Raw genomic sequence first — 72,089 nt, forward strand, 5'->3', positions numbered from 1 at the left:
ATGACCTCCTCATTGGAATCGTTCTTGTTTGCACGCCTGTAGTTGTTGATATCCCTTTGTAGACAAATTGTGCTTGTGTTATTTGCAATCAAGACATCTTGTTTTAGGTGGTATAGAATCAGGATGTAAGGCTTGTGTAAGGTGTACGCAAAAAACATGATTGATGCCAGCATCTTGATGTATTTACTAAGATGTTGCCATCGTAGGCGTCATGGCCAAGTGGAAATAGGAACGGAAACATTGCATTTTCCAAGGTGATATCTAAGCAACAAGGCAAGGTTCTTGTAGGTAAGCTATCTATCCTAAACGTTGTTATTCTTTGTACCAAACAATTATTATTCCGTAATATGATGCATGTGAACTCGTGTTGATCGACTCTTTGAAATGTGTGTCATCGGCTTGGCTCGACTATATTATCAAGTTAATTGTAACCTCTTTCATTCTAATGTTCTGCTTGGAGCACTAGGTCGAATGGAGAGCTTTCACGATGGAGCTCTAGAATCCTTTCGATGGACTACCTACTGAGGATACAAAGCCATGTCCTTGGATGTGGATGTTCTACTAAAGTCATGTACTTCTGGATCAATGGATTATGTAGCATATTGAAAGTGAACACATCCCCAATATTAGATGTAGTTAAGTCAATTTTAATAGATGGCTACGAAAGCGATGCATCATTCCAAGAGACTAGAGGATTGTCGAGAATTGATTGACGGTCCAAGGTTCCATTTACAATCACAATTGTCGTTTTGGAGACCAAAATGGATGTATTAATTATGCTCAAGAGTTAAAAGTTGTAACGACTTTATACTGAGAATTTGTTTTGTTTAGTTTGATAATAGTGAGACCACATATTTGTTTCTGTGTTTGTTCACAAGACATGGTCAATATTTTGTTATCATGTTGACTCCGTATTGTTGGCATACAAGAATAAGACAGTACTTGACAAAGTTGTTGTTACTCGTATTTCTTCTATAGATACATCATTCTTTTGTGAGATGACAGCATGATGTTGTATTGTGATTATACCACAGGATGCCCACATTGTCAGTGTTCCAATGATACTTTCACATTTTGTTGCCCAAGATTATTTGAATTTGTCTATGTCGTACCAAGTTGCAACAAAGGGTTTTAACAATATTTTTCTACAAGCCATAGTTTTCCTTTTTCTGAAAGTCCTAAAGGATACCCTGCGACTTTGTTTTTGTGTAACGTCCATTGATGCTAATGCTAGAGAGAACAATACGCTTTTATCATTCAACTACACGACAATTGTTCATGAAAATAACATTCTCCCGTCCATTCAATATATGTTATTTGTTCAAAAGAAATACAATTTCATTTTTTCCAATACATTTGAAAGATCATTACGCATTTGTTTTTTTCTATATGTTCAAAAAATCGCTTTCTTTTCCTTTTGTTTCACTACTAATTAACTATTAACAACTACAAATACTATTGATATCACATCATTCTAAGTAATTAACTAATAATACTATAATTACTAATAAATCTAACTAATTAACTACTACTAATAAGTCTAACTACTGAAATAAAAAGGATAGAAGCTCGAACCTTTTGCCATGTAACATTTCTAATTAGTATATTTATTAGTTGACTTGAACTAACATTTATTAATTAATAAGTAAAGTTACTAATTTCTATGTTTATTAATTAACAAACTAACATAATGTTAATTAATTAGTATTCTTATTACATTAACGTTAGTACGTTTATTACATTGACATGATTAATTCGTTGAATATTGGCAAGACACGATGAAATGATGCGACAAATGACGAAATTGACGAGACGAGACATGACAGCATCAACATAACGTATTTCGACAAGACGCGTTCACTAACTTAGATGAAGAGTTGATGCGCAATGGACAATATATCACATGAAGCAAAGCACTACAAAGCATACGAAATGGCACGAAACACCTTGTGAGAAGCGTTTCAATAAACCAAGGAGCAATACGTGTGCCTGTCGAAACCATGAAGGTCAGCATCCATGGAGCACACCAAATAGAGAAGGCCACCATAGAGCATGAAAAGAAGTAGGATGGCCAAGAATAAGAAGCTAGAGGACACTGTCCTTGACCCTTGCCATAGAGAACAAGGGAAGCAAGGGGTGTGCAGATAGGCCATAGTGCCGAGACAAGCGCACAGAATTTACAAAGCCACGGACGATGAGCTCAGAGCCTGCAAGGGCTGAGGGAAGGCAGGGGAGGAGCAGGGAGGGAGCGGAAGGGCGCGGGGTACATGGCGGCGCGGGTGGCGAGGTAGTGGGCGGGCTTCCAGCGGCGGGCGGCGAGGCCACAGGCGAGGGAGAGCGCAGCCTCGAGCGTGGCTGCGGAGTCGGGGTGGGCGGAGTCCACCAACCCAGCAGCCACTGCCTGGTCCGCCGTGTGCTTGAGGCCAGACAGGACATTGTCCCGGAAGGCCCTGGGGGTCATCTTGGCACGCACCAGGCTCATGGGACCTGGCGGGATGAGGATCCCCACATCGATCTCGCTCATGTACAGGAAGCCGCGGTCGCGCCGCATCGTCGCATGGTCGTGTGCCAGCGCAAAGATGAAGCCTCCGGCGGCAGCGTGGCCGCAGACGGCTGCGATGGTGGGCATGGGCAGCCGCAAGAAGGCCCCCAGGAGCTCTCCGAACTTGCGGCGGACGTCCTCCCGCGAAGGGTAAGACAGATCCAGGCCGTTGGAGAAGAACTTGCCTTCGTTGGTTGTGATGAGGGCAGAGGGCAGGCGCTGCCGCTGCCGCTGCGGGTGTGAAGAGGCCCCGGAATCTTCTGGAAGAAGGAAGGGGGCTATGCAGGCCAGGATCGCGTCTACCAGCGGCGGATTTAACCTGTGCTCCCCATCCCCCGTCAGCGTTGACGCACACCTCCCCCTTCCTCTCAAGCCGGCAGAGCTCCCCCATCGCGCTCTCTCATCAGTGCTTTCCCCGCTCTTTAATAAAAAGCATACATCGATGTGCTTTCTTTTCTCACGTATGACGTCTGAACCTACTTAGACCTGGCTTCTCATCACGATTAAGCTGAACGTGTAATGATGTCCACAAATCGCACTCGTGCTCCCAAACAGCCTTAAAAGAAGACAAGATCGATCTCCATTGAAGTGTATGTAAACCATATACTTAAGAAAGAGTATTGCTAGATGTCTATGTGTACTCTTTCTTAAGTATAATAAGTTTCATACACACACAAGTTTTTTGTTTATTATCTAATGTTTTAGTGATCCATATTTGTCTACAATTTTAGCATATGACAAGTGAGTGTTCTCAAGTCAATATCTATCTAATAGAACATACAATGTTCCTAAAATTAAGTTATGTTAAAAGTCGAAGACCTAAAAGAAAACCAATGTTTCTAAAATTCAGTTATCTTGAAAGTCTTAAGACCTAAAAGAAAACAAATTTGCAAAAGGTTAATGCAGCAAACGCTAATCTCTACGAAAACCCCTAGACCTAAAAAGATAAATCAAAATTAGTATGGGTTTGTTAAGGATATACCTATACTAGACAATACACGTAATGTACTAATGGCAAAAGATCAGCACGTTCTGCCACTTCAACTGAACATTCAAAAGCTTTTGGTTAGATAGGACTAACTTCAGTTTTTCTTGAGTAAAAATGGGTTTTCACATATTGACTGTCAATGTGATGTACTTTCTTGCTGAAAATCAACTTCTTCTAAATGGATCTCCATGATCATTCACAAACCTACTAGGCACGATTGTCCCCCTAGTTGGAATTTGGCATCCACCCCTATCTTAATGCTAGATGAGCTAACTGATATGGGCAACTTGGAAGGACTCAAATACAATGGGAAGTAACAATTTGGTCAAGGATTTGTAGGGGATTTACTCATGACTCTCAAATCTAGTTCCTCTAATGAGAGCAAATCACTTCAGGGTATCTAGTTATACAATGAGGCTGCTAGTAGAAGGATCTTGTTTTCTGTCAAGCTCTTGTAGAATGGAAAAGATCAACATTTTTGGGCACACTTGAATTCTTGGTCCCAAGTTTTAAACATCTTTTAAATGTGGGGATTGTTCTCACCTTCTTGAACATCATATTGGACAAAAGGCTACTAATTTACTCAAGTGTAGCATCACTCAACTTGGTCAAATATATGGTGGAAATTCTCATTTCATGTTGAAGAGAATTAGAGCTTTGATTGGTGTTTTTGGGAACATGAATAGCTTCACTCCAAAGTAGATACTCAGTTTCAACTCAATGCTCATCTGCCCTTTCAACTCCTCACATAGGGTGAGAGAAATATTAAAGAACTATGAGGTGTTGGCATCTCCTTAAGAGGAGATTTAGTTGCTTTCCTCTAGGACTTCGGCGTTTCTACTTCTACTGTAAGGAAAAAGGCTTTTGAGTTAGGACTGCAAATTGCCAGGATTAAGAGGGATAGGCAACAACAACATTGTGCAAGTTGCAATGGCTACAAATTTAAGGTTGGAATTTGTGATGATGGGCCCAATTTGGAAGTGATATTATAATTAGTGTGGTTAGTTGCTCTTCACACATTGTGGATCCAAGGACATCCAAGGTTAGTTACTTGGGATTTTAGATAAGATGTGGATCTCTTCGGATACACTTGAGATAGCCTCACTTAGTATGTTTGGTTGGTTAGATAAGAAAATATAGATCACTCTAGATCATAGAGTTACTTAATAGGTTGGGTAAGTTAGATGAGAACCCTACTAACATAGTTTGTAGTACTGATAGTGGTAGAGGGACTAGCTCTCTTAGTAAGTACCATAGGGTGACCCACTGATTTTTATAATTTTTTTAAGTATAGATTATTTATATTTTTGTATTTAAATTTCATTTCTCCCCCTTCTGTCTTGCCTCCTTAAACCTTATGCTCTCCGAAAACCTTAACGGACCACCTAAGGCTCACGGCCCGCCACTCACACACACACACGCTCTCTCTCTCTCTCATGAGTACATAAAATGCAAACCTAGACACGTGCACACATGTACCCATTCTCATACATACATACATACACATACACATGCTCATGATCATATACTCATTTATGTATGCTTTGGTCACAATGCAAATTACTAGGCTTCATGACCTATTTAGGACCATCTATACTACGTTAGGGCAACTTTTAGTGTTTCTCTTAGGTTGGATGGGCCAATATATATAGGCCAGCTTTATATGGGCTTAGATATTTTTTAATCATTTTACTAGTTCTACCATTTTGGAGAGTTTGTCTCTTTCCATCCACCATAGCCTTGCATGAAGGGGATGCAATGGCAGTGGAGAAGGAGAAGAGGAAGATGCAGGAGAGAAGAGCACACACAATGTAAGTGCTATCAAGAATGATATATGACAGCCTTATTGCACTATCTCATATATATGAATAAAGAATATAGGCGATCACTGTACATGGGCAGGCCCAAGGGCCTTTTACCCCCAACAACCTCCCACTAAAAGGCCAATGGGCCAAGGAGTGAAAAAACAAAGAAAAAGGAAAAGAGACAAGGCGAGGAATCATGACATCTCACCCAATACCCAATCGAAAAGCATGATGTGCAATAAGCAAAAACCTCTGTGAAAAAAAAGTCACGCATCCTGGAGTCCATGACATCCAAGAGATAAGCGATCCTGCAGCTCCATACAACGGAGCAATCCAAGAATATTTCTCATGAAGCAAGCACAACTCATGAGTGCAAGGCTGTAATGCATAAGCATCAGTGTGGCGCATAGGAGACAGCTGAGAGCACATAGACTCTCCAAAGTCAATCACAGAAGAAGAGCCAACATCGCGGACACATGTCAGATAGGGTCTCAAAATAGTATGCGGCCTCAACAAAGCGGAAGACTGGCATACAACTATAGCCTCAACCATAAAGCGCACTGAACGCGCATCAAGAGGCTTGAGAGATATTTGTATCTCATAGAAGACAGCATGACGGCTGCGTATAACTTGCTGGGCATCAAAATTCCATAACCTATAAGCCTGAAAGTCGCCATCTCTATAACCAAGGAGGATACATCTTCCTAACATAGGCATATCTAGCATACATACAAATGCCTGGCAACCAAACATCCTCAAGTAATCATAGGAGGGTCTCATGCCACTCCATGCCTTGTGTGGTGTAATACCATCCAAACTCAAACACGGCGTCCTATTAAGCAAGTAGACTACCGTCATAAGGGCCTCAGTCCAAAAGCCATAAGATAACCCAGCTATGGTAAGCATAGAAGCAACCTTTGCCTGTAGAGTTAGGCACATGCCATGAGCAATCCCGTAATATCATGGGCATAGGAAATCAATGCCAAACTGTTGACAATAGGACTGAAAGCTGGGAGAGATAGCATGACTCTCATAATCCATCTGCAAGCACCTAGGCCTGCAACTAATAGAATCCATAAACCTGCCAAGCATAACTGCGGCATCCTCATCCATACCAAGGGAAAAGCCCAAACACTATGGGTAGCATAATCCATGAAGGTCATAAAGTATGATGCTCCACCAAGTGACTGGGAAGGCATAGGTCCAGATATTACACAATGAACAAGATCTAGAGGATCATGCCTCTCATGATCGCCATGAGCTAAAGGGGCTCTGCAAGGACCATAAGTACAATCAGAGCAAGCATTAAGATCTACATGTGACATAGGAGGCAGCAATGAGTCTAAATGAGACAAGATCTCTATCTCTCTGTGGTGCATATGGCCTAGGCGATAATGCCATAACAATGCATGTGGTATCCGGATAACTGCAACCATAGAATCTCCCACATGAGAGACATACACTAGGTAATGAGAACCAACTTTAGAACCTCTGGCCAAAACCAAGCAACCACGACAGATCTTCCATGACCTATCCTGAAGAGAAATAGAGTAACGTGCATCATGCAATTGACGAATAGACATGAAGCTCTTACTAAGCATAGGAACATGTAATACATCATGGAGCACAAAAGAAGTCCCATCAGGCAAAACAAGATGTATGTCCCCCGTACCAACGATAGCATAAGTCTGCTCAAGGCCCAAAGCAATACATCTATCAACCTCCCTGTAAGAAGAGAACCATGCTCTATGAGGGGTAACATGACAAAAAGCTGAAGAATCCAACAGCCAATCAAAGGCATAGGCCTGATCATTGAGCAAGTAAGCTATAGGGAAACTAGATAACAAGAGGACATGCTCAACTAAAAAATCATGGGTAACTACATGTATCTCACCACTAGAAAGAGTGGTAATACCTACTGCATCGCTAACTCTCTGCTCATGTCGAGTCTGTCTTTGTCTCTGCTGCTCTCTAATCCGCCTAAATCATTTTCTTTTAACATGCCCAAGCTTTCCACAATGGAAACATACAACATTTGTACCTGAAGAACCTATAGAAGATGACAAGGAATCCAAGTCATCATGAATAGGGCTATCCATAGCATCCACAGAGCTCAACGAGTCGAGGGCTGTTCCAACGGAGAAAACCTGCTCATGAAGACAATCATCTGCAAGTACATCAATGGTAGAAGCATGCTACAAAGGCTCATGAAACCTCAACGGACAGGAGAACATAAAAGCATCAACCAAGGATGAAAAAGCTCCCACATGACGAAGAGTCGTAGCCAACTACATGACATAACCAACCACAGTATAGTAAAGCATAAGATATCTGTCATAAGAGCATATGGTATTTAGATATAAAATCAACCCATAACCATACGTATACGCATAGCTCTGCAATACATCATGCCACCTAGGAACATCCAAGTCAAGTAAAGACCGACAAGTAGCAAAGCATCCTACAAGAGTCAAGCTCTAAGAAAAGCCCAAGTATCTGTACAACAATATCCAAATAAGTGGCTCTATAAAGTACATGACATTAGATAGTGCATAGCCGGGTAAGCATCAAGAGCAACTGCTCTCTAACCTATATGGGCAAAAGCAACATAGAAGCAATAAAGCTATAACTGCTAAACTCAAGCATTGTCAAGAAGTCCATTGATCAAGGAGTAACCCGCAAAGAACCACGCATCAATGAGCAATGAAAGCTCAATAACCAACTGCCAAGACAATGGAGCAAGTACTGCTCAAATATGCATCTACACCCAAGTAAATCCAAGATCCATAATCGAGGCATTAAGGGCCAAATAGTATCCAAGTTACATGAGTGATAAGCCAACAAAATGTAAACTGCTCCACAAAATTCTCAAATGCAAGTTGATTCAAGCCCAAACATTTGTCATACTGCAACCGAACCCAAAAGCATCCACATCAGACATCAGTCCCATAATGGGTAGCATGGGGCATAAATCTTGTCAAGTGAAATGCCAACTGTAAAGAAAATGACAGTGAACCGAGAATTGAGCTCTACTCTTTGCTCAACAAGCATATGGGAGCATAAACATCAAAGTGGTATCATCCAAATACATCAGTATATCATCCCGAGTAATCGGGAGCACCCGTAAACTATAGGCATAACTAAACTGGAGGTAAAATAACCTATCAACCAAGGTAGCATAAATCCCAACCAACAATGAAGTGTCTGCATCCAAATCAAGGCTCAATAACTCTCAAATAGCATGTCCAGACATAAACCTTGATGACTAAGCATCAATACATCCAAGAGAACATCCGAACGTCAACAAAGAGCATTATACATAAGCTGTCCTTAATAAAACCTTGCTACCCAAACAATGTACAGTAGTAAATCCCTGCATAAATCGAGCTATGGAAGCTTAAACCAAGTCCCAAAGCATCTCAAAACATTGGGTAAACATCCATGTTCTTGTTGTAAATCAACTCTGATCTGTTGCAAAAACCTCTGTGATCAGATTTTGGCAGATTTGACATCGCCATTGCGTTCGAAGCGTGCCAAAACCCCAAGTTAGACTCTTACCTTGCCTAAATCGGGTTCCGGATGCCTGAGATGTGAGAAAAAATAAACTTTTTTAGCCAAATTTTGAAACAGACACAAGAAAAACATGAGCTGCTATTGTGGAATCTGTTAGTCATCCTAAGGATAAGGAGTAAATAGAGACATACAAGGTGCCCAATGAAGCCAAGGAACACATGCAAAGAGTCTATAAGGGCCGAGGAGATGTGGGAGATGAAATCTTACCTCGAAGGGAAGAAGCCATGACTAGCATTGAAGCTCCAAGCTCTAGGTCTTCAATCCGGACTGAAGTAATGTTGGGCCAAGCTCCACAATCAAGCTCTGATCCAAAGCTTTGATACCAGTTAAAGGGATGCAAAGGCAGTAAAGAAGAAGAAGAAGATGCGGGAGAGAAGAGAGCACACAATGTAGGTGCTATCAAGAATGATATATGACAGACTTATTGCACTATCTCATATATATGAATAAAAAATATCGGCAGTCACTATACACGAACAGGCCCAAGGGCCTTTTACCCCAACATTGCATACATACAATTTCATCATGCTAGACAGAGTGAACAAAGAGAGGAGAGAGAGAAAGAGACAGTGAAACGCAGAAAATCTGCAGTGAAGAATGATGTATAAGGATGCAGAATTATACATGGATATAGAGAAAATATATGCATATCTCCACCATGAGGACCTCGATCTCCGTCAGCCCCGAGTGCAATCTCCGTCATCAATAGACTGAAAATTGTCAGATACAAGTGTACAAGACTATTGGAAACTCGACCTTATAAAGGCTAAAAAGAATGCCCGAAATAATCATATCGGCTGCATTTAATGCAACCAACTACACCAGCCAAAAGACCTACATCAAAACATCGATTAATCCGTGTGTTGAGGAGCCAAATCAATGATCCAATCAGCTAACGGTAGCGGGTAGCATCCGTAGAAGGAAAAGCTGCGTGTAAAGTGACCTTCTAATTCGGATCCATAGAAGTAGAAATTGACTGACCATCCTCCATCTCAAAAGTCACCAAAAGCTCTTATATATATCTCTGTTGAGAGATGAAAATCCCCCTCTGAGAATGATAAAAAGAAATGGAGAAGTCCTAAATCCGTCATCTCGAACTTCTGATGTAGGGCTGCCTTTATCTCTTCAACCTTTTGGGCATGATCACCTATAATAATCAAGTTATCAACATACAAAACAAACAACACACGGCCATCCTCGAAAGTGTGCACATAAAGCTGCAGATCGGCCCTAGGGCGCCAATATCCCAACTTGGCCTAGAGAAACGAATCAATTTTCTCATTCCAAGCACACGGAGCCTGCTTCAAGCCATACAAGGCCTTCTTCAACCTATAAACCTTCCTATCTGAGGAACCAAATCTAGGAAGCTGCTCTACATAGATCTCCTCCTTCAAATCACCATTCAAAAAGGTTGACTTCACATCCAACTGAAAAACATGCAATCTCCTATGACTAGCCACGCCAAGAATAGCACAAATAGTCGCCGTGCGAGCTATAGGGACAAAAGTATCATGGAAGTCAACACTTGGGCGCTGTGCAAAACCTTTAGCAATAAGGTGAGCCTTATGCTTGTCCAAAGAGCCATCACTATGATACTTAGTCTTGAAGACCCATTTGACACCAATCACCTTTTTATGAGAGGGACAAGGCATAAGAAACCAAGTGTCATTCCGCTCAATAGCCTCCAACTGGACTTCCATCGTCTTTCGCCAATGATCAAACTGTAAAGTCTCCTTCACTGATATAAGCTCTCTATCCTGCAGAACACGGGACATCAAACAGTAGTTACAGCAAACAAGCTCCGTAGAATGTGCCCAGTGCCTCCATGACCTCCGTGGTCCATCCTACGGTTCCCACTCCCCAGGGACTCCCTCAATTCCTAAATCTCGAAGCGTGTCACAAGCCCAACGAGGAGACCGGATCTCTCCTCGTCACTCTCCATCTACTGAAGACTCAGGTACATCCACCAACAAAATCTCCACTAGGGTGGCTGATGGGAGAAAAGACTCGGAATCTGAAGAATCTCCATCAAGAGACTCTTGCTCCAAAGAACTGTCTCGGGAGCCCAACTCTCCCATGGATCTCCAAGTACGAGGTGTTCCTCACCCCCCTCTGTGGCAGGAACTTCCACGAACCACACATCTCGGTTCATATAGACATCCCGCTTCACAAGTTCATACAAGCGATAACCTTGGGATTGGGAGCTCTAGCCAACAAATACCTGTTGTTGAGAAGCCGCCTCAAATTTGTCACGCTGCGTCTTCGAGATGTGCACATAGGTGTCACACCCAAAGATCCTGAAATAAGAGACATCAAGCTTAGTCCCAAAGTGAACCTTAAAATGTGACATCCTGTCAACGACCGAAGTAGGGGATCGATTTAGGATGTGGGTTGTCGTAGCCATTGCCTCAACCCACAAAAATTGAGGTGTCTGTCAGTGCTCCATCATGGTGCGTGCCATCTTGATCACACTTCGGTTCTTCCGCTCCAAAATGCCACTCTCTTGAGAAGTAATGGCATTAGCAAACTCTAGTGAATGCCTCTATCTACACAAAAACGAGTATCCTCATTAGAAACAAATTCACCACCCTTGTTCGATCACAAGGTCTTCAATCCCCGCCCCGATCAATTCTCCTCAAAGAGAAGCCAATCCTTTAAGTGGAAAAAAGCCTCCGACTTCTGCGCCAAAAAGTAGGTCCACATCATCCTGCTATAGTCATCTATGATCAACGTGAAGTACGAGCTCCCCTTCAAGGACTCATTCCTTATCGAGCCACAAAGATCCATAGATACAAGCTCCATAGGTGATGTAGACTACCTCGAAGCTTTGTTGGGAATCGCATCCCTATGTTGCTTTCCACAAATGCAAGAGACGCATGGCTGCTGGCTCACCACTATCTAGCAAACCTCGAACAAGCGATCCTCGCGACGCCTTACAAAAATACTCATAATTCAGGTAGCTAACCGGAGCATGCCATAGATCGGACTGTGTCTGAGAGGTAAAAAGAAAATAGGTAAGAGCGAAAGAAGACTCCAATTTATAGATGCCATTCTCCTCATATCCCAAAAAGAGAACCTTCATCAATCCACGATCAAAAACTCAAACATCACTGTCAAATTCCACCAAGAGACCAAGAGAACAGATCTTATGTACCGAAAGCAAATGATACCCTAAACCTGACACATGCAACACCTCAGAAGTGTGGATACCACCACGTCTATCTGAAATCAGTTGTATCTCACCCCGTGCAACAATAGACACAAAAGAGTCCACATGAAGATTACAAATGGGCAACACCAACTGTCGAAGGAGCCGTGTGCCGTGAGGCACCACTATCCACGATCCACTCTAAAGCCTGGGGAGCTGTCATCGCAGCATCAAAAGTCTTTGGTGAAGTGTCCTCAATGACCACATGTAGAAAAGTAGCTGATGACGCAACTACCTCTCCAAAATCCTTCGTATCCTTCTTAGTGTCCTTGTTCTTATTGGGACAGTCCTTCCACTGGCCGATCTTACCAGAAATATGGCATGTCAATTCTTTCTCTCTGTCCTTCGATTTGTTGTCCTCCTTTTGATCCTTGCCATTTTTCTGAGAGGCTTGACCAATCAATCCCTCCGGTTTGAAAGCATTATGTCCCTTCAACTGTCCTCTTGGTCCAAGACCATAGGAACTAACTCTTCCGGATGAAGAGTCAACTCTCGCCCTGAAGCGATAAGAGTAAAATAAAAAGGACTGAATCGTGGCGACAAATGGGACAATAAGGTGATTGCCATGTCTTCAGAGGAAATGGGCTTCCCCGCATTTTGAACCTGCATCTGAAGCTGCCTAAGCTTGTCGATGTGTTCCCAAAGCGAAGAAGTCTTAATCACGGAGAAGGTACGCATCTACACCTCCAAAGAAACCCTCTTCATAAGGGTCATCCAGTTGTACATCTGGTCAAGCTTCAGCCATATCTCCCGAGCCACCATCAAGTGCTCTATATAGGCTATCATAGCTGTTGTATAAGACAGAAAAAGAAAAGAACGAATCCTGGCATTCAACTTGTCCCAATGAGACTCAACCTTGGTTAACTCCGCACAAGCATGTAAAGAGAGTTTGGACTCATCTCTCACCAAGGGCCAGTTGATCTCCTCCATCATAAGCTTCGCCAAATCGTAAGACTCCAATATGGCCAACATCATCACACGCCAGATGAGGTAATTGTTGCCATCAAGCTTTTGATCTAATGAAAGAGCCGGTAAGACAGGCACCTTCCGGTCCATGATCGCCTAGAATTCCACGTCAATCTCTATAGACATCTTCACCTACAATGCCTGCACAAACACAAAAGAGAATCCCTCTAATTGTGAGAACCCCGCCCTCTAGGGCTCTTTTCTTTGCTTCCTGAACCTTCTTCAGTCGCTCACCAAAGGCGATGAAAAGGTAAAATCTACACTTAAAGGCCAAAAATGCAGCCTTCTTCCTTCTCTAACAACAGAAAAACAACAACTTCAGTAAATCTTCTCTTTTCTCGCATGCCCACCCTCGCCTCAGCCTTGTTTTGATGCGCAGCCCACCTGCTCCCACTTGAACGCTGAAAACACAACCTTGTGTCACACTGAAAACTCCTCTTTAGATAGGTCCCAGTCCTTCAATGCTCTAATACCATGTTAGAGTGTAGCAATGCAGAAGTGAATGACCATGACAAAGAGTGAACAAAGAGAGAAAGAGACAGTGAAACACAAAAAATCTGCAGTGAGGAATGTTGTATAAGGATGCAGAATTATACACCGGTGCAGAGAAAATATCTGCATATGTCTCCACCACGAGGATCTTGATCTCCATCAGCCTCAAGTGCAGTCTCCGTCACCAGCAGGCTGAAACCTGTCAGATACAAGTGTACAAGACTGCTGGAAACTCAGTATTATAAAGGCTGAAAAGAATGCCTGAAAAATACCTGAAATAATCAGGTTGGCTGCATTTAATGCAGCCAACTGCAGTCGGACAGTCCAACTGCTGCCACATGGCACTGCTGACGTGGCAAGAGATGACTCTCAACACCATCACCATTCATTTTGTGTCCCAGATAGCTGATGCACAATGTATTCAAGTATACTGCAAATTGAGGACAGCAAAAGAGAGGTAAATCATATTTAACATGTAATGTATACATTCTGCACTATACATAAACCCCCCCAACAGATTTAGACAGACCACTGAAATACGGCTCCAAAACTGAATGCACCACATTTAGGGAGAAGTAAAACACTCTTTGCACAAGCAGTACCTGGGTCCATGAGAACGTTTACCCTTTCAAACATATAGGATGTGATAATCTGCGTTGACTGCCTCTATGTATTTCACATAGATGTGCATAGAAGACTGTCAATAATCCTTGTGATGCACTAGAAGCACAGGTTTCCTTGTGATATTGGATAAGCTTTGTCAACGTTGCAAACTTTGTGAATATCCTGCCTGAAGCATATCATTAAGCGAAACCCTATAAACCTCCATACTTGTTTTCTGCTATATCACTCTGCAGTTCATCCCTGCATCATTTTTCACTCCACCAGGCTTCCAACCTTGGTCGGCATGCTCTTCCATGCCATGTTGCATTATTGTCACTTGCACAAACATAAGCTGCCATGTTGCATTATTGTCACTTGCACACACAAAGCAGCATAGACCAGAAAATGATAAGGAGATGACATCTTCTTAAGCATGCTTATCACCTTGTCAAAGTGCCCTGCGCATCCAAAAAGGTCAACCGTGCAAGTGTAATGCTCTGAAACTAAAATAACTGCATTAGCTAAGCTGATACTTCCAAAATACTTCTGGGCAGCCTCATTCAGTATATCCGAGTGATGGTGTGAATGCATTTGTAAGAAGCAATTGATTGCTTCTTCACCAGACCTATGTTTGGCCTATCTAGCAATCAATGCATTTCAAGGCACTACATTCAAATCTGGAAGCTCGACAACTCGACAACAGCACCTGCTTTACTTTGGGAAGTGCACCACACTCTGCATACACATCTACTAAAGCTCATCATAAGCACCTGCTTTACTTTGGTAAGTGCACTGCACTCTACATTTGAATCTAGAAGCTCATCACAAGCACTTGCTTTACTTTGGCAAGTGCACCACACTCTGCATGCACACCCACTAAAGCAGTTTCAAGGGTGAGCAATGATTGCTTCCAGCAATCCATCTCACAATCTTGCTTGGTTTGGGTTATCTAGCTTGAGAATATTCTACAGCTTATACTTTGTTGTTTTTCCATGACACTCGGAGTCACATCCTTACAGTTTGCAAACTTCCATATAGAGAGTCGTTGAAAGATCATCTTAGGCTCAGTCCAAGTAACATTGTCGGTATTTCCACTGGTTGTGTAAATCTACATGAGATTATTGGCAAATAGCAGGGCTGTTTGTTTAAACGTGTTTGTAACTGTGGACCTGCATTGAATTCACCTTGTAAAGTAGCCAATGGAGGACATCATTGATCGCATTTTTTTGTTTCTGTTTTTCTATTCCATTTTGAAGAAACATGTGAATCTATGGTGACTCCCATGGTGCCATTTCATATAGAAGTATATAGATGAGACCACAATAAATCCTTGGTATCCCTGAGAAGCACAGCTTCCTTTGCATCATTAGGTGCGCTTTACAACACCCTCTGCAAACACTGGGAATATCCCACCTGTGACATTCTGTAAGCAACACCCTGAAACTTTGCATGCATACACTTGCTAGTGCATGCTTTGTATCCCCAACATAAGTTGAATCATATTTCCTTTTGCATCACATCAAAACTATACCATGACTTCTTCCATGAATTATTTTTCACTTTCTCTGCATCAATTTTTATTCTGCATGCTTTTGCATGCCAATAGTGTATAAATGTCACTCACACAAACATAAGCTGCAGCATCAGGTTTATCTACTTTCACTGCATGCTCAAAGACTAATTTTCCAAGCTTCACATGTCCTGACTTTCGACATGCCCCCAACAGAACAGCCCAGACTGGAATATAATCAGGAGATGGCATCTTCTCAAGCACACCTACTGCCTTCTCCAAGTGCCCTGAACGTCCAAAAAGGTCGACCATGCATGTGTAATGCTCTAAATCTGGTGTAATCCCATATGTTGTCCTGATACTTTCAAAATACTTCTGGGCCTCATCCATTAGACCTGAGTGACTGCAAGCACTAAGCACACAAATAATGGTGACTGCATCTGGACAAAGGGCCTCATGTTGCATTTGTTTGAAGCAGTTGAATGCTTCCTCAGCATTCTCATGTTGGGCATATCCAGCAATTAGTGCATTCCAAGGCACTACATTCCGGTCGAGAAGCTCGTCAAGAACCTGTTTTGCTTTGGAAAGTTCACCACATTTTGCATACATATCCACTAGAGCAGTCACGAGAACAATATTTGCTCCCAGCAAACCCTGTCTGACAAGCTGGTCATGAATTTGTTTGCCTTTGCTAGCTGCCCCTAAAATGGCACAAGCTTTCAAGACACAAAGAAAGGTGACAGCATTTGGATGGAGGCCCTCGCGTTGCATTTGTTTGAAGCAGTTCAGTGCTTCCCCACCATATCCACCTTGGGCATATCCAGCAATCAGCGCATTCCAAGACACTACATCACGAATGGGAAGTTCATCCAGCACCTGATGTGCTTTAGGAAGATCATCGCATTTTGCATACATATCCACCAAAGCAGTGGCAAGCACAATGTCGGTTCCCAATAGCCCCTGCCTGACAATCTGATCATGAATTTGTTTGCCTTTCTGAGCTCTTCCCACTATGGCACAGGCTTTCAAGATGCTAATAAAGGCGACCGCATCTGGGCAAATGCCCTCCCGTTGCATTTGCTCAAAGCAGTTGAGTGCTTTCTCACCATAACCATGTTGGGTATATCCAGCAATCAGTGAAGACCAAGTCACTACATTCCGATCCAGAAGCTCATCAAGCACCTCCTGTGCTCTCGAAAGTTCACCGCATTTTGCATACATATCCACCAGAGCATTTCCAAGCATGATGTTCGTTCCCAGCAATCCTTGTCGGACAATCTGATCGTGGATTTGTTTGCCTTTGGTAGCTGCTCCAACAATGGCACACGCTTTTAGGATGCAGATAAACGTGACTGCATCTGGGCAAAGCCCCTCATGTTGCATTTGTTCAAAGCTGTTGAGTGCTTCGTCACCACATCCATGTTGGGCATATCCAGATATAAGTGCGTTCCAGGTCACGACATCCCGAGCTGGAAGCTCATCAAGCACTTGTTGTGCTTTCAAAAGCACACCACATTTTGCATACATACTGACTAAAGTGTTCGCCAAAGAAAGGCTTGTTCCGAGCAGCCCTCGTCGCAAGATATCAGAATGCAACCGGGTGCCCTTACACAGATCCTTCTGCTTGGCACAGGCCTTGAGCAAGGCCACAATATGCCTCAAACCATCATGTACATCATCTGATTTCAGAAGCCCTTTGTGACCAAGCTCTTCAAGGAGCGAAGGTGGATTATTGTACCACCCATCAATCCACAAGGACTCCTGGCTAGTCTTTGTAAACTTTAAGTGCGGACATCTGAGGCTTGAGGTCTGAAATGCAGGAAGATGGGTCTCTGTTTGTCTCTGTAACGCATAACAAAACCGCAAGCTGAACACGGAAGTGCGTTTACCTTACAGTCCCACCACTGCGAGGGATCGTTAAAGTATTTATCCCAACAGTCGGAGCCGCGCGGCCTGAGACATGCTTCCCGTCCCGCCATGGCGGGGGACGAAACGTCTCTCTTTCTCTCTCTCTCTTTTTCTAAGAGGAGAAATCAAGGAGCACTGGCAGAGCAGCAGAAGAGACTGCCGTATGCCAAGCAACTAAGGCTGGGTTCACACGAGGGCGGCGTACGTTGATGGTTAGGGAATGCACTCCCGGGTGGCTATGCTACAAAAAATACCCCTACCGCTGGCCTGAGAAAGGCAAAAGAGTGTATGTCCTGCCGCCCTTATGTTCACACGACGATGGTGGAAAATTCAAATTTTAAAATTAAGATTTTCCTTTTGATAAAAATATGCTATTTGTTGAAGAATTGTAAACTAAGCTTAATAAGTTGCACAATAACTTTCAAACTACAAATATGGAATCTAATCATGAGATTAATTAAGAAAGAGAGGATACATCAAGTAATAAATACCATCATGGAAAAGTACATAATAAAATACATTTTCTTTTAGTAGGTGGATGATGATGATTCATCCGTTTCTAAAATGTTGACCACTGAAAGGTTGATGTGCTTTCTTCCTTACATACTCTCTATGCATTGACCTTGCAAAATTATTGTGTCAATCCACCCCGAAACCAAAGTCCTCTGGCATAGCTCCACCACCACCTTCATAAGCTCTTTGTGCTCACACTATTGCCTCCTCTCCTTGGATAGGATGAATTGCATGCATCTCAGCCATTGAGTTTGCTACAATTCTTTGATCTTCTTTTATTGAGCTCCCAAGTTGCAAGCTTGCCACAACCTCACATACACATTTCATGTTAAAAGAGTCACCATGGCATATGCAAATATTGTGTAATACAAGAAAAGCAACCACAAGATGTGGCACATGATGTAGATCCATGTCACATCTCTTTAATAGTATTTGAAACCTTGCCTTTAGAAGGCCAAAAGCTTACTCAAGATGCATTCTTGTGCTAGATTGTACGAAGTTCCAATGACATTGCATATGTGATAAGCCTTCTTTGCATCCTTTGAAGGGAACTAACATATATGATCAAGTTGGGTAAGTGCAATCTCCTACCAAACATAGTTACCCAACTCACCTTAGACACATCTTTGACCTAGCTCACTTCTAGTGAAGTTCAAAGAGCCAGGGATTGGCCCAACCGATCCTACATCATAGTTCGATACATAAAAGTCTCCTACAATTGTTAATTGTAAGGGGATTCAATGGAACCCTTTGCGATTCAAGTAATCCTCATGGTACTCCTTTGGGGCAATGGTAGGAATATGTGAGCCATCAATGGCTCCTACGACATAGGGAATACCTCTCAAGACCTCAAAGTCCCTAGCTAACTTACTGAATTGAGCAAGAGAAGGCCCACTTTATATATGCATCCCTTAATCCTGATGTGAAGATGGCCTTACAAAAGTCAAGGGCCATGCCACAAGCTATGCTCTTAACACATCCATGCAAATTTGTTAAGTCCTCCAATGTTGTGCTAAATGCCAATCTATAAAGAGCCAGGTAGACATGTGTACTAAGTTTTCTTTTCCATTTGTGGAGCAAGCTTGCCACATACGTAATGTAAGGTTTCTCTATCAATGCAAAGATGTCACTTGAATATACTTGCCGAGTAAGAACCTAGCAAGTAATGTTCTATGGACATGGATAAGCCCAAGCCTTTCACTGCTTATGACCCTCCATATGGCTTATTCTATTTTTAGTGTTCACTGAATTTTCCATGCACTAAAGTAGATGCAACCACATTTGCAATGAAGCCTTATCAATGTGTACGTGGCTCGGCTTAAGAAGCTACATGATTGCCAAGGAGCACGACCATGCACAAAACAAGGCCATCCTCTTGGAGATTGCCATTACAACCTACATGCACATGGCTATGTTGGTGAACATCATTATCCACTTATCTTAGCATTTTAAAATCACAAATATTGTAACAAATACACAAGTTACTTTGATATACCACTTTGATAATATAGATTACTTTTAATTGCAAAATTTGAATATCACACTTTGATAGTATAAATTACTTTGATAGCACATCTTAACAACATAAATTACTTTGATTGTATAGTTCAACACATATTTTCAAATAACAAATCTTTAAAATCTTTTAGCTTGATCAAAGAACCCAGCTATGGTAGCCTAAAATTATGCAAGAACATCCAAGGGCCTAGTTTCAATGGTCTCTTGTTGAAGTGAGGCATCTTTTAGATGGTTAAGAAGTGCTCAGGACATGTTAGCCAAAGAATTCTCAAAATTGGGAGTGCTATGCTATGATGAAGAAGATGGTTGTTGAACTTTACTTTGATCGACTTAGGACTCTCCCTCGACTATTACTTCCCCCCCTAAAGCATTCATGACATGGTTAGAGGTAGTAGATGTTCCATGGGAGTCACAATTGACAGATGCCCTATTGTGGTAGTACTCGACGTCAACCACATCATACCACTTGCAATGTGATTCCTATCATTTCTAGCTATTAAATTATGAGCTTTATCTATCCTATCTTGCCCTAATATTGCAATCCATTTTTTTCAACATGCTTTAGCATCTTTATCAAAATCATGGTAAGTAGAGGCCAACTTATCTACTACTTTTGCCCAAAGGTCTACCCCATGTTTTTAAGGATTTGCAAGTTCTCCATTCATGTCATTATGGACATGAATAAGTTGGTCCACCACCCCTCGTCCACCCACAAGTCTTTCCACTTTTCTTTTCCTTTATTATCATTATTGTTGTCATCAACAAGATCCACTACACTCTTCTCCTTTGGCACACATGGCTTCTTGGATGAAGTACATTTTTGCACTTCATTATCAAGCTCCAATGACTTTTTCTTTGAAGTTTTAGCATGAGGTTTGGGGGGTTGAGAAGCCATAGGATTGGGACTAGGGCCATTCTCCATGGTGTGTGAAGTAGATGGAGGTGCTTGAGGAGAGCATTAGGACTAGGGCTATTCTCCATGGTGTGTGAAGTAGATGGAGATGCTTGAGGAGAAGAGCTCAGTGGTTTGAGACCCAAGTTTTGAGGGATCTTTTAAAGAAGAAGGGGAAGGCAAGTGAGGGAAATGTTAACATGTCAATGAAGCCTAGTGCGCAAATCGGATGTTGTATGCATACGTAGCAAGCGTCGGAAGGTCCCCAAGAACAAAGAACTCTACTTTAAGCTCAAAATTCAGGAGAATAGACTTGCACGACATGAGGCAAAAAGACCAATCGGGTACAATCTCCCCCATGCCTTGTGTGAGCGCTCCACAAAGAATATATTTATTAATCTATTCATCTCAAAGCTAAAAAATAACCCAATTTTACAATTAGCATGCTTTAGCTTTTTGTGTTTGCTTTTGTCCAAATAAAGAATAAAGCAGTTGGGCGCCCCAAAAGTCGAACAGTGCCCAAATACAATGCCCAATAATGAATATTTAAACCATGCACCCATGCGCATACAAAATAATAGATATATGTCAAGCACTTCAATAAATAAGCACGCCTAAATAAATATTAGCGCCACGCCTTTAATGATAAGACGCGTGCCCATCAAAAATGATAATTTCTTCTTAAATACATGCTATCGCCCAGTGCTTCCCAACGCCACCGCCACCTGCTCTACAAATCACTTGAAGCATTCACAATTATTAGAAAATAATAAAATTAAACCAACAAAAGTGAATACCTAGCTGTCTTCAGCTACAAAATAAATAAATAGGTTGAAATTTTATCCTAAGCTTAATTTAATACGAGTGCGCACTCTAATTTCATAAACATCTATTAATTTAAATATGTATTTTGCAGAATCACCCGCTATGGAATCACCCACTTGATCATTAAATTAACATGACGCCCAAAAAGGACAGGCATCCCCGTTAACTTTTCACATAAGGAATCCACCTTGTATACAAGCCTCAACAAATAAATATAGTTTTACAGAATCCACCACAAAACCTCACGGAATCCACCGTGAAATATGCCTCCTGGCATCATACCCCCCGGGGTGGGATAGCAATTATCCTCAATTGCTATTAGCTCAATGTGGAGCGAGCAGTGAGGGGCAAGCACTTAGGTCACAAGTGTGCATCGATTGAGCCTCTTCAACAGGATGATTTTTAAACTTTACCAAATATCTAGAATATCTATAGCCAGTTCTAGTGGTCATATAATCAGTGTCTAAAATTGTTTCAGGTTCAAGGATTTCAGTTTCTTCTTCTAACAAAGGAGGGTTTTCATAGACAAGGCGAACAGGTAATTGGCCTTTAAAAGGTCGTAACAAACTGGTATAAAAAGTATTGTGAATTTTTCAGTGTTGGGGTAATTCTAATTTAAATGCATTTTCGTTGATTTTGTGAATGATTTTGAAAGATCCATAAAATCTAGGAGCTAACTTTACTACAGGGTGTTTCTCAACACTTTGTAATCTTCTCTTTTCAATTTGTAACCAAACATAATCATCAACTATGAAACTCATAGCTTTTATTTTCTTGTTAGCTTGTTTTGTGTATGATTGCTGGGCTTTCGCAATCATGTCTTTGACTTCAGCGAAAATAGTAGCATACATATTGGCAATATCATCAGTAGTGTTAACTTTGTTTGACAATGAGGTAACAGGTGTAGGCAATCTATACTTATAAATGATTTCAAAAGGTGCTTTCCATGTAGTTGTATGTGGTGTGCTATTGTATGTAAACTGAAGTAAATGCAAGTGTGTATCCCATGTTTGTGGTTTTGAAATTGTGTATGCACGCAAAAGATCCAAAATTGTATTATTTGTAGCTTTTGTTTGCCCATTTGTTTCAGGATGAAATGCAGATGAAAAATCAATCTTTGTACTTAAATTAGCAAACAAAGTAGTCCAAAAATTATTGCAGAATCTAGAATCACAATTAGAAATAATAACTTTTGGCAAACCATGGCTAGTGATAATAGTTTTCAAAAACAATTGAGCAGCTTGAGATGCAGTTAACGTTTTCTTGCATGGAATGAAATATGCTTGTTTGCTCAATTGATCTACAATAGTCCAAATCATATCATGATTTGCTTGGGTGTTAGGCAAACCAGTAATAAAATCCATTGAAATATGTTCACATGGTTGTTCTGGAATTGGTAAAGGCATTAACAAACCATATTGCTTACCATGGTGTCGCTTACCTCTTTGACAAATTAAACATTCAAATACAAAGTTAAAAACATTAAATTCCATCTATGGCTAGTAAAAATCTTCAACCAATGTACGTAAAGTGGAAATAATACCTCTATGGCCTTGATATGGGGGCAATGAATTTTGTGCAACACAAATGATCTAAATGGAACAGTTACACATAACCTTTTTTCATAAAACATAAATCCATCAGCATAAGATAATGAATCAACTGGAATCTAGTTATTTGCAATTAATTTATTCAAATTGGCTTGAAAATCGGGGTCTTAATCATAGGTATCTTTCATAGGAATAAGGAAATCAAAAGATATCACAAAGATATTATGAATAGTTGGTCTTCTACTCAAGGCATCGGCAACAACATTTTCTTTTCTGGGTTGATATTGGATAAGTGGATGGAAACTTTGAATAAAAGTAGCCCATTTAATATGACGGTCAAAGATTTGTGGCTGACTAAGGAGATGTTTGATACTTTGTTGGTCAGTTTTGATCATGAATTCAAATCCCAATAAATAGCGTTTCCATTGTTCATAAAGCTTGTACTATTGCTAGCAATTCCTTATCATAGGTAGAATACTTGAATTTAGAGGGTTTAAGTTTGCACCTAGAGTAGGCTATGGGATGTGAATCTTGCATAAGGACAGCTCCTATTCCAGATCCACTAGCATTAGTGACTACTGGGAAGAATGGTCTATTAAAGTCAGGTAATTGTAATACAGGAGCATGTGTTAAGGCATGTTTCAGTAAATCAAAAGACTTTTACTGATTTTCATACTAATGATACACGATACCTTTCTTTAATAATTTTGTCAAAGGTAATGCAAGCAATGAAAAATTTCTCATAGATTTTCTATAAAAGCTAGCAAGACCTAAGAAAGAATGTAATTCATGCACATTTTTAGGTATCAGCCAATTCAAAATTGCTTATATCTTTTTAGGATCAACTTTAATACCTTCAAATGAAACAATATGTGCTAAGTATTCAATGTGGGTTTGGAAAAATTCACTCTTTTCAAGATTAGCATATGATTGATTCTCTTTTAATAATTTAAAAACCAAGGATAGATGTTCATAATGATCGTTCTCATTTTTACTGAAAACCAATATGTCATCAAAGAAAACAATGACACAATGCTGATGCTTCAAAAATATGCGATTCATCATACAACTAAATGTGGCTGGTGCATTAGTTAAACCAAAATGCATAACAAGGAATTCATAATGTCCAAATTGACTCCTAAATGTAGTTTTGAAAATATCGGATGTGTCCAGTCATACTTGATGGGATCCAAATTTAAGATCTATTTTGCTAAATATTGCAGCCCCTTGTAGTTTATCCATGAGGTAATCTACCCTAGGGATCGGATATCTATTCTTGACAGTGATCTTATTTAGGGCACGATAATCAATGCACATCCTATATTTTCTTCTTGACTAACAGGACATGTGCACCAAAAGGAGAACTATTGGGCCTAATGAGTCCTTGGGTTAACAATTCTTCAATTTGGGTTTGAATTTCTTTCTGTTCAATTTGATTACGTCGATAAGGTGCTTTACATGGTGGTTGAGAACCTAGAATTAAGTCTATTTTATGATCTTCAGGACGTGTAGGTGGTAAGCTAGGTGGTAAATTAGCAGCAAAAAAACTTTAAATTATAAAAGAAATTGTGCATGCTTAGGATACATGTGATTTTCCTTAGCTTCAATTTCATTCACCCATATTAAGTAGGATTTGCTACCTTTTCTTAATACACGTTTAGCATGTTTATGACTAAGCAATGGAAAATTATCAAGGGTGTGCATACCATGCAATGTGATTTGTTTTTCATTAGAATGAATCTTCATTGAATGCGTGGAAATAATGTATATCGGGATTATATTGATGACGCCAAGGCATTCCTAAGATAATGTCACTAGATTGCAAAGGCACAACTAAGAAATTTATGCGCTCATCATAATCACCAATTTTAATTTCTAGGTCATGCACTTCTTGTGTTCCATTGTATCTAGTCCCTAAGAATGTAGCCTTGATGCGATAATGAGTCGAAACAGTATGTAAATTCAATTCTTTTCTCTACCATGCACAAGACATTTCATCGTTTGATAAAGAATGGGAATTCGGCATACTTGGTAAAGTATTTGAAGTAGTAGCGATATTGTCATCATCTTCTGTGAAATCTAGCATTTTTTCATGGTCTTCATCTTCAGTCGCTCCCAAGTAGTCGATGTGAACAGTTGACTTTTTAGATTGACAATTCACTACTAGATGTCCAGGTTGATGGCACTTATAGCAGACTATGGATTTAGCTTTGGAAACATTATTGGTAATAGCAGGGAGTTTAGAAATGTTGGGATTCGGCTAGAAAGATGGCTTAGAATTTGGATTTGTGTTTGTTGGTAAAGCAAGGGGTCGTGTCCAAGATTTACGGAATGAAGATGGAACAAAGCAGTTTTGATTGAATCTTCGAAAGTTAGAATTGAATTGCTTTGCCCAAAATCACTAGCAAAAGAGTGTAAAGTCTGATGAAAAGCAAGCAGTTGGCAATCTACTTACAACATTGATATCAATTCCTGTGGTTCTACCTTTGGGAGAGCTTCTTAGGTAGAACTTGACACTATGGCAAGTGTTGAAGCAATGGTGGGTAGAAGGACCTGACAAACTTGGACCGACCGGCTTGCCTAACCCTGATGTAATAATGCAATTACCAAGCTTAAGTGCCTAAGTTCTTGCACGTAAACATTTTTTGGGAAGGCACAAAAATGCACACAGTCTTACCTATTATAGCATTGTTAGGAGACACCACGAGAAAGGGAATTGTAGACATGGGAGCAGGAGTTTAGTGTACTCAGCCACCATACAGTCCTACTGGCCTAGGGTAACCCACCTATGGAGATTAAAAGGTTTAATGTCACACTAGCTAACGGAATGAAGGTTTAGACCATTTGGATTACTGAAAGATTGGGCCTTGAAAATAGCGGGAGTTCAGTTCTTAGTGAACTTCATAGTCATGAAGGGAGTGGACTACGATATCCTACTAGGCCGACCCTGAATGCAAAATGCACGAGTAATAGAATATTGGGACAACGGTCTAATATTCTTAGGCAACAAATCGTAATTTGTAAGAGTTGAGATGGACACATGGAAGACCATGCTGATCGACCTAGATGCTATCTTTGCCATACTGAAAGGAGATGCACAAGTTAGGAATTCTTACGGGCCATTAAGAAAGTATATCCCTTGCCATGAGGAGGAGTGGGATTTGATGCATATGCTAGTCACCATCAATATGTCGTTCTTAGATAATGAGGAGGATTATAAGCAGGCTACAAGGACAACCAATGAGTCCCACAAAGCCACACCATCTCAAATGTCCAAGAGTAGGACCACACCATTGGTAGCACTTTGCATGATGGCTAGGTGCTCTAACAGTCGACCAACACCTATCCCTTCCCACATTCCATCTAACAAATTCAACCTCTAGGGAATCTTGAACACGACGAGAGAGCTAGTTGGTGACCTAGTTGCCAATCTCAGGCCCCTCAAGGACCTCATGGAGGAGCTGAAGTGGCAATGGATCAAAGTATAGGACTTGAAGCTATTCCACAATTGGACACTAATCACAAATGAAAAGAAGACTAAGAGTGGAAGCCTAGGAAATGACGAGTAGTCAGAATGTGAGGATTCAAACAACGAGTAGAAAGACTGCTACTCTACAAATGAGGAAAGTGAGGAAGAGGCCGAGATAATAGAGTATGATATAGATGGTCAAGTGATCGAATTTTTTCAAGCCACGGAAAGCCAATGTCTTTAGGATTGAAAGAGGAGCCATTAGGACGAAATGTGGCCATCCTTGGTTGGACCACCTAGGTGTAATAGACTATGAGCAAGCCAAATTAGTTCAACCTAATACCACACCACTCTTTACAACTGAATCAGCCTCAAAGTTGCAACCACTAAGGGAAAATCCTTCTAGTGAAGGTCGTGAGTTTAACTCTAAGTGTTGGAAGTGAGCTCCAAAAGCGATTCGAAAATACCCCAACCACCTAAGACCAAACACACCAAAGGGTACCTGCCAATCCACCTACTAGCACAAGCAGTTGAAGGAGGAAAAGAGGAAGTAGTCAAAGGGGTTAGAAGCCAAAGAGCAAAGGAAGCCCCGGGATCTATCTAAGTGTTTTACGAAGTTCAAAAAGGGCGACATAGTAGTGATCTTACTAGGAGCTAAGAGGCAAGGATAGGCAAGTGAACCAATAGAGGGGCTTGCTAAGGTCAAGAAAGTTAACTTAGTAGGGGAAGCGGAGGAGCCTCAACCTGTGTTCATAGCACATGGCTTGACTGAGAAAGAGGAGGCTAATCTCATGGCTCTCGTGTGAGAGTACATGGATGTGTTTGCTTGGTCCTTAGATAAGCTAAAAGGAGTAGATCCAAGAGTTGTTCCTATGACTCCCAATGCAACGCCAGTTAAGTAGTGACCATACCTGATGAATCCAAAGCATGCATACATTGTTAAGGAAGAGATAGATAAGTTGTTGAAGGCTAGATTCATCTATAAAATTGAGCACACAGATTGGGTGTAGGTGTCACCTATAGTAATTGTCTTGAAGAAAAATGGAAAGATCAGAGTGCGTATGGACTATAAAAAGGTTAATGTTATGACTAAGAGAGACAACCATCCGCTACCCTACACAGAGCATATGCTCGAAAGAGTAGCAGGGAAAAAAGCCTATAGTTTCATGGACGGCTTCTTTGGCTATAACCAAGTATAGGTGCATCCTAATGATAGACATGAGACAACATTTGCGATCGAATGGGACGTATTTGCCTACATAGTCATGCCATTTGGGCTTACAAATGCATTAGCTACCTTTTAGCACCTCATATGTGCCATCTTTAAAGACATGCTTAGGTGAGAATTGGATGTGTTCATTAACGATCTATGTGTCCAGTCTAGTTAAAGGGAACACCTAAATAAACTTCGTGCAGTCTTTGAGCAGTATAGACTGTATAATCCCTCCTTGAACCTCTTGAAGTGCTAGTTTTGGGTTAAACATGGATGTATCCTAGGGCACGTAGTGTCTAAGAATGATATTGCCATAAACTTTTCCAAAGTCAAAGTCATTGTCAATTTACCACCACCCACAAATTATGCATTAACTGCTAGACCCCTTTACAAATTGTCGATTGTATTTGAGTGGATTAAGGAATGCCAACGTACCTATGAGCAACTAAAAAAGGCTTTTATGTTGATCGCATCGATCTTACGAGCCCCATATTGAAACATAACATTCCACATGCACATTGATGAATCAAAGTTTGCTGTGGGAGCTGCTTTGTGCCAACTTGGTGAACATAATATCAATTATCCTATGAGCTTTGCTAGTAGACAACTCATGAATATGGAGATGAATTACTTCGCAACAGAAAGGAAAGGCCTAGTTATGGTTTTTGTTGTAAAGAAGTTCTGTTATGATCTTTTAGTTACATCCTTTACCTTCTTCGTTGACCATGAAGCTTTGCTTTATTTGGTGAAAAAACCTTGCGCTACAAGACACATAGCTAGATGGTTACTCCTCCTTCTAGAATTTGAATTCTCCGTGGTTGTATGCAAGGGTAAGTAGCATTACATGGCAGACCATATTGTTGGAGGTAAAGGCACCTCCGCCTAGCCACCCGTGTATTACTACACTGACAGTCACTGCCATTGCACATTGCAGGTGGCGGGCGCCCATCACTGTCACTTTATTCTTTATTATTTTAGTGATAGTTTGAATAAAGGAAGGCCCGGTCACACATTGTGACTGTTGGAGTTCCCATTTATTGTCTCTCTCTTACTTGCTCTTGCTCTCCCGCCATAGCTCTCGAGTCCAAGCTTCGATCCTTCTCTCCTTTCAACTAGTATCAAAGCTCGGCTTCCCGACTCTTGAGCTTGGTTCATGGCATTCTCAGCTTCCCATTGACTCCCCACTCGCATTGGGTCTCCTTCTTGGTAGCCATATCTGACTCCTTTGAGCTCCCGTCACTCTCCGACTTCCCAAGCTTCTTCCCGACATTGTTGGGCACCTTTAGGGCATTACATCAGAGGTATTGCTTCATTCTCCACAGGGTTTTGTATTGTTTTCAGGTCACACAGGCTATGAACATTTTGGGGCAGCCACCATTGAAGCTCCCTTGCTTCATATCTACATTGCCCTTGATCAAGACCTCTTGAGGCTTGTTGTGTGCCCCCATGGGCACCTACTTGAGCCCCTCCTCCATTTGTGCCACATGGGTTGCAGGCCACCTAGGATAGCAGCATGCTATTTGCACCTGATTCTAGGCTGATCTCCATCTGCATCACACCATACTACTCAAGCTCCAGGCCATTAGGCACTTAAACAGGCTTCATTTGAGGCATTTGCACATGCTTTGATGCTTGGTATTGAAGGTTTGAGCATTGACACTGCTTCTGGTCTGATTTAGCACTGTTTTGGGACTGTCATAACAGCCCACATGTAGTTTATAATAGTGCTACAGTAACATTTGATGTTTATGCTTGCCCGGCATTGTCATTTGATACCTGGTTGGTCTCGTATGATGCCTACATGTTAAGGGAATGTATGCCTATTGTTTGGCAACCATTTGGAGCTGATTTGCATGCTGAAATTTCTCGGTTTTGACAGTCATTCTTGGCTGTAATAAAAGCGGGCTGAAGCTATTACACATGCCTTGGGTTATGGCTATTGGTTCCGGCCTATGCCTTGGATATATGCCATGAAGTATTGATCTTTGGGGTACGACTTCGAGCTTGGATTTCATTCCCGATGCTTTTGGAAGAGCTTTGACATTACACACTCATTGACATGGTTCATGCTTGACAGTGGTATATCCTTTGACAGTGATGCTTCTTGGGTTTATGCATACCATTGCCTACGGCTTGATGCTCATGTCCCAGTTGATTACCCTATGCATACGTTGAGCTTGAGTGCTCATTGAAGCTCTACCTTGGATGCATTTTGGATTATCTGGAGTTGTCTTGGATGTTACTTGGCTTGTAAGAGTTTGGATTGGGATGTACTTGATGTCTTACATGCTTATGGATGCTACATATGGATGCTCTACCACCTACATGTTCGGGATGTACTATTGATGTATTGTCTTGGACTTATGTCATTGGAACTGTGTCTTGCCTTGGTTTGAGCTCGAGCTCGTACATATGGCTTTTGTGCTAGTGGGAGGATTCTTGAATGCTTATCAGACATTGAGCAGGCGGTGCTTTTATGCATTGAGCAGTTACATGCTACTGAGCAGTTTACAGACACTTGAGACTGGGATTTCTTACCCTTTGGGATGATACATCATATGTCTTGGTTCACTGTATGCTTATGAGTTGAGTCTCAGATTGGTGCGTAGATCGAATGCTGTATGCTCGCGTAGTGAATGCCGAAAGGTCCCCAAGAACAATAGAACTCTACTTTTTACACAAATTACAAGGTAAAAAGCATGAACGACAAGAGCAAGAGACCAATTGGGTGCAATCTCCCCCCATGCCTTGTGTGAGCGCTCCACAAAGCATGTATTTTATGTATTATTCATCTTCAAGCTCAAAAAATAGCCCAAATTACAAAATAGCAAGCTTTTAGCTTTTGAGTTTGCTTTAACACAAAATAGGAATAAAGCTAATGGACGGCGCCCAAAGAGTCTGGCATGCCCGATACAATGTCCAAATAGAAATAACATAATCGTGCGCCCATGCATACAAAATAATAATAAATAACCGACGCCTCAATAAAAAGGCGTGACAAAATATAGGCGCCATGTCTAAGGTATGCGCCCATCAAAATATAATCCATAAATCGAATAATCGCTATCCTCCAATGCTTTCCTCTGCCACTGTTGCTATCTCTACACATCAACTGAAGCATTCACAATCGTTAGTAAAATAATACAATTAAACCGACAAAAGTGAATACCTAGCAGTCTTCAGCTACATAAATAAATCAACTGGTTAGAAATAAATCCTAACCTTAATTTATTACGAGTGCGCACTCTAAACTCATAAACGTTTATTAATTTAATATGCATTTTGCGGAATCACCCGCTATGGAATCACCCATGTACACACTAAATTAATGAAACGCCCGAAAAGGACAGGCGTCCCCATCAACTTCTCGCACAAAGAATCCACTTTGTGTATGAGCCCCGGTCATCAAAGTTTATGGAATCCACCGTAAAACCTCACGGAATCCACCGTGGCACAGAATCCACCGTGAAATATACCTCCTGGCATCATACCCCCGGGGTGGGATAGCAATTGACCTCAATTGCTATTAGCTCAATGTGGAGCTAACAGAGTGGGGAAAGCATTTAAGTCTCTAGCGTGCATCCATTGTGCTTCCTCTACAGGATGGTTCTTAAATTTAACTAGATATCTAGAATATCTTTGGCCAGTTCGAGTGGTCATAAAGTCAGTGTCTATGATAGCTTCAGGTTCAAGTATTTCAGTCTCTTCCTCTAACAAAGGTGGGTTTTCATAAACAGGGTGTACAGGTAATTGGCCTCTAAATGGTCTTAGTAAACTAATGTGAAATGTGTTGTGAATTTTCCAGTGAGGTGGTAATTCTAACTTGAATGCATTGTCATTTATTTTATGAATGATCCTAAATGGTCCATAGAATCTAGGGGCTAATTTAACAACTGGGTGTCTATCTACACTTTGTAGTCTACGTTTTTCTATTCTCAACCAAACATAGTCATCAACTTTGAAATTCATTGCTTGTCTTTTCTTATTGGCTTGTTTGGTATATGATTGCTGGGCTTTGGCAATCATGTCTTTAACCTCATCAAAAATAGTATTATGCATACTAGCAATATCATCAGCACTCTGAATTCTATTTGACAAAGATGCAACAGGTGTAAATAATCTATAACCATAAATCACTTCAAACGGTGCTTTCTTTGTAGATGTGTGTGGTGTATTGTTATATGCAAACTGTAATAAATGCAAATGTGTATCCCATGTCTGAGGTTTAGAGATAGTATATGCACGTAAGAGATCTAGAATAGTGCTATTAGTAGCTTCTGTTTGTCCATTAGTTTCAGGATGAAATGCAGATGATAATTCAATCTTTGTGCCTAAGTTAGCAAACAGAGTAATCCAAAAGTTGTTACAAAATCTAGAATCACGATATGAAATAATAACTTTTGGCAATCCATGGGTAGTGAAAATAGTTTTCAAAAACAATTGTGCTGCTTGTGATGCTGTTAAAGTTTTCTTACATGGAATGAAATATGCTTGTTTACTAAATCTATCTACTACTGTCCAAATCATATCATGGTTAGATTTAGTATTAGGTAAACCAGTAATAAAATCCATAGAAATTTGTTCCCAAGGTTTAGATGGAATAGACAAAGGTATAAGTAATCCATACTGTTTACCATGATGGCTCTTAACTCTTTGACAAATCAAACATTCAGAAACAAAGTTAGATACATCAATGTCCATATGCGGCCAATAAAAATCTTCAGTTAATGTACATAAAGTAGATATGATACCTCTATGACCTTGATATGGGGGACAATGATCCTCATTCAAAACAGAAGATCGGAATGGAATTGTAACACACAATCTCTTTTCATAAAACATAAATCCATCATTATATGACAATGAATCAATAGGAATCAAGTTATTTTGAACTAATTTATTCCAATCAGCATGAAAAGTAATATCCTGATGATAAGTATCTTTCATAGCAATCAAATAATCAAAAGATATAACAGAAATATTATGAATGGCAGGTCTTCTACTTAATGCATCAGCCACTACATTTTCTTTTCTGGGTTGGTATTGAATGATAGGATGAAAACTTTGAATAAAGGATGCCCATTTGATATGTCGGTCAGAGATTTGGGGTTGGCTAAGTAAATGTCTAATACTTTGCTGATCGGTCTTAATCATAAATTCTGAACCCATTAAATAGTGTTTCCACTGTCTTAATGCTTGTACAACAGCTAATAGTTCTTTGTCATATGTGGAATATTTCAGTTCAGAAGGTTTCAGCTTACAACTACAGTAGGCTATAGGATGATTGTCTTGCATAAGTACAGCTCCTATTCCTGATCCACTAGCATCGGTCACTACTAGAAAGAATGGTCTATTAAAATCAGGCAACTGTAGGACATGGGCATGGGTTAAGGCATGTTTCAATAAGTCAAAGGATTTCTGTTGATTTTCGGACCAATGATAGACAATACCTTTCTTGAGAAGTTTAGTCAGTGGTAAAGCAAATAATGAAAAATTACGTACAAACTTCCTATAGAAACTAGCAAGACCAAGGAATGAGCGTAACTCATGTACGTTTTTAGGTACATGCCAATTCAATATTGCATCTATTTTCTTAGGATCAACTTTAATTCCATCAAATGATACAATATGACCTAAATACTCAATTTCTGTTTTAAAGAATTCACTCTTTTTAGGATTTGCGTATAGTTGATTATCTTTTAGTAACTAGAAAACCAATGACAAATGCTCATAATGTTCCTTCTCATTTTAACTAAACACCAAAATATCATCAAAGAAGACAATTACACAATACTGATATTTTAAAAATATACGGTTCATCATTCTATTAAATGTAGCAGGTGCATTAGTCAATCCAAATGGCATCACTAAAAATTCGTAATGACCAAACTGTGTCCTAAATGCAATCTTGAATATGTCTGACTTATCTAGTCTCACCTGGTGATAACCAGACTTAAGGTCTATTTTACTAAATATAGCAGATCCTTGCAGTTTGTCCATAAGGTCATCAACTCTAGGAATGGGATACCTATTCTTTACAGTGATCTTATTTAAAGCTCGATAGTCAATGCACATACGATAGGTATTATTCTTTTTCTTGACTAACAGAACAGGTGCACCGAATGGAGAACTACTAGGTCTAATCAATCCTCTATTTAGTAATTCCTCAACTTAACTTTGAATTTCTTTTTGCTCTATCTGGTTATGCCTATATGGTGCTTTGCAAGGTGGTTGTGTACCAGGAATCAAATCTATTTTATGGTCTTCTGGACGTGAAGGAGGTAAACCAGGTGGTAGGTCTTCGGCAAAACAGTCCTTAAAATGTGCAAGAAATTCTTTATGCCTAGGATGCATATGATTTTCTTTGACTTGCAGTTCATTCACCCAAATGAGATAGGATTTACTACTCTTGCGTAATGCACGTTTAGCTTGAGTATGCGAAAGCAGTGGAAAAGCATTAGATGCATGCATACCATACAATGTAATAGGTTTTCCTTGAAAATTAATATTCATTGAATGTGTGGAATAGTCTATATCTGGGTTATGCTGATGATGCCAAGGCATACCTAAAATAATGTCACTCAATTGTAATGGAACAACTAGAAAATTTCTTCTTTCAGTGGATTGACCAATTTGAATCTCTAAGTCATGCACTTCCTATGTACCATTATACCTAGTGCCTAAGAATGCTGCTTTAATGCAATAATGCGTAGGTATAGTCTGTAACTTCAATTCTTTTACTAGCTTTGCTGAAATAAAATCATGAGTGCTACCGTCATCATGCAAAATAATCTTTTCCTTTCCATGCACCAAACATTTCATAGTCAATAAAGAATGTGGAGTTGGCATACCTGGTAAAGTATCTGAAGGAGTAATAGTGTCGTCCTCATCTTCTGTGAAATCAGGCATATCTTCATGTTCTTCATCTTCCATTGCTCCAAGGTAGTTGATATGGGCAGGTGGCTTCTTCGAATGGCAATTTGCTGCTAGATGTCCAGGCTGGTGGCATTTATAGCATACTATAGGTTTGGTTTTGGTTACATTGTTTGCAATGGCAGGAAGTCTAGGGACATTAGGATTTGGCTGTAGAATAGGCTTAGGGTTTTGATTGACATTGGATGGTAATGCAAGTGGTTTTGCCCAATTCTTACGGAAAGATGGTGAAGTGAAACGACCTTGATTAAATCTTCTAAAATTGGAATTGAATTGCTTAGATCCATAGTTACCATTGGCTTGGAATTGCTGTGGACGTCTGTCTCTACCTCGCAACTTGTCTTCAGTGTCGTGAGCTAGTGAAATGGCGTCTTCAAGAGTAGCAGGCTTGAACATTTTAACTTTAGTATAGTAATGCCCAAGGAGTCCAGACATATACTTGCGCTTGTGTGTCGCTTCAGGTACATCTTCAAGCATGCGTAACTGGAGTAGTGCATTCTAAAAATGCTCTGTGTACTGAGGAATAGGCTCATAATCCCCTTTGCTAAAGAAGATCCCATTGCTTAATAGCTTTCTCATGAAATTGTGGAGGAAGGAAATTCTACATAAACTTCTTCTTGAAATTCTCCCAGGTAGCGGGACAATCTATACTCTTGCATACTACAGTCCACCAAAGAGATACTCTGTCCACTAAATGATTAGTGACACACTTGATTTTATCTTTTTCTGCATAGGTTTCCTCATGGAAATAGTCTTCAAACTGACTAATGAATGCAAGAACAGTTTTTCCCTGTCGTATGCCATTGAAAGTACGGAATTTGAAACTTCTTTTACTTATCTTTGATTCCTTGCGGATGGTTTGAGCTTTGAGAGTTGCGTCAATGGTACGTCAGATAAGATCTTCAGATTGAGGTTCTTCTTTGTCGGTAGACGATCTTTGTAAATTTGCCAGTTGAACTTGCAATGCTTGCCTAGCCCTTCGTTCTTCATCCAATTGCATCATAATTAAATCCAGCTTTTGCTCCATCGTAGGCTCGGGTAGGTCGCCTTCAGGCATAAGATCATCCATATGTGGTTCCGTCATCCTGCAAAACTCAAAAGACCTTTCACACTCAAAATCAAGTTAGCGGGATGAGCGTAGCTCAAGTTCGGGAATACAAGACTTATGTATTTTTGGGTGTGGCTTTCACAATCTTCGAAAAATCTGCGTTTTATCCTTCTTCATATGCTGAAAATGCTTCAGCAAACCTGTGTGTGGGTAGAGTACCTTCCAATGAACAACTTTGCAGTTCAAAGTTTCTGCGCAGGAACAACCCTTCTATGAGTTTTGGACAGAAGTCAGTTTTGACTCCAGTTGACTTGTCTGACTTGCAGAGTACCAGACTAATGTGACTTGCAGAGTTTGTAAACTTGCAGAACTTAGTTGCTTTGTGGAACTTGCAGAACTTTGACTTGTTAGAACTTGCTGAACTTGACTGGTTGTGTGTGACTTGAAGTTTGTGATGACTTGATTGATTAAAGCTTAAGTGATTAAGCTTGGTAGCTTAATCCACAGTCAACGACGAAAATTGTGGGGGGGGGGGGGGGGGGCATTTTTCAGCCCGCCGAAAAAATCGCAGGCATACTTTGATACCGCGTGAAGAGATTTAGAAGCTTAAAGCTTCTCTTAAGCTTTCTAAGCTTTAAATTTTAAAGCTTGGAAGTTATGAAAATGGTGACTTATCTTTCTGTTCTTCACGACTTGATGAAGAAGATGTAGGAGTGGTCCTCCGCCTCTGCAGACCGGTCCTTCGCGATTCGATGATGGAAACAGGGGTTCTTGATTGCCAGAAATCTGCCTGTATCCGTTCGCGACGAGATTGACCGTAGAGCCTGATCGTTCCAGGAGCTCCGCCTTCGCACGAGATGGGTAGCGATTGGAAGCTCTTGATCTCAGCTTTGCTCTGATACCACTGATGCACAGATCGGATGCTGTACGCTCGCGTAGTGAATGTCGGAAGGTCCCCAAGAACAATAGAACTCTACTTTTTGCACAAATTACAAGGTAAAAAGCATGAACGACAAGAGCAAGAGACCAATTGGGTGCAATCTCCCCCCATGCCTTGTGTGAGCGCTCCACAAAGCATGTATTTTATGTATTATTCATCTTCAAGCTAAAAAAATAGCCCAAATTACAAAATAGCAAGCTTTTAGCTTTTGAGTTTGCTTTAACACAAAATAGGAATAAAGCTAATGGAGAGACTGGCATGCCCAATACAATGTCCAAATAGAAATAACATAATCATGCGCCCATGCATACAAAATAATAATAAATAACCGACGCCTCAATAAACAGGCGTGACAAAATATAGGCGCCATGTCTAAGGTATGCGCCCATCAAAATACGATCCATAAATCGAATACTCGCTATCCTCCAATGCTTTCCTCCGCCACTACTGCTATCTCTACACATCAACTGAAGCATTCACAATCGTTAGTAAAATAATACAATTAAACCGACAAAAGTGAATACCTAGTAGTCTTCAACTACATAAATAAATCAACTGGTTAGAAATAAATCCTAACCTTAATTTATTACGAGTGCACACTCTAAACTCATAAACGTTTATTAATTTAATATGCATTTTGCGGAATCACCTGCTATGGAATCACCCATGTACACACTAAATTAACGAAATGCCCGAAAAGGACAGGCGTCCCCATCAACTTCTCGCACAAAGAATCCACTTTGCGTATGAGCCCTGGTCATTAAAGTTTACGGAATCCACCGTAAAACCTCACGGAATCCACCGTAAAATATGCCTCCTGGCATCACAGATTTGGATCTGTATCTTTGTGAGCTGACACCTACTTGTGTCAAGTTTTGGTAGTGGTAGGAACACTTTGCCCCGTTGACTGGGGGGTGTGCCTACTCACTGGCACATGTTTGTATGACATGTTTGGGTGTTGGATTCATGCTTATTGACTGTCATATGCCTATGTTATGCCGCATGATGTCGGCTTTGGTCTTGGCAGTATCTGATTGACTTGGGATTCGATTTTGGCACTGTTAGCTCTCATTTACTAAAATCTGTAATTTATTACAGCAAGCATATATGTATGGACTGACATGGATTTTTCATGTTGAAATATTCTGAAATGATGTACTTTCACTAATACTTGGTGGGCAGCATCTTTGGTTACACTTTTCTTGTCATTTTCTCTCGATTTTGGTGATTTTTTGGTCATTTTCTACAGTAAACAGCAAGCAGTTTTGAACTGTCTACAGTCTTCCAGCCTGCATTATGGCGAGTTCATCCACTGATCATGCTATTTTCAACATCACTAAGCTTGATGGTACGAATTACTCTTATTGAAAGAGCCAGGTTTGGTAGGTGTTGGTGCAGAAATCACAGATCAAACCTTTGAGGTTGAGCGGGCATCCGCCTGCAACTATGCCAGATGAGGAATGGCTTGAGTTTGATGAGTTATGCAAGTCCACTATTGTATTATCTCTCACAGAACAGGTTCACTACAATGTATTTGAGGAAGAACAGAGTGCATGGTAGTTGTGGGATAAAATCAAGAACCTCTATGACAAGAAAAGTCCAGCGAGTCAGATATATTGGCTGAAGTAGCTTATGGATCTGCGCATGAAGGAGAATGTGACTATGTCTGCTCACTTGAGCTAGTTCCATGCTATACTCAAGAACTTGACTTCGCAGGACATCACTTTTGCAGAGGATGTCACTCCTCTTTTCTTGCTTGGTACTCTTAATGAGTCATGGGATGTATTCCACACTGCATTATGTGCCTCTACTGCTACCTTGAAATTATCTGATGTTGAGAGTGCTCTTCTGTAGGAAGAGGTTAACCGTAAGAATTTGGATGTCTCTTGTGTGTCGCATGCTATGACAGTTAGAGGTAGGAATGATGGATCATATTAGGCCACAATGCCATGAACTGCGCAATGAAAGGTGCAAAGATAAGGGGAAAGACAAAGTGCAGGATAAGTCTTCTGATCGCAGCATAGTGCCTGCAAAGTCCAGTGTTAAAATTGAAGAGATCAATGTTATGCAGCCTGAGGATATTGATGATGATGATTATATCCTTGCAGCTTCTTCTAGTGCTTTGCAGATGACAAAGATACACTCTATGTATGCACAGTGTTGGCTCTTGGACTCAGGTGCGTCCTTTCATGTGACATCGTACCGAGAGTGGTTTCATTCATACCGTACTGTTTCGAGTTCTGTGCGCTTGGGTGATGACAACTCTCTTGATATTGTGGGCATTGGTGATGTTAGGCTATAGTTTCCTTCTAGCAACAGTTTTGTTATGCAGGATGTATGTCATGTACCTGCTTTGACACGTAGTCTCCTGTAAGCTGGATAGCTTAATGACGCAGGATATCATGTATGTTTTGGAGACTCTGCATGGAAGATCACTCATGGCAGACTTGTAATTGCAAGAGGTGCCAAGGCTGGCAGCCTCTATCCCTTGATTGTATCGGCTTCTTCCCTTGATCATGTTTTTTTTGTGTGTTCTATCCTACATGTATCTCTTTGGCATGCCCATTTGGGCCATATATCTTTGAAGGGAATGAAAATGCTTTCTGGTTTGCAGTACTTACCGCCCCTTGATTATGCATGTTTTGATTCATGTGAGCATTGTCTTTATGGCAGGCAGACTAGGTCTACACATAAAAAGTCTGGTAGGCCACGCGTGAGTGAGCCCTTGGCATTGGTACATTCGGATGTCTATGGCCCCATGCCTTGTCAGTCTATGGGTGGTGCTAAGTATTTTGTTACTTTCATAGATGATTTTTCACGGAAAGTTTGGGCTTATCCTATTAAGCTGAAATCCGATGTCTTGGCTGTGTTTCAGAGATGACTTGCATTGGTTGAGAACCAGTTTGGGTATAGACTAAAATGCCTAAGGACAGATAATGGGGGTGAGTATGTCTCACGTGCTTTTGAGCAGTTATGTGATGAGAGGGGTATTAAGTGTCAGTTGACCGCCCCCTATACCCCCCCAAAATGGTTTGGCTGAGCAGATGAATAGAACCATCCAAGAGCGTATACGTAGTATGCTTAGCCACGCAGGCCTACCACAGAGCTTTTGGGCTAAGGCAGTTAGTACAACTGTGCATATCATAAACAGATCACCTTCTAGTGGTTTGGATTTCCAGGTTACTGAGGAGGTATGGACTGGAAAACCTCCCTCTTATGCGCATCTCCGTGTCTTTGGATGTGAGGCATTTTGCCATGTGCCCAAGGACAAGAGAAGTAAGCTAGATCCTAAGAGTGTCAAATGTATTTTTCTTGGTTATGGGGATGTAGCCGAGATGGGTTACCATCTTTGGGATTTGCAGGCATGGAAAGTCATTCGTAGTCATGATGTAGTCTTCCATGAAGACAAGATGCATAGGCAGCCTGAGAGAGTTGTTGAGATCTGTAGGGTCATATTTCAGGAGTCGACGAGAGCTCCCGCACAGCCAGTTGGACAGCCTACAGTTGCAGCAGATGCTCATGGTCAGGGTATTGGACAGGCAGCTGGGCAGGTAGCAGAGCAGCCTGGACGGTCTACTAGAGATAGACGTCCACCTGATAGATTTCAGCCCTCAATGTATTATGTCTTGGTTACAGATGCAGGAGAGCCTTTCACTTATAATGAGGCTATGTGCAGGGGTGACAGTCACTCCTAGGAGAGGGCCATACAATCTGAGATAGACTCTTTGTATAAGAATGAGACTTGGGATTTGGTTTCCTTGCCTAAGGGCAAGAAGGCTTTGCTATGAAAGTGGGTGTACAAGCTGAAAAGTACCCTTGGACACCCCAAGCCAGCATACAAGGCTAGATTGGGAGCAAAGGGTTTTAAGCAGGAGCATGGTGTGGACTTTGATGAGGTCTTTTCTCCTGTGGTTAAGATGACCACCTTGCGCTTAGTCTTGGCTTTGGTTGCTCAGCTTAACTTGGATTTATACCAGATGGATGTCAAGACGGCTTTCTTACATGGGGACTTGCATGATGAGATTTATATGGAGCAACCTAAGGGCTTTGCAGAACCTAGTAGGGAGCACCTAGTGTGAAAATTGAAGAAAAGTCTTTATGGCTTGAAACAAGCACCTAGGAAGTGGTATCATAAGTTTGATGCCTTTATGCAGTCAGAGGGCTATAGTAGGAGTGCTATGGATTTGTGTCTTTACATGAAGAAAGCCCGTGATGGTTCTTTATTGATTTTGGTACTCTATGTGGATGATATGCTGATAGCATGGAAAGCTCATGATGAGCTAGATGCTCTTAAGGCTCAACTCAAGAAGAGCTTTGAGATGAAAGATCTGGGACAGGCCACTCACATACTTGGTATGCATATTAGATGCGACAGGCATTAGGGACTCCTCTACTTGTCACAGAGGAAGTACATTCATAAAGTCCTTGAGCGCTTCCGCATGCAGGACGTAAAGCCTATTGGCTGTCCATTGCCTTCTTATGTGAAGGTATCACATGATGCTGATTGTCCGCAGACATATGAGCAGATGGCCAAGATTCCCTATTCATCCACAATGGGTAGTCTTATGTATGCCATGATAGCCACTCGTCCAAATATTGCATTTGCAGTTGGTGTTGTGGCATGCTATATGGCTACACTTGGCAAGAAGCATTGGGATGCCGTGAAGGGTATCATGAGGTACCTGAAGGGCATTGCAGATATGTGCATATGCTATGACAGCCAGGATACAGGAGTCGTGAGATACACTGACTCTGATTATGTAGGACATGTAGAAAGTAGGAAGCCCACTTCCAGTTATGTATTCACATATGTTGGAGGTGTTGTTTCTTGGATGTCCAGGGTGCAGAAATGCATGACCCTTTCTACTACAGAGGCCGAGTATGTTGCAGCCACTAAGGCTTGCAAGGAGGCCATTTGGTTGGGTTGTTTGGTTGCTGACCTTGGTATTGATGCTATCCCTACACTGTATTTGGATTCTATGAGTGCTATTCAGTTAGCCAAGAATTCGGTCTTCCATGTGAAGACGAAACACATTGAGGTGAGGTATCACTTCATACGTGGGGTCGTTGAGGACAAGTCTGTTGATCTTGTCAAGATCTCGACTGACCAAAATCCTGCAGATTTGCTCATGAAAAGCCTCTCTATAGAGCGCTTTGCCTTCCTCAGGAGGTTAATGGGCGTGGGATGAGATGACGCCTTTTCTCATCCTGTTGTACATGATGTCGCACTGTCTTTTCCTTTTTCTTTTCACTTCTCACTAGGGTAAATTCGCCTTTAAGTGGGAGGTTGTTGGGGGTAAAGGCACCTCCACCTAGCCGCCCGTGTATTACTACACTGACAGTCACCGCCACTGCACACTGCAGGTGGCGGGCGCCCGTCACCATCACTTTATTCTTTATTTTTTTAGTGACAGTTTGAATAAAGGAAGGCCCGGTCACACATTGTGACTGTTGGAGTTCCCATTTCTTATCTCCCTCTTACTTGCTCTTGCTCTCCCACCATAGCTCTCAAGTCCAAGCTTCAATCCTTCTCTCCTTTCACATATGTCCCATATACCCACAAGAGAAGCATCTGAATAGGTCATCGTAGATGACTTACCACTTACTTGATGTGTACCTCTTCATTATGTCCAGTGTGAATGAGACTTGTTTAGGGCCGATCTAACACCGTATTGGGCAGATGAAACACCCATAGAGAAGGCTAGGCTAAAGTGCCTTTATCCTCAAGATTCAGCCCTATCAGTTAATAGCCAGCTAGATCTATAGGCTAGGATAGGATGGGTTGTTGCGAAGATGCATGTGTGAGCATGAGATGCATGATGTACTTGCTGAAGCACATTGGAATGGTTGGAGGACACTTCAACGAAGACATTACAACGTGCAAGGTATTGCAATCTCAATTATGGTGGCCCATCCTCTTTTGCAATACAGTTAAGTTCATGAAGCATTGCGACAAATGCCAAAGGACCAAAATCCCCATCCACAACAACCCTTTGAAAAATGGGAAATTGACTTCATTGGGTCGATCAACCCCACAAAACATAGTACTCACATGTGAAGTACATAATTGTAGTGACGAATTATCTCATGAAATGGACGGAAGCTCAGGCCACCAAGAAGAATGATGCTAGGACCATGGCTAAGTTCCTTTGGGAGTAGATGATCTCACGATTTGGTTGCCCCATCAAACTAGTTAGTGACCAAGGTTCGCATTTCATTAACAAAGTGATTGCCCATTTACTATCCACCTTCTTGAGCATCCATAGAAAATCTTGATCATACTACCCTCAAGCCAACGATTAGGTAGAATCCATGAATAAGATCCTAGTAAATGTCATGATTAAGTTAGTCTCCACCTCATGGCTCTGACTAGGACAATAAGCTCATGGCAGTTCTATGGGCCTATAGAACAACTTAAAAGATGGCCATAGGGCAAACACAATCCAAATTGGCCTATGGGACTAAAGCAATCCTCCAATGGAGTTCTTTGTTCCAAGCTTGAGAGTGGCAATTCACGAGAGATGGGATGGAAAGGAAGCATGGACAGAATGCTTGTTAGAGTTAGAATGCCTATTTGAGACCCGCTAATGACCCATGCATTGATCTATGAGAAGGCAAGATGCAAGAGCTAGTTTGACAAACATGTTAAACAATGCGACTTCATGCAGGGTGACCTAGTCCTGTTGTGCTCTATAAAGGCCCATAAGCGGAAGATGAGGTTCAGAGGATTGGGACCTTTCAAGGTCCATAACATTAGTTGAACCAGCAATATAGAGCTTGAGGCTCTAGAGGAGAGGGCATAGGTAGTCGCCTCTAGAAGTACTACCCTCCAACGCATCCGCTACATGAGCCCCCAATGTTGGAACCACCAGTGAATGTAAGAGTTGCCACCATCACTGAGATAGAGGATGAAGATGAGGAAGCAGTAGCACTTACCTATCTATGCATATTGGTCGTTGCCCAAAAGACACATGCCTTTGATACACTCATTGATGAGAAAGCTGACTTTAATATTCTTATGCATGACCATTGGATCCTCATTGGTCAGCCCCAGTTGCAACCTACTAATGCTAAACTCAGCCCGTTTGGGGGCAGTCTTACCCATTGTTGGAAAAGTGCAAAGTAGAGGTCTCTATTGAGACTGAATGCCTACCAATGATATTCTATGTGTTGCCTAACACTAAGGCTGCTAGTAAGGAAACATTGCTAGGATGCGTATTTAAGAACAAGCACACTAAAATATCGATTATGACTCACAGCATATTTACCTTGCCATTTGAAATGTTGGAATAGTGACAACTTTCAACAAGAGCAATGCAACTCCATCTAAGCCCGTAGTGCCATAGGTAGAGAAACCTAGTGCCAAGCCTGAGAAGGGGGGCCGTGAGTTGTTGTTCCACCCCACTAGAGAAAATCAGTCGCAACCCCCAGTAACACACATATGACCACTGAGCGGCAGCTCAAATGGGTGCACAAATGACAATCGCCACTGTCTAGGAGCTAACCCACACAAACTCATACTCCTAGAACCTCATGCCCTAAGCCTAGGAGGCAAAGTTGGTGCTACAGAAGGAGATGAACAACCAAGTTGCAATGGGTCCCCAAAGGCTTATTGCATGCTTATTAAGACTACTATGAAGGCAAAAAATGGATTTGGTTTCCCAAGGCCACAACTGGCATCATGTCCCTTAGACATCGCCTTTTGGCTCATCTCCACAAGATAGTAAGCCAACTAGGAATGAGAAACCAATTGGCCCAAAAGGTACCCAACCCATAGGACTACAATAGGTTTATTGACCAAAACCGCAGCCCTCTACACCAAAACCGACCCAACCTGACACTTCTAGTATCCCAATTGTTCCACGAGTAGAAAGTAGTGCACCAATTGAGTCAAAAGACCAACCCATTGCACAAATAGTTGATAGACACCCTACTGACTAGTCCATGAAGCATGCATCAATTGTTAAGTTATCTAATCAAGTCAAACCCCAACCTCCCATTGCCACAGGCCACTTTAGATCCTCCTATGAGTAGAGATATATCCCCTTACTTTGGCCTTGGACCTAGCCATGAATACAGGGGATGATCTGATCACCTGCATCATATGCTTGGAAGCCACCTTCACCATGTTTACTAAAAGCTATGAATGGTTGGATTTAGGACTCCTAGACGAGCCATTAACAATGGATATACCCTCCTTGCCATGCACCTGGGAAGAATATGAATTCATGTTTGTCAAGTTTCCCATGTAGCCGAGGAATTGATCACTAATGAGATTTCTCAAGAGCAAGCTCTCAGACAACAGGTGACCACTTCCTATAGCAAGAGCAAAGTCTTTGCAACAAACCAGGAGCTAGAAGAGCTAAAAAAGCTAGCTAACTCTGACTTGTCTTTCGTGCGAAAGTGGTATGCTCTCCATCTCCAATGGGAAAGAGAGGGCTGCCAAATTATGACCAACACTACGCAGAGATGTGCAATCAAAACCTCTATGTACGACCCAACTTATGTGGCCCCTACCTTGTTCAAGGTCTTGGCCATCACTCGCAGTCGACTGTTAGAAGATCATGTTATGGCCCACCCCCATTTGGATCAAATCTTGATTGAGGAAGAACTACACATTGCTAGCAGGATGAACTTTGGGGACTTCCTATACTGATGTCCGAACCTACATTGCACGCGTAGGCATTGGGCCGTAAGACACAGACCATCATGCCCACTTAGAGTATAACCTGCAGTTCTGAGAAATAAATCCCAGCCAGTTGATGCTTTTCACGCGCTTAACCCTTCATTCTCTAATCCTAGGAAGGATCTTGATCCTTCCAGGGAGGGAGGGGGTAAGGTGGACAAGAACACATGACTTGAACCTCAAACCCGATTTCAAAAGCAAAAAAGGATGGTTAAAGTAAACTTGTACTTGATGAAAATTTTCATGAAATTCTTCTTGGAATGTGTGGATTGCTTGAAGCAAGAATTTTCATTCTATGCTTGAACATTTAACTATTCCCATAACATAAATTTGTGATCCTCTTATCTTTTTGCAAAAAGTCAACTAATAGTGAGTTGTTGTATCATGACATGAAATCGAGATGGTAGGGCACCACAACAAAGGTAGCAAGCTTCCATTCTCAAAAGAGGATTAGGCTAGCTATGGAAATGAGAGCCTTTAACTAGCTCAAATACAAAAGCATTCAGAGCCTAGAAGACAAGGTGATAGAGGAGTAGGCGATGAAACACATCATTGACCAATGCAACCTTAGCAAGTACCTAGAGAAGGTCGCCAAGCCAGCGATTACACCAAGTGCACAAAGTTCCTATGATTCTTTGATGCCAACAAGAATTATAGCACAGTGATGGTGAGGCAGGGAGAGGAGACCTGAAGGGTAGAAATTGAGTCTTGAACTGGTGGAAAGGGCTCTAAGCCTTGTCAACAAGCCCAAGAAGAGGCCAAAGAGAGACATTTATGGCATGTTGGGGATGGGACAAAGGCTAGGTGTACACCAATGATGGGATTAGTTTAGCCGACATCCCCAACCCCAACATCAAACTGCATGCTAAAATGGTCCACACATTGTTCTTTAGCTAGATGTGCAATATTTTGATTAGCAGATCAGAGTACCGCTGCTCAAGAGCCTTACAGTTAGATCCTTGGATGAAGTCCACTGGAATGCCTGCATGCATAAGACCATCGAGTCTTCAACAAAAACACTAGCCACGGGCCTTAGAGTAGTAGGTGGGGAATCTCTGGCTTCCACAATAGAGACAGTAAGAAAGAAACCAATGGCCAAAGTAGCCAACATAGGGTTTGGGGGATCTGCTAACTGCCATAATCCAAGGGTAGTGGGAGATGTAGAGAGGAAAGAAGTGGTAGAAGAAACACCTGAGCACTCACCAGCCCATGGGTTACTTATGCGTTCACCCATTAAGGAAGAAGCAAAGTGAGATGCAAAAAAGAAGGAAGCTCACCTCCAAGCCCAACGAGACAACATGAGGGTTCAAGTGAAAGAATCATTAGTGAGTGAGGTGATGAGGGATCTACCCCATTGAGATAGGGAGAGAGGAAAAAAGTATGTTGAGAATTCTAGGCAGGAAAAAGAAGGGAACTACAATAGAAGGTGAAAAAGACTTAGAAGTCGTACACAGAAAGAATCAAGGCAGCTAGAAGAGGATCGAAGGTGGAAGCAAAAAGAGGAGGAAGAAAGGCTAAAAAGAGAAGATGATGAGTAGATGGCTCTCACCCTCAGATTGTCAATCAAGAAAACCTCCCAATCAGAAGAGTTGGCAAGGAGGAGCCTAGAAGATGCACTAGGTGCCAACTCTGTGCAGTGGTGGCAGAAGCAACTCAAGGACCTGTAATGGCAGGCAAGAGGAAGGATCCATTACATCTACCACCGCCTATCATGGTTGCCATCCTACCACCACATAGGAAACTGCAAAAGCCACAGTGAACCAAAGCAACACGATGACTTGGGTGCAGTACCTAGTCAACACATTGCACCAGCGCTAAGTGGAGGAGCCCCAGTGCTAGGGATGAAGAGGCCGGTGCCTATAGATACAGAGTTAAGAAAAGACCCAAAGAAGCTCAAAATAGAAGCCTCAATAATATCCATACCCTTGGCTATGGTAGTGCCAAATGAGTTACGATTGCTAGCCCAATTGGACAAGGTGAAGGAAGAGAGGAAGGTAGTGTTGGCAGAGCTAGAGGTGGAAAGAGAGACATTCTCAACTTATTAACTAGAAAAGATGAAGCAAATAGCCACCTAGTAGAGGCAAATAAAGGACCTGAAGAAGGAGTTAGAAGTGAAGAAGGAAGAAGAGAGCACAAAAGAGCCCCATGATGTGGAGGTAGGGGAGGAGATAGGGCCGGAGATGGATTTCTTAGCCCTCTTACAACAAAATAAGAACATGGAGGAGCATCTCAAGCAACTAGGGAAAATTGGAGATGAGCTCATTGAGGAGTTGGAAAGAGTGAAGACCCAGGCCTATGTAGAGTTCCATAAAAGGAGAAACAACATAAGGAATGACTACTCAAAGAACTACACAATGCCAAGGCACAATGATGAGGTGTTTGCTAAAAGACTAGAAGAAGTGAAAAATCGACTCTATTTGGCCCTTCTTCTAGAGCAAGAACAACTAGAAGAGCAGCTAAACCACCACAGACAATATAAGGAGAAGATGCTCGCAATTTGAAAGGATCAGGAACAGATGGTAATGATGATGTCTCGATGCCAGACTCAAGGCATGGAAAAGATGGAGGAAAAGGCTAGGGCTTGGGAAGAAAAGAGTATTGAAAGGATCAAGGACTTTGCCGAATGCCTTGCCTTGGCAGAAAGTAAACAAATCATGGCATTAGCAAGGGTGGAAGCAATGGAGGCAACCATAGAAGTCCAACAATAAGCCTTCCTTAATACTGAGTAGCACGTGACCTAGGCTGAAGCCAAGAACATACTAGAAGGGCTGAAAAGGAAGTTGGAAATTACAGGAAGAACCCCCACAGCCAGCACTAGCCTAAGCATAGAGCAACAATGACAATAATTAAGGTAGGATGGGCTCTCGACAAAGGAGCTAGAGGAGTTAGGGTTCGGAGAGGTAGGAATAGTTGATGCAGTGCCCTATTGGAAAGCCAAAAGAGCCATGCAAGAAGAGGGGCCAAACTTTGAGCAAGGTCAAGATGGGGAAGAGCCACTTGAAGATCCCAAGGGAAGCGCCATTCCAGAAAGGGTGGTGGAAGCAAAAAGGAAGAGAAGAGAGATGATGGAGCAAGCATAAAGGAGGCTAAGGGCCCAACCGTAGAAAGTTCCTAAAGTCCAGATCCCACAAAGAGAAGAGTGTTATCCTGTAAACTAGGCTAAAGAACTAGATGTCTAGGAGCAATGGGAGATCAAATACCAATCTTTTGAGTTCTCCTTCCACTACCCTCGCTTGTTAGACATGGTCTTGTCTCTAAGAGTGATGGAGTAGGTAATCAGGCTTGCCCACCAACGAGTAGGAAACCAATAGATAGAGGAAAGAGAAAGATACCCTACAAGATGGCAAAGAGACTATGTAGACAAGGTCTGGGAGATCCCAAAGACCGTCAGAGGATACGAAGCCCAATCGAAATGGCAGCGATGTGTCTACGACTCTAGCCTTGATGCTTGGATGGCCTTCTGTAGCACCATACCAGAGGAGCACAACAATCCTATCTACATGCCATATTCGTAGAGAATAGGGGTAGACTATACCTCGGATGAGCATGGCAGGTATGATTTTTCCAAGATCTATAATGTGAATGTAGGGAGTCGAGAGGAGTGCTTAATCTTCACTGAGCAAGACATCTTCCCATCCATCATGCACTTCCTCAATGAGTTTTCATCCTGCCTTGACCCCGCATTCATCACCACCTATAATTGCCTCAGGGTACTTAGGATTTTGCTCAAGCAAAACCATGTAGTGGTAGAGGCCCGACTGCCGCCACTCTTTTTTTTATCTCAATGGAGGAATCGATAGCTGCACAATAGCCCATCTCATGATGAGGGCCATGCTCCTACCTTCCTTTTGTATGGCGGTCCTATGAAGTTATAAACAATAGCCACTTCATCAAGTGCAGTCACCCCTTCCTGTCAATGATACCCATAAACATGCGTGTTAACATAAAGGCTACTTGCAGAATAGACCCTTCCTTACCAAGTCTCTCAGGCATCCTCACAATGTAGCTCCAAATGAGCATCAAGATGACATTTTCTCCCTCTTAATGTATTTATTATACATACATATATATATATATATATATATGTATATGTATATATGTATATATATGTATATATATATATGTATATATACATATATATATACATATATATACATATATACATATACATATATATACATATATATATATATATATATATATATATATATATATATATGTATGTACACACACACACACACACACACACACACACACACACACACACACACACACATATATAAGAGAAAAAAAGCAAAGAAAAGACAAAGAAGAAGCATAAGAAAAGGAAGAAATGGAATTCTCATGTACCATAAGAGTGCCACCACAGACACTACACCTAGGAACAATTATATCCCTAGCCTCTTCCCCTACTTCCCACTTTGGGCACATCAAGGGCAAGACACACCTAGGGAGTTTACACTCGCCTAGACCTATCTCCCTAAGTCACACCTGCACCACCTTCCCTTGCATGATCTGGGTCCTTAAGTGTGGGATAACACCATAGGTTCGACCCAACTCTAGTGCCATTGGCACCGACACCATGCACTGCATGTAGGCACACCCCCAAGTAGTGCACTTTTTTTTCCTTTTCAGATACATTCGACAATCCATGACCAACCATCAACCTCAGAGGCCCCCATTACCCACTCGATCTCTCCTCGGCCTCCACAATCTCACATCCATTTTGTTATGCTTCTTCTCCACGGCCAATCTCCCCAAAGCCCCATCATTGACCCACATGGCAAACCTTCAGCCACTTGAGTCCTCACCAACAAGTGCCATGGAATTGGCACTTGGCTAGGAGGGGGGTAATGTTAACCTTGGTGCAAAGGAAGCAAAAAAGAAAGCATGTTAACCTTGGTGCAAAGGAAGCAAAAAAAAAAGAGAAAAAGAAAATCAAAAGACACAAGGCAAAGTGGAACAAGGCGGGTCAATAGAAAAATAGGAGGAAAAGAGTCAAAAGCAAAGGAGCAACTTTAAACATCTAGGGCAAGTGAAAAAAGGGAAATGTGTATTTTAAATATAAAAGCGCACCATCTACGAGATAGAAATTTGATGTTGGGCTTCATAATGCACACATTGTGGGAGCTCACGCTCGAACACCAAGACCCATGGACCACTTATTGTTTCAAGCGTTTTAAGCCAAGTGCAATGGCTACCTCTCATAGTCGTGCACACTCTCACACCTATGAGTGTAGTAAGCGTACCTTCACACCCAATTAAATTGCCTCCTCCCATGAGCTCTCTGGTAGCTCCACGATCCAAGGTGCAAGCTCAAGCAAGCTCCAAGATCCTCAAGCTCCTTGATCAAATTTCTATCTCGTAGATGAGTAGGTATGAAGCCCAACATCAAATTTCTATCTCATAGATGAGTAGATATGAAGCCCAACATCAAATTTCTATCTTGTAGATGCCTAGGCACAAGCATTGGCAAGCAATGAAGCAAATCTTTTGCAATCTGAGTGATACTTAATACCTTGGGCTATTTTATCCCAAGGTGGGATTATTACTGCGACATTTAAATGCTTTTTTAAATTTGGACTAGGCTACTTGTTAAAATACTTTTATATCCACATGTGGTTTTTGCTTCATGCTTATAAGCTCATGCATATCATGGTTGAGCAAGAAGTAGCTCACTATGGCCACTTCTAATTGTGAAAAAGTGAGTACAAGGCAGCTACGATTGTGTTTGGCTTAGGTGCCTCTTAGCTGATTTGGGTGTTGGACAAAGTACTATCTTCACTGAAAGTCAAAGCACATTGGCAGTTGCATGGAATCCAATGCTCCATGCATGTACTAAGCACATTGAGGTACACTATCATTATGCTAGGTAGAGGTTAGGGAGAGACTCTCTATAGGAGAGATAAACTTGGCTTATGTGTTAGCATAGGATAACCTTGCAAATCTTTGCATAAAGGCTTTGCCTCGAGAGAAGTTTGAAGCTTTCCATAAAGCTTTGGGCTTACTCCCCTTTGTGGATTGATCTAGTCCACTCAGCATGGCACTTCTCTATACATGAGTACTAGCTCTTGTTCATCACATCACTCTCAAGGGGGATTTGTTATTATATTTTGGTAGTAATGCGTATGAACACACTTAGGGCTATTGGAGCACCCCTTTTTTCCCCTTTAGGAGGGTTTTTCTCCTCATCCTTGTATATATGCCCATTCACTTTTAGGGCATATTTAGTCTTGTAACTCTTCGAGCTCTTTCAAGCTTCTTCTTCTCCAAGATGTGTACTTGCATTCCTATAATCCTAAATCCAACAAGGTCTATAACACTTCCTCAGCCTCCCCATGCTCACAAAGACATATCATCAATTAGAGATTGCATGAAGGAATCTCCATAGAGTTGTACTCCACAACATGATTTCCTATAGACTCATGTGCTTGTAGCTCATATCTTCTCACTTGTAATGAGTCTTTGATACCATGTAAAGTCACAAAATGAAGGAAGGCACGCGCGCATGCACACACACATGCATCCTGGCCATGCACACACACGCACACATAGAGTTTGAGCTCTTGGAATCTCACAAACACAAGAGGGATCACATAGAGACCAAGGGTGAAATCTTCTTGTTCTTCTTCATCACTCAAATAGGATAAGAAAGATCTACATAATGTAAATATGAACACAACATAAAAAATAGACTATGCCATAATGCTCAATGTGGTATTAGTGGTGAATAAGCTAGCAAGATAAGCATGCCATCACTCTTGATAGATAGTCCAAGTTGATGTATTCTAGTTGTAGTATCAATGACAAAGATCCTCTTGTTTTCCACCATGTGCCATCAATAAATACATGTGATAAGTTACCCAGCTAAACCATGTGTTGAGCTTGATATCTCAAGATGGTATCACCAACTTAATGCCTTCTACCCCTTATATCTTATATCCATTTGGTCAAATAAAACTCAATACATTATTTGCATTTATATACACTTACATATTTCGAGATAATTGTAACACCTTAACAAATTGCTAGAGTGATGAAGGTTAGATAACCACATTGATAATATTCTTGTGAGAGTCCCCTGGCATAACATGCAAAATCTCTTTGAGATTCCACCTAATGGAACAATCTTGCCACCAAATGGTTTGTCATATATCACTATATCTCCTAGGATCTTGTCAAGAGCCTCAAAATCATATCTATGCATCACAAATTATTCATTCCATACAATGAGACATGTTGTCACAACAATTCAACAAGATCACTGTGAATAGGAATGTAGCAACATGATGACTATCCATACCCAATGGTCTTTGGAATCTTAAGTGAGAAATTTGGCCATTGGGCAAAAAAAAGCAGCAATTATTGATTATGTAGTGGCCAATTTCTATAGTTAATAAATGCAAAGCTAGCATTGTATACAAACATAAGACTCACCAAAACCATGAACTATAACTAAAAAGTTAATAAAAGGACTCTTTGGTTTTGTGTTTTTAAAGTTTTCAAAGACTTTGCAATCTTGCAATCACTTTTAAAGGAAGGTCTTTCAAGATCCACCTAGGCCATCCAAGATAAATACTTCACCTTTGCAAAAATGGCATCCAAAATTGCATGTTTGGTTCAACATTAACTTCATAGGTGCATAAATCTTTGCCTCTTTAGTAGTATCATATATGGGTCTCCTCTGGCATGAGAGGATGGATATGCAAATATGTATCCAACATTTTCACATAGGTAGGCCAATGAAGTTGAGTAATCTATGGCCATGCTGTCACACAAAAGCTTTTCTAGATGCATTGATGCATCATTTGTTGTTTGAACTTCAAATAGCTAATAAGGGCAATATCTTTGTTGCAATCGTAACTTGTAAACAATGTCTTGGCACAAAAAGTTTTCAATAGAGTGTTTCAAGACAAGGATGATGATATAAATCTAAAATGTGGCAAATAAACTCTGCAATCAAACTCTGGTTTGCATAGACAAAACTTCCATCAATTAGATTTTCCGCTCATCATTGGCCTTTAACATCCCTTTTGCAATGCAAGTGGTGCATAGATCGGATGTCGTAAGCGCGCGTGGTGAGCATCGGAAGGTCCCCAAGAATAAAAGAACTCTACTTTTTGCACAAAACCCAAGGTAGAAAGCATGCATGACATGAACAAGAGACCAATTGGGTGCAATCTCCCCCCATGCCTTGTGTGAGCGCTCCACGAAGCATGTATTTTATGTATTAATCATCTTCAAGCTCAAATAATAGCCCAAATTACAAAATAGCACGCTTTTGGCTTTTGAGTTTAGTGCCAAATAGAAATAAAGCTAATGGGCGGGCACCCAAGAAGTCAGGCATACCCAATACAATGTCCAAATACAAATATCATAATCGTGCGTCCATGAATATACAAAAATAATAAATAAATATCCAACGCCTTAATAAATAGGCGCAACAAAATATAGGCGCCATGCCTAAGGTATGCGCCCATCAAAATATAGATGATAACTCGAATAAACGCTATCCTCCAATGCTTTCCTCCGCCACTGCTGCTATCTCTCCACATCAATTGAAGCATTCACAATCGTTAGTAAAATAATACAATTAAATCGACAAAAGTAAATACCTAGCAGTCTTCAGCTACATAAATAAATCAATTGGTTAGAAATCAATCCTAACCTTAATTTATCACGAGTGCGCACTCTAAACTCATAAATGTTTATTAATTTAATATGTATTTTGCGGAATCACCCATGTACACACTAAATTAACAAAACGCACAAAAAGGATAGGCATCCCCATCGACTTCTCGCATAGAGAATCCACTTTGTGTATAAGCCCCGGTAATCAAAGTTTATGGAATCCACTGTGAAATATGCCTCCTGGCATCATACCCCCGGGGTGGGATATCAATTGTCCTCAATTGCTATTAGCTCAATGTGGAGCTAACAGAGTGGGGAAAGCATTTAGGTCTCTAGCGTGCGTCCATTGGGCCTCTTCAACAGGATGGTTTTTAAACTTGACCAAATATCTAGAATATCTACGGCCAGTTCTAGTGGTCATGAAGTCAGTATTTATAATAGCTTCAGGCTCAAGGAATTCAGTCTCTTCATCTAACAAAGGTGGATTTTCATAAACAGGGTGTACAGGTAATTGGCCTCTAAAGGGTCGTAATAAACTAACATAAAAGGTGTTGTGAATTTTCCAATGTGATGGTAGTTCTAACTTAAATGCATTGTCATTGATTTTGTGAATGATCTTAAATGGTCCATAGAATCTAGGTGCTAATTTCACAACTGGGTGTTTATCTACACTTTGTAATCTACGTTTTTCTATTCTTAACCAAACATAGTCATCAACTTTGAAATTCATGGCCTGTCTTTTCTTATTTGCTTGCTTTGTATATGATTGTTGGGCTTTGGCAATCATGTCTTTAACTTCATCAAAAATAGTAGCGTGCATGTTAGCAATATCATCAGCACTCTGAATCTTATTTGATAAAGATGCAACAGGTGTAGACAATCTATAACCATAAATCACTTCAAATGGTGCTTTCTTTGTAGCTGTGTGTGGAGTATTGTTATATGCAAACTGAAGTAAATGTAGATGTGTATCCCATGTATGTGGTTTTGAAATAGTGTAAGCACGTAAAAGATCTAAAATAGTACTGTTAGTAGCTTCTGTTTGACCATTAGTTTCAGGATGAAATGCAGATGAAAAATCAATCTTTGTTCCTAAGTTAGCAAACAAAGTAATCCAAAAATTATTACAGAATCTAGAATCACGATCAGAAATAATAACTTTTGATAAACCATGATTAGTGAAAACAGTTTTCAAAAACAATTGAGCTGCTTGAGATGCTGTTAAAGTTTTCTTGCATGGAATGAAATATGCTTGTTTACTAAACCTGTCTACAACAGCCCAAATCATATCATGGTTAGCTTTAGTGTTAGGTAAACCAGTAATAAAATCCATAGAAATCTATTCCCATGCTCGTGATGGAATAGATAAAGGCATAAGTAAACCATACTGTTTACCATGATGTCTCTTAACTCTTTGACAAACTAAACATTCAGAAACAAAGTTAGATACATCAGTGTCCATATGTGGCCAATAAAAATCTTCAGTCTCAATGTACGCAAAGTAGAGATAATACCTCTATGACCTTGATATGGAGGACAATGAATCTCATTCAAAACAAAAGATCTAAATGGAATTGTAACACATAATCTCTTTTCATAAAACATGAATCCATCATTGTAAGTGAATCAATAGGAATTCAGTTATTTCCAACTAATTTATTCCAATCAGCTTGAAAAGTAATGTCCTGATGATAAGTATCTTTCATAGGGATAAGGGAATCAAATGATATGACAGAAATATTATGAATGGTCAGTCTTTACTTAAAGCATCGACTACTACATTTTCTTTTCCTGGTTGATATTGGATAAGGGGATGAAAACTCTGAATGAAAGCTGCCCATTTGATATGTCGGTCAGATATTTGGGGTTGACTAAGGAGATGTCTAATACTTTGTTGGTCAGTCTTAATCATAAACTCAGAACCCATTAAGTAATGTTTCCATTGATGTAAGGCTTGTACAATAGCTAACAATTCTTTATCATATGTAGAATATTTAAGTTCAGATGGTTTCAGTTTACAGCTAGAATAGGCTATGGGATGATTATCTTGCATAAGTACAGCTCCTATTCTAGATCCGCTAGCATCAGTAACTACTAAAAAGAATGGTCTATTGAAATCAGGTAGTTGTAATACATGAGCATGGGTTAATGCATGTTTCAATAAATCAAAAGATTTTTGTTGATTTTCAGACCAAACAATACCTTTCTTTAAAAGTTTAGTCAAAGGCAAGGCAAGTAATGAAAAATTTCGCACAAACTTCCTGTAAAAACTAGCAAGACCTAGAAAAGAACGTAACTCATGCACATTTTTGGGTATGGGCCAATTTAATATTGCTTCTATCTTCTTAGGGTCAACCTTAATACCTTCTGATGACACAATATGACCTAGATATTCAATTTTCGTTTGAAAGAGCTCACTCTTTTCTTGATTAGCATACAATTGATTATCTTTCAACAAATTGAAAACTAAATACAGATGTTCATAATGCTCTTTCTCATTTTTACTGAATACTAAGATATCATCAAAGAATACTATAACACAATGCTGATATTTCAAAAATATGTGATTCATCATTTGACTAAATGAAGCAGGTGTATTAGTCAATCCAAAAAGCATCACTAGAAATTCATAATGTCCAAATTGTGTTCTGAATGCAGTTTTGAATATATCAGATTTATCTCTCACTTTATGATAACCAGATTTAAGATCTATCTTACTAAATATAGCAGAACCTTGTAGTTTATCCATAAGATCATCTACCCTAGGAATTGAATATCTATTCTTTACAGTAATTTTATTCAGGGCACGATAATCAATGCACATGCGATAAGTATTATTATTCTTCTTTACCAATAAAACAGGTGCACCAAATGGAGAACTACTAGGTCTAATTAATCCTCTGTTTAATAATTCCTCTACTTGATTTTGAATTTCTTTCTGTTCAATCTGGTTATGCCTATATGGTGCTTTACATGGTGGTTGTGTATCAGGAATTAAATCTATTTTGTGATCTTCAGGACGTGAAGGAGGTAGTCTAGGTGGTAAATCTTCAGTAAAACAATATTTAAATTGAGCAAGAAATTGTTTATGCCTAGGATGCATATGTTTTTCTTTAGCTTGAAGTTCATTCACCCAAATTAAATAAGATTTGCTACTTTTACGTAATGCACGTTTAGCTTGAGTATGAGTAAGCAGTGGAAAATTATTAGATGCGTGCATACCATGCAATGTAATTTGTTTTCCTTGAAAATGAATTTTAATTGAATGCGTGGAATAATCTATGTTAGGATTATGCTGATGAAGCCAAGGCATACCTAGGATAATATCACTGGACTGCAAAGGTACAACTAGAAAATTCCTTCTTTCAGTATATTCACCAATTTTAATTTCTAAGTCATGCACCTCTTGCGTTCCATTATATCTTGTGCCTAAGAATGCTGCTTTAATGCGATAATGTGTAGAAACAGTTTGTAATTTCAATTATTTCACTAACTTTGCAGAAATAAAATCATGTGTGCTACCATCATCATGCAAAATAATCTTTTCTTTTCCATGCACTAAACATTTCATTGTCAGCAAAGAATGTGGAGTTGGCATACCTGGCAAAGTATCTAAAAGAGTAGCAATGTCGTCCTCATCTTCCGTAAAGTCAGGCATTTCCTCATGTTCTTCATCTTCCATTGCTCCAAGATAATTGATATGGACAGGTGGCTTCTTCGATTGGCAATTGGCTGCTAGAGGTCCAGGTTGATGGCATTTATAACATACTATAGGTTTGGCTTTAGATACATTGTTGGCAATGGCAGGAAGTCTATGAATATTAGGATTTGGCTGTGAGGATGGCTTAGGGTTTGGATTGGTATTTGATGGCAAAGCATGTGGTTTTGTCCAAGACTTATGGAAAGATGATGAAGGAAAACGACTTTGATTGAATCTTCTAAAATTTGAATTGAATTGCTTGAAACCATAGTTACCATTTGCTTGAAATTGTTGTGGACGCTTGTCTCTTCCTCGAATCTTGTCTTCAGTGTCATAAGCCAAAGAAATTGCATCTTCAAGGGTTGCAGGCTTGAACATATTGACTTCAGCATAGTAATGTCCAAGTAAACCAGACATAAACTTGCGTTTGTGAGTCGCTTCAGGTACGTCTTCAAGCATACGGAGTTGCAGTAGGGCATTCCAAAAACATTCGGTGTACTGGGAAATAGGCTCACGATCTCTTTGCTGAAGAAGGTCCCATTGCTTTATGGCTTTTTCATGGAATTGTGGAGGAAGGAAATTCTGCAAAAACTTCTTTTTGAAACTCTCCTAGGTAGTGGGACAATCAATGCTCTTACGAACCACGATCCACCAAAGTGATGCTCAATCGACTAAATGATTAGTGACACATTTAATTTTGTCTTTTTCAACGTATGTCTCTTCATGAAAGTAATCATCAAACTGACTGATAAATGCAAGGACAGTCTTTCCATCTCGAGTTCCATTGAAAGTACGGAATTTGAAATTTCTTTTACTTATCTTTGTTTCTTTGCGGATGGATTGAGCTTCGAGGATCGCATCGATGGTATGTTGGATAAGATCTTCGGGTTGTGGTCCATCTTTATCGATGGTAGATCGTTGCGAATTGGCCGATCGAACTTGCAAAGCTTGTCGGGCTCTTCGTTCTTCATCAAGCTGCATCATAATTAAATCCAATTTTTATTCCATCGTAGGTTCAGGAAGATCGCCTTCAGCCATTAAATCGTCCATATTTTGTTCCGTCATCCTGTAAAAATTCAAAAGACCTCACACTCTCAAAATCCAATTAGCGGGATGAGCGTAGCTCAAAGTCGGGTATACAAGGCTTATAGATTTTTGTTTAGCTTTTATGGTCTTCGACTTTTGCGATTGCAGGATTTGTAGTTTTCGTAGAAACTGCGTATGACCTTCTGCGTGTGCTGAAACTGGTTCAGCAAGTCTGTGTATGTGAACAAAGTCTTCCAAGGAACAATTTTGTAGTTCTGTGCTTCTGCGCAGGAACAGTCCTTATGGGAGTTATTGAAATTAGTTTGTAATGACTTCTATGACCTGTTTAACCTTTGTGACTTGTAGTAATCACAAGACTTGCAGAACTTGAATGATTTAGCTTGTTTAAAGCTTAAGTGACTTAAGCTTATGAAGCAAACTGCTTGTCATCGATTTTTGAGGGGGGGTAGTCGTTTTTGTGCCGAAATTCACATTGATGTGCCGCCTGTTCAGAATTCGTCAATTTTTATGGAGCTTAAGCTTTATAATAAGCTTTTCAAGCCTACTTAAGCTTTTGACTTAAGCTTAAACTTTTGAAAGTTATGGGAGCTTATTTGTTGACTGTGGAAAAACGACTTGATGAAAGAGATGCATGAGTAGTCCTCTGCCTCCTCAGGCCGGTCCTTCGCGATCAGAGACTGTAGTTAGAGGTTCTTGACCGCCACGAATCCACCTGTATCGACCGCTCGCGATGAAACTCACTGTAGAGCTCGATCGTTCCAGGAGCTCCGCCTTCGCACAAGATGGGTAGCGATTGGAAGCTCTCGATCTCAGCTTCGCTCTGATACCACTGGTACACAGATCGGATGCCGTAAGCGTGCGTAGTGAGCATCGGAAGGTCCCCAAGAACAAAAGAACTCTACTTTTTGCACAAAACTCAAGGAAGAAAGCATGCACGACATAAACAGGAGACCAATTAGATGCAATCTCCCCCCATGCCTTGTGTGAGTGCTCCACAAAGCATGTATTTTATGTATTAATCATCTTCAAGCTCAAATAATAGTCCAAATTACAAAATAGCATGCTTTTGGCTTTTGAGTTTGCTTTAGTGCCAAATAGAAATAAAGCTAATGGGTGGGCACCCAAGAAGTCAGGCATACCCAATACAATGTCCAAATACAAATATCATAATCGTGCGCCCATGCGCATACAAAAATAATAAATAAATATCCAACGCCTTAATAAATAGGCGCAATAAAATATAGGCGCCATGCCTAAGGTATGCGCCCATCAAAATATAGATGATAACTCGAATACACGCTATCCTCCAATGCTTTCCTCCGCCACTGCTGCTATCTCTACACATCAACTGAAGCATTCACAATCATTAGTAAAATAATACAATTAAACCGACAAAAGTGAATACCTAGCAGTCTTCAGCTACATAAATAAATCAATTGGTTAGAAATCAATCGTAACCTTAATTTATCACGAGTTCGCACTCTAAACTCATAAATGTTTATTAATTTAATATGTATTTTGCTGAATCACCCGTTGTGGAATCACCCATGTACATACTAAATTAACGAAACACCCGAAAAGAATAGGCATCCCCATCGACTTCTTGCACAAAGAATCCACTTTGTGTATGAGCCCCAGTAATCAAAGTTTATAGAATCCACCGTAAAACCTCACAGAATCCACCGTGGCACGGAATCCACCGTGAAATATGCCTCCTGGCATCAGCAAGCCCCTTTGAATATAGGATACATAAAATTGTTCAACGTATACAAATCCTCAAACGTACCCTCTCAACATATCATAATGATCCATAAGTAATATTACTTTCTACAAGTTGGCATAATTAGTACATTCTAATGCAAATGTTACCCTACTTCCTCCTAGTCCACAATGTTCCCCATGCATTTCCATACCCAATTCATTGTTGGCAACTCTTAGTAGAAGATAGTTATTTCTTCGTTGTTGAAATTTCTTGCATGTGAAACATTACATAAGTGTAGTTTTTTAGGCTTTCTCATTTTGTATAATATTAGAGATATCATTAGTGTCTGGAAATAGAACATCATTCTCTCCTAGTAAGTGCACCTACAAACATTATACAACTAGTTTTTGATTGTGTAGAACATATTTGAAAAATATTTAATATGTACCTAAATATCTCTCATGAAATGTAGAGTAAAGAGGTGAGAGCACAAGCAAAAGCAAAAAGATGCAAGAGCTATGGAGGTTCAAGAAAGAGAGAGCAAGATGGTGTGTGGAAACTCCAAGTCACAACATGTAACCTACCTTGTCTTATTCTATTGTCATAGAAAGAATAAAGAGTAGAGTGATAGTGAGTGGGTGGCCACCACCTATTGTATACAAGTGTGTGAGCAAGAATTTCAAGTAAATGTAGGTGACTAGGCATAGGTGGCCTTTAACCCTTAACAATCTTCCTTTATAAGTGAATGTGCTCGAGTGTGGAGAAAATAAGAAAAAAGTAAAGTACAAGTAAATGTAGGTGACTATCCATAGGTGGCCTTTAACCCCCAACAATATTCCTTTATAACTAAATGTGCCTGAGTGTGGAGAAAATAAGAAAAAAGTAACAAAGTACAATGTGTACATACAAGTACAATAGGATAAGTAATAGACATAGTCTCATCCTATGTCATCATCTTCTTAAGGAAGGCATAATGTTCCATTGGGAGAACTTTTAGTGGGCAAATGTGTAGGATTCTAATCAATCAAGATTTTGAAAAGCTCTATCTGCTTGTCCTCAATCACCTCTCTAATGAAGTGATAATGGACCTCAGTGCGCTTGGTGTTAACCCTCAAACGAACGAAGGTAGAAAATCCAGAAAAGCTAAAGCAGAAGACAAAGACAAAGGCCAAGGAAAAGAGAAACGGAAGACAAAGACGCACAAGGAGAAGAGTCTTAAATAAGGGAGAAAGGCACACAAGGAAAAGCGCAAGTCAAAACTTTTGTAAAAGAGCGCAAGTGCATCATGGTTTAATTCAAGGAGCGCTGGGCTCTCACCCGTGCAATTTGTAAATGTAGATGGACGGTGGAAAGGAAGCTAGGAAGATAGACGGACAATGGGAAAAAGGGCCTAGTCTATGGCCGGCCATGTGAAAAAGGGGAGAAGGGGATGACCGCCCAAAAGGGATTTAGGGTTTTGTATATAAAGTTGAAAAGTGAATGAGAAGCTCATTCTTGTGTGTGGCCAAAAGTAGCTCTCTTCTTCTTCTTCTTCTTCTTGTTCTTGCTTGCTTGAGCTTATGCTTGAGAGTGGGAGTGTGAGAGTGTGAGGGAGTGAGTGTGTGAGGGTGAGGGACCGAGGAGGAGAAGCTCTCCATCTTCTCCTCTCTTCTTCTCTTCTCTTCTCTTCTCTTGTCTTGCTCGCGGCAATGGAGCTTGGAGCGTGGAGCGTGGAGCTTGAGGATGGGGCTTGCTTGAAGCTTGCACTTGGATCGTGGAGCTACCGGAGTGCACGGGAGAGGAGGTAACTCGAACGACATGGAGGTAAGCTCACTACACCCGTAGATATGGATGGCGCGTCGGCTATGTGAGAGGTAGCCATTAGTGCTCGGCTTGGAACGCTTGAAGCAATAAGCGGTCCGTGGGTCTTGGCGGTTGAGGGAAAGTTCCCACATTTTGGTTCCGTTGCCGGGACCAACGGATTCAAGCCTTGAGCGCTTGCCCGCTTCGAATTAAGCATTGGAGTAGGGTTTCCCCCGAACCGGTGCTTGAGATAGGTAGGAAGCGAGGGGGTTGAAGATGGTATTTGATCTCCTTGGCAAGTAGGTTTGTTGTTTTTTTTTAGAATTATGTTGTAAGAGGGAGTAGTGTAGGTATTTACTTTGTGATTTGGAAGCATTAGAGTAGGAGAAAACAAAGAAAATAAGAATTAGGGTTACTGTTGCAAAACACGGTAGAAACATGGCAATAATCATGCAAAAGTGGTAAAAAAACTTACTTGTGATGCCTAAGGTCGGTAAGTGAGTTATTGAGGGTGCCAATACCATACCTAGAAGAGGATATAAGGGCCAGAAGTGGCAAGAAAGGCCACATTGTGCATTGCAAGGTTTCAGGAGAGCAGGAGAGAAGAGGAAAGCTTGGCGAGGAAATCCGCTTCGATCTTGGTATCAAGGAAATCGTCGCCTAGCCCAAGTAATTCTACACCTTCCCCTACAGTAGTAGGACCAATCTGGAGTTGCACAACAAGGGGGAAGATCCCCAGTGCCCTGCACGTCGAATTTTGCAAGCTGCGGCAAAAACATGCGCGGCGTTCGGTGCGTTCGAGTCACGTCGACTTTGGTCCGAGGCCTAGACTTGGCCCTCGGACCACTCGGCCCACTCGGCCAAACCCTAGCCCGCCTTAGACCGTCCGAGTCGACCCATCCGAGACTCAAATTCGGCCCTCGGCCACGTCCCACATTCGGCCCTCGGCCCAGGTGCCTCGGACCGTCCGAGTGACCGTGTGCGAATTCGTCCGAATCGTCCGAACTTTACACTCGGCCCATGCACCTCGGCCCGTCCGAGTGACCCACTCGGATCCTGCAATTCAGACCTGTTAGTCCGAATTTAGATTTTCTCAAATTTTAGCCTGAAGACAGGGAATTTAACCGAGAAACCATAGAGAGCAGAAACCTTATCACAGATCCATTGCCGGGTTGAAACTGAGAGTAAGTGGTTCAAATTTGGCTATAAACAGTCCTCCAAAATTGTACATGGCTTTTACCGTAACGGCCCTGTGGGCCGGGGGGGACTGCCCCCCCTCGGACCCCCGCAGAGGGGGCCCTGCCCCCTCCGCACCTCCCCCGAGTAGGTTGGAGAGAAAACGTGCATTGTGACAGGCCCTCCAAATTGGACCTTAGCGTAGCAATGGTTCTACACGAGCATGGAGTCTCACTTGTAATAGAGCAACCAAAAGCCCATGCCCGACCTAAGAGAAACAGAGACCCTAGAACATCAATGGGCCAATCTAGCCATCAAGGGCAAAAAGGCCACACCACGAGAACACAAGGACATTGTGTTCAATCCGTGTCTAGTCAGAGCAGAATGCAACTTCAGCAAGCTACAAATGCGAGGAGGACTAGACACGACACTCTTGACGAGAGATGTACCTTGAATAGCACTGCACTAACGATCCAAGATAGCAGTGGAGAATCCACATTTGGTCCTGCAGTCGAGAACTCAAGGGCATTTGTCAGAAGGCTTAAAATTACAAGCCAAGACCCGGAAGATGAAGACATAGTACCACCTGCTTATCTTAGGGTCAAACTCACCACGAAAAGAGAGCATACTATTGATGCCCTAATTGATGAAGGAGCAGATTTTAATATCTTGACCTATGAATCATGGACCCTACTAGGCCAACCAGAGCTCACACTGACGGATGCAACTCTTAATCATTACGGGGAGCACCCACAAGCACTTCTAGGGAAGTGCAGAATCCTTGTAACAATTGAAACAGAAAGCTTGCCACTCCTGTTCTATGTCCCTCCCAATAGCGAGAATGGTGGAAAGGAAATCCTCCTAGGAAGGCCCTTCAAAAAGGCTACCAAGTGTGAGGCGGACTACGTAGCTCAGAGGATACACTTGACACTGCCAGGTGTGAGGATTGTCACGACCTTTAGCAAGGGTGACCTCAGCAAACCCCGAGGGAAAGGCAAGGAAGGTGCTGACGTAACAGTCAAGCCCATTAACGAGAGCAAGGACTTGTTGGAAGAGTTAATACAAGCACAAATCGAGCAACGAGAGCCAGTGAGTGAGGCCATGCCTGAACCAAAAAGGTTAAGAGACAATGCCAAGGACAGGCTTTGGACTTACAAATATCGTAGAAGATCCCAGAAGAAGCCCAAGCCTTATAGACGCAGGCATCGATGGAGGGTCAGCACAACACTGCGATGGATATCGAAAGCGTTGCTACGTGCTCAAGAAAATTATGCAGGCAACCGATGGATTTGGGTGCCAAAACCCCTTGCTAAACCTCCGTGGTCGACTGAAGGCCCGAGTGCATTGAAAGCAATGAAGCACATGAGAAAATCTAAGAGAAACTCTAGGTCTCGAGGCAACAAACCAGACATGATTATTCGAAAGGAAGAGCCTCAGCCTAGCATGCTAAATAGACAGATGTCATATGTAGCCATTGAGCATGCACAAATATCATTAGTGCCCAAAGAGCCTTTGATTTCCCAAGGGGAGAACAAGCATCATAGGCACAACATTGCTCAAGGTAAGGCTAATTGCTCAACAAAACAAATGGCACAATTGTCTAATAGCCTCGAGCAAATCATTCAGCCAGTGCCAAGCCCACCTAAGAGTCTTAGATCTCCTATATTCTCTTCTTCCAAACGGACACAGGAAGCACAACAACAGTCGTCAAGGGCGGCTGCTCAATCCCAATCTCCATCTCCATCTAAGCTTCCGAATTTCCAAGAGGTGGGGCATGACACCATCTGTAGCTCTCGGCCCAAGGATATGCCTATGCAACCTAAGGTGACTGGATCAACTCATGCTCGATCTACACAGGTGAATGTTCAAATGGAAACAAAAGACACGACCACTTCTGATTGCCTGAGGGACTTGACACCGCAATCCACCAAGGGTAGCAAGTCCACTAAACTAGCTGCTACTACTTCCAATCAGGAATCACAGCAGTCACAGCCCTTGGCCATGACAATGCCCCTTGCGGAATGTGTCCTTAGTAGCTTACCTGTGGAGGAGCTGTCGCAACCAACTTCATTGACAACTCCAGCACTTTCAAAGTGCCTAGAGCCTAGGCTAGAGAAGTTACACACAAGGGAGTTAGCTGAAGAGCTAGACTCTCCGAAAAGGGAGGCAATTGTGCTCTCACAACCTAGCGAGGTTGTTCCGCAGGCCACAACTAGGTCCCATGAGGACACACTAGAGAAGGGAAATGCTAAGGCCCAACCAAGCATATCAGCGGTCAACCTAGCCCAAGGTCCTGAGCCATTAGATGCACCTGCACTGACCAAGAAAAAGAGGAGAAAACAACGAAAACAACAACAGTTGCAGGAGGTTGTGAACCCCAAGAACATTGAGACGAAGAGCGCCGAAGAGCCGATGAATAAAGCATCAAGTCCATCCACCAAGGAACCCATTAATGCCTCTCCTAATAGCGGTGAACCCTCGGACACATCCGTGTGCTCTAAAAAACCAAAGCAACTGTTGCCATCAACAGTTGCTTGCAATACTCTATCCACCGACAATAGAACTCACAATGATCAATTAAGAGTGGATACAACGCTGTCACAACAGGGTGACAAGGTCCTACCAGTCACACCCGAGGAGAACCATGACGCAATAACGAAGCCTCAAGAGAAAAAAGGAAACCCCAAGAGCGTGAGCAATCCTAGTGTTGACCAATCTTGCTCATACAGGCCTGAACCCCCAGCTATGCTAAAGCCTAGGCAAACTCCTAGAACTTTGCATGAGATAGCAACCGAGCAAGCCCTCGTTGAGCATAGAAGTGTCACAGAATGCTTAACTGAGTTGGATGCTAAGCTCAAAGTGGTCGCACGTGTCTACATCCTTGCGGACATTGGCACAATTCCCAAGGAGCAGCTTGGAGAGTACTTGCACTTTCCTCTATCCTGGGAAGAGCAAGAACATCTTGATGAGCACTACGACAGGCTCTTGCATGAATGCATGCGACTCATCTCTGACGAGGAGGCTGACGAACTGCACTTGACCGTCACGTTCAATGATGTGCTCTGCCGACCGAATCTCGTAGACATAGAGCAACTAAAGCGACTGTCTGCAGGCCAGAATCAATTTGAGCAACTTTGGCGCGTCGTAATGGCCGAACTAGGGGCTCAGATCATGACAGTCTCAGAGGAGCGATTGGCCAAATGGCGATCTCAAAGAGACCCAACCTATGTGGCACCAACTTCCCTTCAAGTGCTAACTGCCATTCGGGGTATGGACTTAGCTGGAACTAGCCAAGAGAACACTCTGTTTGATAAGGTTCTCACTGAGGAGGAGTTACATATTGCCAGTAGACTCGGACAAGGTTCCATGCTACTCGATGTGGCAAAATATCTATCGGTATTGAGTAAGCTACCACGAATACTAGATGCGTGTGCCACGCTCCAGTACAACCTTGAGTTCTACAATTGGTTTCTATCCTCGTGAGCTGACATGGATTCGTATCTGTATATATATAGATGTATATATAAACAATGATTTTTGTGTCACCCTGTATAGATACTATCAACACACACAAGCAATGATGGTCAAGCGCAGGGAGAAGAGTTGGGTTTGACAGGCCAAGCTCCTCAGGTCCTTCTCTCATCACACTTTTAAAAGTCGTGTGACCATCCCCACCTCCATGTGAAGGGCATGCAACCCACATTACCGCCATAGGAAGCCTTGAACAATAACTCTGATGGTGTAGACATGGTATAGTCCCTTTCTATACACCTTCTTCCCTTTTCGGTCTATCCTTCCGAGGAGGAGCCCTGCCTAAATCCATGACCGCCAGCCGAGGTAACTCGACATGAACCAAGATCTGCTAAGGGCAGGAGGCTAAATATACATCACGAGGGCCATCCCTCTACAGCAAGCACTACATGCCTACCCCTCCCCTCCTCGTCCTATGCGCTTGATAACCCGCACTATAATCCCTTACATATGAATGGTCTTATCATGTAACAAATCCTAATCCTTGATTCGCATCTTACAGGTCCCCCTGCGAGGAAAGCATGGAGAACCAAGGGCAACTAGCTTGCAAGGACGCTCTTCGCAGCCGATGGGAACATGCAGCACATGCCCCTCCGTCGATGCGCTACGTGCCCACTCTTAAAAGGTACTCCAAGAAACGCGGCCCCAAGCGATACCACCCCGGACAAAGGCCGAAGAATCCGCGGTCCAGGGGAGCGGACGCTCAGGGAGGCACACAAAATGTGGCAATGCTAGTTGCACAGACCCCCAACGCACGCTTGGGGACCAAGTGCTTACGAAGTGACAAGGCGGCCAGGGATAGGGTAGAATTTAATGAATTGTTTAAAGACATTCTGGAAACGGTAGCGGCCCGGGACCACATCATTCATGTCCCGGCCGACATGTTCCCTGCCTAAACCCATGGGAGCCACGCACCAGCAGAGCCTCAATCGCCTGACCACCCAGACTCGCCCCGCCTCGTACAAATTGAGTAGCCCCATGTTGTATAAAAGGCTTATCAAATGCTACCTAGCCATGACTTTTTGTCTTTAAATGGTTAAGTGTTGACATGTTTCCCAATTGTACAAACTTTTCATATCTGCGTTTAATATATTTCATGTCTTTAGCAAAAGAAAAAGCTAATGAAGCGCAGGTGATAAGTATCTAAGTCAACACCATGGAATTCAGATAAGTGATGTCTCTTTGCATTGCATTGGTTTATTATAGTTGTGGCATATACCATGCATGTACTCTCATGAAGTGACAAATGGATGCAGGATGATACAGGTCTTTGTGCAAAAGTGTTCAATGCCCGATCACCGCAAGACCATCGACCCCACAAAGAGCCGCGACAAAGCCATGCTGCCGAAAGCAAAAATCACCCTTGTCGACTACCCACATCGCATGGCCCAAAGTATATTCATGGGCTATGCTCTCTTTCTGGGTAAAGCTCTATAGTTGGCTCCCGGCAGTCGTTACCTCAAAAATACCAACATCGCATGTGACGCAAGGAGGGTTGCAATGTCTCAAGTGTATCTCCCCATCTCAACAACTGCTTCTCTAACAATGAGGCTAGGGCTCAATCATCACTGTAATATCCATTTCTTGAGCCTTCGAAGCTTGACATTTTCCAACCCACTGAAAGGCTGATAACCTCAACATATTGCAATGATTGTACTCTGGCAAGTCAAAAAAAAAGAAGAAGAAGAAGAGAAAGAAAGAAAGAAAGCAAGAAAAAAGTACAAAGAAAAGAAACAAAAAAGAAACCAAAAAGAAAAAGAAAAAGAAAAACAAAGAAAAAAAATGAACGAAAACAAGCACCCACAATCACAAGCACAACACCTAGGGGTCCTCAAATTAGGTACGTCCAGTGACCTTGATCGACTGGCTCCGTCCCTAGTCCCCTAGCCCTTTAACATCACCCACAATTGTTCAGGGCACATCAAGGGTAGGACATACCTAGGGAGCTTGTCTCGCCTATGGTTAGACCTGTCACCCTGACCCACTTGCACAATTCCCTCTTACACTCTGCCTTAATACCATTGCAATCAATTGTGGTAAGCACCACATGATTGGCCATGAAATGTACACCGTCCTCATCAAGCAAGTCCAATAGCTTCCAGCTACCGAAAGTGCGGTGTCCTTGTATTCAATTATGCTACGTCGTGCAGTCACAATGCAAAGGATGTCTCATATACCTTCACGTGTACTTCTTCCCCACATGGACAACTTTGCTTCATCCACGCATTGTTATGAGAAACTAGCCCACGGTCTTCTAACTATGTAATATCTAAATATGCACGAGCACTCACATAATATTTGCACCGAAGTATATACACAATTTGGGTCCTCAAGTGCAGGATAATACTCTCAGCTTGCTTAGAGTTCGACCTGTCTCCCAAACTAATCAAATTATGTCTTGTGCACAATAGAGAAGACTAGCACTACCCTTAGGGAGAGACCACATGAGAGGTTTTCAATTGTAGGTGTTGAAGACTCCAACGAAAGTGTCGTTCGCTCTTCATCAACACCCAACTCTGAATGCTTACCCCTTACCATCCGACAAGCCTGCCAAGAATCGTCATGTGCAGAATCTCCAAAAACCAACACTTGTGCTAGCCATCAAAGCAATCCCCAACACAGAATAGCCCTACCACCAACTCCGACAACCTTCCACCAGCCACCTTGGCCACCAATAGGCCCCCAGGACCTTCTGCCACACTACCACCAACACTCCTCTACGGAAACCACAGGTGTCCTTGTCACCCACGTCTTCGGTGCGTGCTTGCTACCTACGACGGTGAGTGCCATGGAACTGGCACTCGTCTAGGAGGGGGGTAATGTTAACCCTCAAACGAACGAAGGTGGAAAATCCAAAAAAGCTAAAGCAGAAGACAAAGACAAAGGCCAAGGAAAAGAGAAACGGAAGACAAAGACGCACAAGGAGAAGAGTCTTAAATAAAGGAGAAAGGCACACAAGGAAAAGCGCAAGTCAAAACTTTTGTAAAAGAGCGCAAGTGTATCATGGTTTAATTCAAGGAGCGCCGGGCTCTCACCCGTGCAATTTGTAAATGTAGATGGACGGTGGAAAGGAAGCTAGGAAGATAGAAGGACAATGGGAAAAAGGGCCTAGTCTACGGTCGGCCATGTGAAAAAGGGGAGAAGGGGATGACCGCCCAAAAGGGATTTAGGGTTTTGTATATAAAGTTGAAAAGCCAAAAGTAGCTCTCTTCTTCTTCTTCTTCTTCTTCTTCTTCTCCTTCTTACTTGCTTGAGCTTATGCTTGAGAGTGGGAGTGTGAGAGTGTGAGGGAGTGAGTGTGTGAGGGTGAGGAACCGAGGAGGAGAAGCTCTCCATCTTCTCCTCTCTTCTTCTATTCTCTTCTCTTCTCTTGTCTTGCTCGCGGCAATGGAGCTTGGAGCGTGGAGCTTGAGGATGGGGCTTGCTTGAAGCTTGCACTTGGATCATGGAGCTACCGGAGTGCGCGGGAGAGGAGGTAACTCGAACGGCATGGAGGTAAGCTCACTACACCCGTAGATATGGATGGCGCGTCGGATATGTGACAGATAGCCATTAGTGCTCAGCTTGGAACACTTGAAGCAATAAGCGGTCCGTGGGTCTTGGCGGTTGAGGGAAAGTTCCCACACTTGGTCTTTGCAAGAAAGACCGAGATTACGTACCAATTGAATGTCACTCATAGAGTCCAAATGCAATGTAGGAGTCATAGTCATACCAAGGTCTACAACTAGATGGCCTCCTTACAAGTCTCAATGGCCACAATGTACTCAGTCTTAGTGTAGTAGACAAGGTCATGCATTTTTGCACCTTGGATATCTCAGAGACAACAGTCCCAACAAAAGTGAAGATATAGTGAAAGGTGGACTTCCTATTTCCTACATGTCTTGCATAATCACATTCTATAAAGCCCATGACTCTAGAATCTTGGTTACCATAACAAATGCACATATCTACAATGTCCTTAAGGTATCTCATAATACCCTTCATAGCGTCCAAATATTGCCTACCAAGTGTCACCATATAATGAGCCACAACTCCCACTATAAATACTATGACAGGTCTATCATGGTATACATCAAGCTACCCACCACAAATGCATATGGGATCTTGGCCATCTTGGCCTTCTCATCATCTGAGTGGGGACAATCTACCTAACTAACCTTTACATGAGAAGGTGATGGGTAGCCAATAGGCTTACGACCTTGCACATATGGAATGTTCAAGGACTTTATGAATGTACTTCTTTTGTGACAAGTAGAGGAGTCCCTTAGAGTGATTGCACGTAATGCACATACCAAGTATTGAGAGGTATATCCCATATCTTTCATCTCAAATATCTTCTTAAGTTGAATCTTCAAAGCATCAAGCTCATCATGAGCACTCCCATCAATTAGTGTATCATCAACATATAGCACCAAAATGATAAGGCTACCATGATTGGCGTTCTTCTATAAAGACATAGATCCATATCATTGTGGGAATTACCCTATAGATGCATAAATGCATCAAACTTATGATATCATTCCCTAGGTGCCTGCTTAAGTCCATAAAGACTCTTCCTCAAATTGCACACTAGATGTTCTTTGTCCTTTTTTTCAAATCCCTTTGACTCCTATATATAAATATCCTCATGCATGTCCCTATGAAATAAAGTCATATTAACATCCATTCGGTACAAGTCTAGATCCATCTATGCAACCAATGATAATACCAAGTGAAGGATAGTCATCTTGACCACACGGGAGAATATCTAGTTAAAGCGAACTCCATTTTCTTGTTTAAAATACTTAGCAACCAAACATGCCTTGTATGCTTGCTTAGGGTGATCGATGGTGCTCTTCAACTTATACATCCACTTGCATGGCAATGTATGTTTACCATCTAGTAAGAAAACTAAATCCCATGTATGATTTTTTTGTAGCGAGTGAAATTGGGACATGGCCCTCTCGCAAGAGTCACTATCACCTTTGCGCATAGCCCCCTCATTATTAGGGGGATCACCAAAATTTGTCACCATGACATAATGCATAGAGGGCTTAAAATAATTATTAGGACATCGAACTCTAGTAGAGTATCTCAAAGCCTAATGATGTGGGGTTTGTACTACATGTCCTCTTTGTCTAATATCATGATCCTACACAATAGGCAGATCTTGGGCCACTATATCATCAATTGCTACATGCATTCTAATTGGGACTAGCTGTACCATATAGGAGGTTCCTCTTGAAAGATCACGTTGTATATCTTAGCTATCTACGTTAGTCTCATATGCATCTTTTCCTCTTGAAATACCATATCATGGCTACATATAACATTTCGAGCTTGCAGATCCCAAAGGCCA

The 72,089-nt window shown here is 41.5% G+C and overlaps 1 protein-coding gene and 1 pseudogene across 5 annotated transcripts; both read right to left on the reverse strand.

Moving 5' to 3' along the window:
- Positions 1 to 1,947: 1,947 nt before the first annotated feature.
- On the reverse strand, positions 1,948 to 3,153 carry LOC148018594 (enoyl-CoA delta isomerase 3 pseudogene; annotated as a pseudogene).
- An 8,850-nt stretch (positions 3,154 to 12,003) lies between these two features.
- Positions 12,004 to 17,856, reverse strand: LOC148018595 (pentatricopeptide repeat-containing protein At2g13600-like). 5 transcript variants are annotated; one of them, XR_015687684.1, is made up of 3 exons: positions 17,577 to 17,856; positions 14,177 to 17,496; positions 12,004 to 14,004 (listed from the first exon to the last, which is right to left on the reverse strand). XR_015687684.1 is itself a non-coding variant. In XM_087661695.1 (2 exons), the coding sequence occupies exons 1-2, from the start codon at positions 17,664 to 17,666 to the stop codon at positions 15,748 to 15,750; spliced, it is 1,839 nt and encodes a 612-aa protein (XP_087517821.1). In that variant the 5' UTR covers positions 17,667 to 17,856; the 3' UTR covers positions 12,004 to 15,747. The 5 variants fall into 5 exon arrangements, 1 of the variants encoding a protein (XP_087517821.1); XR_015687685.1 differs by having other exon boundaries at positions 12,004 to 13,773; positions 13,847 to 17,496; XR_015687683.1 differs by having other exon boundaries at positions 12,004 to 12,904; positions 13,023 to 17,496.
- Positions 17,857 to 72,089: the final 54,233 nt, after the last annotated feature.

The sequence above is a fragment of the Lygodium microphyllum genome, chromosome 21, assembly GCF_053477565.2.
Source record: "Lygodium microphyllum isolate KBCC chromosome 21, Lygodium_microphyllum_v1.1.10, whole genome shotgun sequence".
Classification (NCBI taxonomy): Eukaryota; Viridiplantae; Streptophyta; class Polypodiopsida; order Schizaeales; family Lygodiaceae; genus Lygodium; species Lygodium microphyllum.

Coding starts and splice junctions, on each gene's coding strand:
- LOC148018595 (XM_087661695.1), bottom strand. CDS start 17,666: ATGGCGGGACGGGAAGCATGTCTCAGGCCGCGCGGCTCCGACTGTTGG. Junction 17,497..17,576: donor CGCAGTGGTGGGACTGTAAG/GTAAACGCACTT, acceptor CCTGCATTTCAG/ACCTCAAGCCTCAGATGTCC.